A 72089-nucleotide genomic window follows, 5' to 3' on the forward strand; every position below is an offset into this window, starting at 1 on the left:
TCATGACTTACTCTACTGAATTAGTCATCACTACTCAGTATGCCGCTTCTTATCATGGGTTATATTGGATTATATCTTGTAAACATTATAAATAATTTTTGAGTAACACTGGCTTTTAATTTACGCATGGTTGTGCAAATTGTATAACTTTATGGCTCTTTTACCGTGTTTACTTTTGTTTTCACCGTTAAGATTTCTTTTATCAATGATGTCAAAACACAGCAGGAGATTGCAAGGTAACCACCTCACAAGAACAAGCAACAGCTATAAACTACGAACCAGGTTAAATTTTGCTTCCTAGAAAGGCCGCTGGCAACATTCAAATCAATAAAGGCAGCTAGAACCACGAAAGACCAGAATCAAATGAGGTGCCCCCAGAGAACAGAAAAATGTAAAACAGATTTAATTTACAAAAGCACTTTTACCAACAGGATGCATATCAACAGACTGAGAAGCTAGTCCAGATATTTTCAATACATCAGGGTTTACCATGCAACAAGTGAGAAAATCTATCAAGTCTAAATGGTCAAAAACTCAAAGAGAAGTGAAATCAGACATTTGTGTTCAAAAATATTCACCAGTGGCATTTTCAACACCCCAGAAACCGAGTTACAGAAAACAGATACTATGCAATGTTCACATGAGCAGCAATTTAAAGATGAAACATTTGAGAAAAAGTATAAATTTTAGAAAGTCATATATATAATTTATTATACTTTAGGTGACAAACTAACACAAGTCAACTGTGTACTTATTTGTTTCAGGTAAACAAATGTATATAAATTAAAGCAAAATCAACATTACTTAAAATGATAAATATTTTCTAAAAACAGTTATATATAGTGCATAAAGTGCATGTACAAATATTAATAGCTTGTGACAAATAAAAATATTTAAGGAAAAACAATTTCAATACTGGAATGAAGATGAAACAAATTATAATGTGAAAAAATGGAAAGCAAAAAAGCTTTGATAATAGGTATATTGCACACATTCAGCTTTAATGCGATTATCCCACAAAAAAGCCTTACAATTGTTTTAATGAAAGGGGAATACTAAAATCTAAGAATTAACCTTGCAAAGTATAAACAAGTTTTTTGTGACACTTTATGGAAACTAATTTCCCTCAAGGAAATCTGTGATTCATACTTTAAACAACCTTAAGAATAAAATCAACTTTAAACCACCTTAAGAATAAAACAATATATAAGTACCTCAAGAAAGTCAAATTAAATAAAAGATACTTTTTTATGCTCATACATTTACTTAAACATATAATTTGCAAAAAGATTTAAAAATGGAATTGGGGTAGTTTGAGGTATATGTTGAAGTGCACTGATAATTATCATACTTGAGATTATTTCTCATCACATCAGTATGATACAATCATATTATGAATGTTCAATTTTTGATCACACTTACACAAAACAGTCTGGTATATAAAAGATGCTTCACTGTTATAATAAAAATGATATACATATGTGCTTTTCCAACTAGACAAGATGATATTAAAGGTATTCTATATATATATATATATATATATATATATATTTTTTTTTTTTTTTTTGTGTGTGTGTGACACTTTATGGAAACTTATAATTTCCCCTAAGGAAATCTGTGATTCATACAAAAAGATAAAAAAATGGAATTGGAGTGGTTTGAGGTATATGTTGAAGTGCACTGATAATACTGATCATACTGAGATTATATCTCATCACATCAATCATATTATGAATGTTCAATTTTTGATCACACTTACACAAAACAGTCTGGTATGTAAAAAGATGCTACACCGTCATTATAGAAATGATATACATGTGCTTTTCCAACTTGACAAGATGATATTAAAGGCGCTCTATACGAGTTTTACCAGTCAAAATGAATTTTCCTTGAGGGGGGATTTTGTCCTATGTAAGAATCATTGCTTGGTTGCCCTGCACTTGGTTTTTATATTCCATTTTGATTAATTGTTGTAGTTCTAAATGACCAGCCAGTCATTTAGAAGACTGTGTCTTCCCGTATATTTCAGTTTTTAAGGTCCGAATTGAGAAAAAGCATTAGCTTTGCAGGGCCTGTAGGCATAGTAAGTATCACTATGGAAAACTCTTAAACATGCAGTGTACCTTAAACATATATCAGATAAGAAAAAAAGTCCACTTTCATCAAATAGTCAAAACACCAAAACAGCTCATATAATTAAAATACAGTGCACAATTAGGTGTTTTCATATTTCATATTATATTCATACAGGACAATAAGTTAAGTGTCAGTGGAAGTGCTTGTGCTAACAATTGGCTTCACAGCGTCAAGGATCAGCTTGGAGATTTTTCTGTGTCCTTTAGCAGTTGCCTCCTTGAGTGGAGTATATCCAAACCTATATTCTGCCGTGACACTCACCCCTTGTTCTAACAGAAACTCTGCTGAATCCTGATGTCCATGAGAAGCTGCCCCACCCCAAAAAATTACCCAATAATTGTTTTAAAAAAATCAAATGTCATATATGACAAAAAATCAAAATGGACATCAAAAGGGTTGCTGGTCTCGGTGTCCATGTTCACTTAGTTACACAGTGAAGAAAAGTATACCAGTATATTAAGAGTTTTTAACAGTACGGTCTGGTTTTCCTTACAACATGTAGTGCAGTTCTTTTGTCATAGTTGCCCTGGCTTAGATTAGTACCACATAAACCCACCCAATTCACCACGGAGGTTCTGCGCTAACTTCTAAAAATAAAAAAAACAAACAAACTCTAAATGTACCATCACAATATAGACGTTACTCAAAATATATAATATGCCGTAGTCTCCCATTGTACGTACTCCTTGCGACAACCCTTCCTGGCTGGGAGTATCTTGATAAAGCCTTTGTTCTATATTTTTATATGTTCTACCAAATAAAGGCATTGCTTCACCTTTCAAAAAGATTCCCTGAATGCTCATCCTCACTGTACAAACACTCTCAATCAAACTGGAATAGTTGTTGCTATGACAACAGGGATGCCCCTTTAAACCCTTTCTTCCTTTAGCAGATGCAATAATAACTGACTCACAATAAAAAGTTGATAAAGTCTTTTATATAATAAGTCTTTTAAATAATAATAATAATAATAATAATAATAATAATAATAATAATAATAGTATAATACATTCCTCTTACCTCCTTCTTGTCCTTAAAATTCCAGTCTTCTCTTCCTATTACAAAGGCCAGCTTGGCCAGTGCAGCCTCAGGTGTCATGTCGGAGCCTTGTATCACACCTGCTTCCTTCAAAGCCTGGAAATATCAAATACAAATCACAGGTCAATAACTAACAAATCTATTACTGTATTGGGCATATATGCAAAGTAAAAAGTTGTTTACTGATAAAATCTAAAACAATCGTTTTCCTTTGATTTTTGCAATAGAATTGGGTATTCTCAAAATACAAAAGTAGGACATTTTACCACACTAAGCCACAAGCTGTATGGGTGTAAAAAAAAATTAATAAATAAAATAAAAAGAAGCATTTTCAAGAGTATTTCTCTTGGTTATTAGCAAACCTTTCCTGTGGCATAACCTGAGTTAACAGAGCCTCTGTGACACTGGGTGATGTTAAGCAGCAGCACCCCTCTTTTCGTGGCCTCTGAGAACACTTGCATTAAGTCCTTTCTGGAATCTGGAGCATTTCCTGCCCCGTAGGATTCCAGGACCATTCCCTTGAGTGGAGGTGCCAAAAACTGGCGAACCTATCATAATAATAATAATAATAATAAACTTTATCAATAAAAATACTCAAAATCTTGATCAAAATCTGAAAAGTTACTATGACACTGGACATCTTTGGGCCTATAGCATCGATTTGGCTTTCATGAATTGGCCATACATGAATAATGACCTCCATATGTTAACATTTAGTGAATATCTTTTTTTATTGTCCATATAATTTTAAATATGAAATACAGTGGATATTCACTATCTGATTCATTTTCAGTATTTTTTCATGATCTTAACCCAATAGAATATTTATACTTTTAAACCTGCCTAAAAACAACTTATTCAACTAACCGTAGCGGTGGTGATAGTGGGGAAAAGACGGAGTATTCCCACGCTAGGACAAAGGTCAGTATACAGGGTACATTCTTGAGTGGTGTTGCTGGGAAAAATCTCATCCCTATGCACTGTGAATAAACAGTAAACATATAAAATCAAGGGAAACTTGAAATATATATTGGACCATATGAATCATATCATGGGGTACAAACCTTAAATAGAAAGTCAATCTACTGTAGGATATTGTACCGGTAACTGAGATAGAAATCGAGTGCCAAACTTGTTATAAACAATTTATTATTAAAATGAAATTTGAAGAAATGCTTTTCACTTTTATACTTTGAAATACACATTTTTTAAAGTTTTAAATATCATACCATGAATCTCAGTCTCTAAAACAGCAAGGGGAGGAAAGTTTGGGGAATGGAATGCATCAAAACTGCTACTATTAAATTTGGTTGAACGGTTTCCCCGAAGAAGCTTATTGTTGAATAATATCATTACCTAGAAATTAAAAAATACTATATAGAATCAAGATGTGGATAAAGTACTTTGTTCATAAAGAAACTTTGGTTTTCATTCATTTCAATATAGTAAATTAAATGGTTTAAAAGCTGCTTAATGAAAAAGATCAATATTTGCAATCTCATACTGACATTATCCCTTTTAAGTGTAAATTATACTGAATGTGAAACTTAACTTATAGGTGCTTTTTTAACGAATTAAAAGACTTTGTGCAGAATACACACACACACACACACACACACACACATGCCATGTCTGACATAAATATCTTTGTAAGTCATATGACGTAATTTGTTGTAGTCCAATAGCTTTTGAGTAATGCAGCGGTCTCTGTGTATAACGCCGAGGTAAAGAAATTAATTATACAATTATAGGTAGTTAAAGTTTGCGTCATCGACCATACATGTAGATAAGAAATAAGTATATAAGCGATACCTGGAGACACATATGGGGAGACATGTGGAGGAGGACAGCGAGGAGAGACGGAGGTTGGGAGCTATGGAGTATGGAGCAGAGTGGTTAAGAGAGCTAGGAGTTGGAGACTTTACATAGAACATGTAGCAACCGAGCGTCAATGAATAAATCATTTAACTGGTCATTATGTGGACTTGGGTTTTCTTTGCGCGACCTTACGTAAATCTGACATGAACCGTGGAATCTTTGGATTGCGTTATCCACTAAGTTAGACATAATGTCCTATTTCGAGCCCACGCTTGAACTAAGCATACTAAATTATTTAAGTTTAGGACACTCATCTTATATGTATATGTAAAAGGTTCATTACACACACACACACACACACACACTGGGAATGTGTTACCTCTGGAATTTTGGAGTTTCCAGCCATAATGAGAGCACCAAGAAGATTATCTCTGCCGTCACTACGAGTCTCAAAGATAGGGATCTGAATAAATAAGCAAACAGCATTTGGTAGTAAGCCACATGCTGAAAATTTAGATCCATGTCATGCATATATTTCAAAACATGTAAAAAAAATGTTAAACTCTTAATGGCAATTCATCTTGTTTAATGTAATACATATTTGTTGCTTTTGTACACTATATAAGAAATGTTTGAAAATGTCCCTGCTTAATTTTCTCACACTAAAAAGCATAATTATTCAAGGATAAAAATCCCATATCTAGAATTACCAACTTATGTAGTAACTGATATTCTGCACAATTTAACCAAATGGCGGGTTTGTTTTCATCAGTAATTATACTGTTAGTATGATCTAGTACAACATATCTAGACGTTTAATTACTGTTTCTGACATCAAGAGTACATCCTTTCATGTAAGGTGATGCAATCTATAAAGTGCACATTATTTGTGCACACGTGTGGGGAAGGGTCATTTTTATCATGTTCTAATGTGAGTTCACACATATCATCTTTAAATATTTTAATGCCTTAATAATGAGAACAAAACTTACCTGTGAGCCAGTAAGAATGATAGGTTTTCCCAGATTCTCAAACATGAAAGACAAAGCTGATGCAGTGTAGGCCATAGTATCTGTCCCATGAAGTATAACAAACCCATCAAAACCCTCATAGTAAGTCTGAATGAAAAAAAATATCATGCTAACTTTACAGAAAAAAATGTATTAAAAATGTCACTTTTTCTAACACTGAAAGGACTCAAAAAGAAGCAGGTGCACTGGACTCTGAGATTTACCTTAATGTCTGAGGCAATCCTAGCCCAGTCATCCATGGTCATATTGCAAGAATCCAGCAGGGGCTCATACTCATACACACAGTATACCACATATGCCTTTTCCTTGCTTAAACTGAAAAATATATTATGCAGATTATTTATTTTTCTTTATGTTTTGTTTATATAATGTGTATAATGCCTTAATTGATACTCTACATAACTATAATCTATTTTCGCAAAACGTGTTAAAAGATAGATTGTCTCTTTTTTAACTTTGAAAAGTGAATACTGTCATGGAGTCAAATTGAATGTTTTTTTTTATAATTCTTGATTAAATGCTTGATTCCAATTTAAACCTTGGAAATAAAACAGATGGGTCACATAAATGAGCCACTATATTTTCTTTAAATGTTTTAAATGTAACCTGACCGGGGCACGTCATAATTACTGCTGAATTGGATTACTCACGGCAAACACAATGGTGACTTCATCCCCTCCTGGTCATGGGATATTGATAATTTCCGTAACTCATTCACAAGAAAGTTTGGTTCTGGGGTACTGTGTTTAACTACGTACTCCTGGTCATGGAATATTGATAATTTCCTTAACTCATTCACAAGAAAGTTTGGTTCTGGGGTATAAACTATAAACAAAATATAATACCATATCAATTAAGTTATTTACTAATGCTAAATTACATACAAAATGAGCCATTAATATAATCAAATGCAAGGATGAGGTGTGATTATGACATAAACGCAGACTTTACGAAAGGCGTCGGACCGTCGGACATGCCTGACAAATTTCGTCTAGGTCTAATAAAAAATCCTGTATGGTCGGTCCTTATATCCGGCGAGCTTTCAAGCTGACTCGGAATGTGTAAATCTAAGGAATACATTGTTGTTTCTTTTCTTGACGATATATTTTACTCCCTTCAAAAATCCCGGGGAGTTCCCAGCTAATTATTAATACATAATTTACTGACCTCAGTTTCACTTACAAATACTATTTTATGACTGGCTGAGGTTGGGGGATTCCTGTATGACGTAACTGATAGTTTCGTTTTCGTTTTCGTGTTTAATATCCTTACATGACAAAATGACCGCAACACATGTGCTCCTGCTTTTTGCGTTTTTTAAGGACTTGATGCCCTGTTTCTTCATTATCAGTTGTTATCAGTATTGTACTCATGGTTAAAGTCTTTTGTTTAGAAAAAATGACATCGTTGAACTTGAAATATTTCGTCGGTGCATAGCGCGGCAAAAATGAAATCTAAGTGAGGAAGGGAAACGGGTTGACCGGAACTGTAGTAAAATTGGATTTGAAGGTAGGCTCTGGCTAACTTATAATCCAGGAGAGAGGAAATAATTGTGCACACAGTGTCAGGAGTACTAATAAAAGTCAACATTATGATCATGATTATAACAGTGAGTGCAATGGTGATTTCAGCTTAATTATTAGCCCAGAAAATAAACGCTTTCTTACAATCTGTAACAAATGACTTTGTGCCACTTGAACCGAAACACGTAGAAGCAGCAAACCCTGTACCAGCCACATATATCATCACAAAAGAAGATGTCGAAAAAGCCTTGCTCCAAGTAAACGTACACAAGTCTACAGGTCCCGACGAAATCCCCAACTGGATCCTACATGACCTAGCAGGGTACCTAGTCGCCCCAGTATGTACCGGTGTGGCATCAATTGTTCGGAGCGTGAACCATCCGTTTTGCTCATGCGCACAAAGCACAGGCAAATCTGAGAGACTTCCGGCGTGTACGGTCCGTCTCTAGTGTAGTGCCAGATGCAGGATAGAACCGGCCCGATAGCTCAGGCGGTAGAGCACTCGCCCTGTTAGCGAGTTTGGTCCCTGGTCTGTCAGGTGATTTTTCTACACACTCCCAAAAAGGCGCTACACTATAGACTTTAATAAATATACACTGTTGAGAACATACTGCATATTCAAACATAATCTTTAGAAATATTAATATCTTATAGTTGTTCACCTCCACTGCGATTTCTCTCAGATGGCCATATCAACACACTAGCCAGTAAAATCAATGCAATAATACATGTAGTAGGCCAACAGCTGAATAACGACAGCCCGTCCACGGTAGTTTCATCCAAGCGTCGAACTGTAATTTGACGCTAATTCTCTATCAAAATTATCAATTAAAATTTCTGTATTAACACATGAATTTTACCTAGAAATATCCTCACTATAGTAAATATATAATGAGGTGGGAAACGATTAAGCCACGTTAATGCACAGGTGAATAACAACGGATCATTCACGGAACTATCTAAAACATTATTGCATAACATGTACTCCAAAGGACATAAAATCCATCATTTGCTACCAGACATAAATGAAAGTTCCTATACTTTGCGCAGGTTTATAAGTACACTGTGCCAAAACTGAGGACTGTCCGATCGTCAAAATCTTTTATCCCATGGGCTTTATCAAATTTTAAGAACAGGTTTTTATGAACTTTTAATGTGTATCGAATCATTTTAACACTTACAAGTATTGTTGTAAAGTTTTAGAATTCGAGGACGAATTCTTTTGAAGAAGGGGTGTATGTTGTAAAGCGAATGACTTACACTTTCACTAATTACAGATAACAATTAAAACGGAATCAAAAGAGTAAAAGGATAGGGAGGTAGCGCGAGGTAGCGGGATCGTTGCCCGCCTCCTCCACCACCTTTTATAGTGAAGAATACGACAGCAATCTGGAGCTTTCGAACGTTTATTCACCGACTGCCTTTTCACACAATTTCACAAGTAGGCCCTATTTAAAGGATTCTAGCCACGTAAAAATCCATTTCTCGAATTTTGAAGATTCAGCACTCGATCCATACACTAGAGATGTTTTAAAAAAGTATAAAAACACTAGAGATGTTTTTAAAAAGTATAAAAACAATCTATTGGTAGAAAAAAAAAGCGTTTTAGTAAACCTCACCTCAATATGCAAAAATGAAGCAACAGATCTGGGTCACGTGGTACTTTGACGACAAAGACGATAAAGGTCTTTGAGACTCAGCTGAGCTGCATGCTGTATACAGACAGAGAAGTTTAGGAAAGTTGAGTTGAAATGGGTTGGACAATTTTCGTTATGCTTCATTGTGTTGCCGTGGGATTCACCAAAAAATCAGCACTCGTTGACAATCTTCTTTCTTTGTCTGTGACGGTCTTCCGGGACTTATTTACTTCGGTGATGTAATGCTCGCGATTACGGTCGCCTCAAGTGGTTTAGATCATATGATATCAAAAGCTGACAGTCTTTCAAATTAACCGTCACCAGTTGACAAGCTTACTAATTGCTGATGCATATTAAATGCATGGTAGTTGACCAAGAGCTCGTTAACAATAAACCCTGTTAATTACGCACCGCTGCACTTCCCAAGCCAGGTAATAACAGGTAACTCAACTTGTCAGATTCTTGGTGGGCTTTAATATTTTTTCAATATATCTCTTTTATTTCATGGGGTGATATTATTGGTATTTTTAAATGACGTTTAATATCGATATTTAAACAATTGAGTTCAAACACGGTCGCGAACATTAATGAAAGTGATTGCTCTCAGGGTATCCTGAAGCATGCGTATGCCCAGGCATTACTTCTGTGGAAGAAAACGTGGTTGAGGAAAAACTCGAAAAAGAGCAGTTATATTAAAGAAAAAAGAACATCTGTAATAAAAAGGTTCGTAATCCTAATGCGTTTAACGAAATAAAGTGTTTTGTGCTTTGAGAATTTGTTTCTGAAGGGTATATATATATAATTTAAAAGATTTGTCATTTTATGATTTGAAACGCAAGTTCTGCGTCTGCAAATTTGCGAGTTTTGTCAAACCCCAAAAACATATAGCAGAACAAGGTAAAAAAAAAGCATTGTTTGATGTTAGTGGCATGTTAAAAAAATCATAACTTTAATGTGTTCACTACATGTGCAGTATTTGATACGTACGTTAGTATATTTTAAATTATGTATGGAGATTTAACATGGTATTATCTTAAAGGGATATAAGAAGGGCACATACGAATTTTTTAAAAGAATCTTGGGTGTAAAAAGGAGAATTAGTGATAACTTAGTTCATTGTACATGTACGTAACTTAGTACATTATGAAACCGAGAGATACCCACTTCTTTTAAGTACATAGCTACGGTTTTTTAATATTGATTTAAATCCGTTCTTCGAAAAATTGTTTTATAACAGCGTGCTATAAAGATCTACTGAACAAAAAATTTGATTGGGTAATTTGAGTACGGAATGAACTGGAGACACTTGACTTGTCATTAATTTTTCACGAAAACATGTCAGATAATTTTATACTGTCCTTGATAGAGTAAATAATGAAAGATAATTTTAGTCAAACATTGACCGGGGAAATATCCACAAGGAGTAAAGGGCTATTGTACCAACATCTTGTTGATAATTTTACAGTGCAATTCTATTTAAATAAGCCAATTTCACAGAAATATAAGGAATTAATTGCCAAATTTAGACTTTCATCACATATTCTAGCTGTAGAAACTGGAAGGTAAACAGACAAAATTTAAGAACCGGTAAACTATGTATTTTAGATGACATCGAGGATGAATTTCATTTTATTCTTTTAAGAATTTAAAAATGTCTTTGCTACAGAACGTTTAGGCAGAAGCACACCAAGAAATTTATAATACAAAGTAAAATGTTTTCAAGCTAATTAAATTGTTATCACTTCACAATGTTTCACAATTAAACAACTTATGAAAGTACTTAAAATGTTCATCGGAGCTTAGATTAACGTCAGTCTGATGACTTTTTATCATTACTACTAGTAGCTGTATTGATGTTTTTATGACTCTAGAAGTTGTAAACTTCTCGTATGACTTCATATTTTTATTGCATTTCATTCTGATGAGCCGTAGGGCGCAAGGGTTTAATAAATTGAATTGAATTTCACAAATAACATGGATCTCATATCGAATGATCAAAAGTACCCTCAAGTCATTCAAATGCAGTATTTTACACCAGTTGGGATAACCATAATTAAATGCTAGTTAAATAATTGAATAGACGGGAAAATGGCTTCACTCAGCTTCACGGGTAAGATCCCTCGGGTAAGAGATTTGAATGAGTATGAACTTTTAACAGGAGTCAGAAAAGTCATCTTACAGGTAGACAATGCAGCTCAGTTTGACAGCTCTCTCTCCTCCGGCGGTACCAATGTCGTCATCGGACCACGTGACCAAGTAGCTCATTAACTCCCAGGCCGAGCAAAGAGGACGTTTTTTTAAAGCCCAAAATTTACAAAATGAGCTTTTAACTTGTGTATTTGGATAAAGATATCGTTAGTTGCCCATTGATCATGCATTTTCTTGTTTTCTTACCATTGTCTTTGCGTGATTACAAAATATTTTCCATGCGCACGTTGCAAGTCACCATGAAACATTTCCTTATTAGGTAATCCTAATGCTTATCCTAATGCTTGAATCATATCCAAAACTCAGTTATCATGTGATAAACCGATGATCGAAATTAAGATATATTATGAAATTAACCAATCACATGAACTGTTATTGACTTTGACCTTTTCCATCTTTTTCTGACACTAAAAATGTTCTACACTTGTTGACTCTTGATGAAACTTAACTTACACGTTGCAAGTCACCATGAAACATTTCCTTATTAGGTAATCCTAATGCTAATCCTAATACTTGAATCATATCCAAAACTCAGTTATCATGTGACAAACAGATGATCGAAATTAAAATATATTATGAAATTAACCAATCACATGAACTGTTACTGACTTTGACCTTTTCCATCTTTTTCTGACACTAAAAATGTTCTACACTTGTTGACTCTTGATGAAACTTAACTTACACTCAATAACTCAATAACTCCCTATCCTTTTACTATTTTGATTCCGTTTTAATTGTTATCTGTAATTAGTGAAAGTGTGAGTCATTCGCTTTACAACAGTATACTTTAAGATTGTGCATTTCACCACTATTTGTTTATTATTGTAAAATCCAACTTTTAAAGTTGCAAATAAATACATATTATTATGATCAACTGCAATATAAACCCTGCTGCTTTATTAAGCAGGTTCTAAAAATTTTCGTACATCTGTTTCCACATGTACTGCCTATCACGACCACGAGTTGGCTAGAGTGCACATGAACTTAATGAAGGCTCACAGTTTGAGTTTCTTTTTTATCAAAATGAAATAAAATGAAGAAAGAATTCAACTCGGTCTCGGGTTGGACAATACCTATCAAAGCTTCAACTGGATGAAAGAGACCGCCTTACTTTGCTGTTTCGTAATGCACATGTTATTGCCAAAAACAACAGACGTTTTTATGGACATACATTTGATATTACAAGCTACACGTTCTTCATACTTGTATTGGTTTTAGTCCTTGTGTCGTTCTACCATGCCCTTTTCATTAAGTAATAAAAAACTTATCATGCAAATAATTCTTTTACAATTTTTTTCTTTCAATTAATTTCTTTACAAAGTTTATAAAATATACGGAAAACATTTTATATTCGACTTATTGTCGATGACTGAAATGATAAAAAAATACACCAGAAAACAAATAATTTTACGTATTTCTATAATTTTTTTTGTCTGACAGAACTATTACGCTTCTCAGACCGAATGACTAACAGATTTATGGCCTTTCGTAAAGTCTGTAAACCATTGAAAAACTCGATGCAATAAATACTAGGGAGGGGTGGGGGATCCAGCAACCTGTAATCATATCTGTTTATTCATTTTAATTAGGAATCATTTTAATTAGGAATATTCTTCCACAGCTGTGTAAGGAATGAGACCATTAAATTAAGGATGATGTGTACGTGCAGGTCATGAGGTGAATCAATGACTCATAAGTGATCAAGTACGTGTAAGGTACAAGATGTAACGCGTGACAACTGGCATTGAACCAAAAAAAAAAAAAAAAAAAAAAAAAAACGTAACTAAAATGAACATGCAATTACATCATATGTACATACACTTTTTATCAACACCGACACACACTGCTTACAGGCCCGTAGCCAGCAATTTCAAAAGGGGGGTTCTTTTTTTTTTTTTGAAAAAGTGGACCATTTTCCATAAAAACTTCATGTACCTAGATCAAATTTTACCCAGAGTGGACCTTTTACCAGCAAAAGGGCCGTACAAACGTACAACTTTTCGAACCCCCCGAACCCCCCTGGCTACGGGCCTGGCTTAAATAAAATTAGATCAGGGCGTCTGAATTGTTTTACACAAAGTGATCAAAAGATTATGATCAAATATTGCGCCATTTCTGTTACCTCCATCGTGAATACGCATGCCAATCGTTCCACCTGTGTACAGGACCAGGACTCTCGATTCATCTTTGTATTCTAAGACAGTCCCCTTCTCCGGTCTGTATGACGGATCCATGGAAGTTTTCCCTTCAAAGTCGGAGGCAACGGAACCAGCACCGTTCTTGGATGCCATTTTAATGATTGCATCGTCCACTTCACTTGTTATCTTTTTTGCACAAGAGACACCATCTAAGACGCTCCTAATTCTGAGTAACCCAAAATAACCTAAACATTTACTAATTACAGACACTTTCGAATTTGTTGCTAAGATAAGATTTTAAAGAAAGTTTGTAGGTGCAATAAAAATTCCACTCACTACATTTGCAATCATCTGTGATTGAAATATACACGTAAGGTGTTGATATTATCTATGACATATTTTACCTTTATCAACCAGCGGTTCATACAAATGTTTTTTTCTATATGTAAACAATTGCCATATGTCACATTAAAGTAAGATAAACAAATAAATGTCCTAAAGACACTAACCCATATACTCTTTTCCAACTCACCTACAACCTCTCCAATGCTAGCCAAACTTATTCTGCGCATCAGGCGCCTTTGTTTTCCTTTGCCGACAGCATATTGGTCACCGGTTGCCATTTTTTAAAAGCTAAAAATAGAATTTTAAAATTGGGCCAATTAAATTTGGCATTTCCCAAAATATAGCACTGTTCATTTAAATGCTGATCAAAATAAAAACAACAGATCGCTGCTCAGCACTGGCACTTTTCCAAATTACATATTCGACGAAAGTTAAGAGAAATCTTCAGTGCGTTTTGACCCTAAGAGTAGGCTGAATGCGTTTGAGTTGTAAAAAACGGACAATGCAATTTCGCACCAAGTAACAGGGTTACGTGGGCACCTATTTCACGGCACGTAACTCACCTACTTTTCTTATAGTCAACAAACTAATCTGTAAATATTATGTAAGTTTTCAAGGTCACGCACAACCCTTTAGATGAAGCACAGTGTACACACGGAGAACACCCATGGAAAACAGACTTTCGCCGCGTTTTCAATACTTTTGGATTTTTTAATGTCCAAAACGTACAACGTTTACTTAAATATTGTAGCGATTTTTTATTCCCTCCAAAGATGATCTAGGGAAGAGCCGTTCAGATGGATACACCGATGCTCGTTGCGTTCCTGACACCGGCGTTAAACAAGTAACAAGAAACAAGTTTTTTAAAGTTCATAAACATGTAATTCAAATTGCAACTGTAAACCGTAACAATAAAGCGAAAGAATAATGCAACATCTCTGAAGTCAGTTTGAAAGTCAGTTCCTCATAATGTCCACACAGAGAGCCATGTTACGCTCGATCAATTTCACACTTAAGTCTTAAAGCTCAACTGCAATGTTCTCTCTTTAAAAGTAAAGTCAACACGATTACTTAGTCCACTTAGAATGTACGTGCACAGTTTCTCTCCTTCACTACGGATCCGGTTCACTGTACTTATGGGAAAGTAACGAGCTCGGTATCTGAAACTCGGCCCTCAGGAAAGCGGGATTGCGACGGTCAACACATAAGTTCGCATCACATACTAGTAACTAGCTTGCTGTACTTCTAGAGGTAGCGGGCACGGTATCTTAAACTCGGCCCTCAGGAAAAGCTAGATCCCCACGGTTTCGGCTCGGCTGTCTCTCCTACAGGCTCGGCTGGTCGGCTGTTTCGGCTGGATACTCGGCTGGTCTGCTGTCTCGGCTGGATAGTCGGCTGTCTCGGCTGATCGACTGTATCGGCTGGACACTCGGCTGGTTGGCTGGACACTCGGCTGGTTGGCTGGATGCTCGGCTGGTCGGCTGTCTCGGCTGGAAAGTAAAGTCTCTCTATTGCAGTGATAGCACACCTCGGTAAAGCCTCATCGGCGTCTTACCATTAGGGAGGTCAGGTCACACCGCTCACGCGAAAACGAAAAATTCAACCTCGCTGTTTGTTTTTCATCATACCTTCCAAGATTTGGCTCCTATGATAAATGTGAAAACATATTTAAAAAGTGCATTGAATGTCCTTTCTAACAATATGTGTAACAATGTATCATTTCTCCGTTGTAAGCCTCCAGCCACGAAAATGCTGTGAGAAATCGCCAGTGATTTCACTTCCTCGTTTAGTTTCCACTATCTACGAATTTTGCTCAACCTGCGCGTTTCGCGCCATTTTTCCAAAAGCTCCTTACGGCGTCCCGGATGTTATGCCACATATTCATGCAGAGAATGAGCCAAGCGTTCGAATGAGGGGTTACAGAAGATGATTTAACCGAAAACAGCAACCACAACTCTCGGTTCAAATAAGTTTTTTACTTATCATTTTTTGGTAAGACAGCCGTTAACAGCCGTTAGAAAATCAGTGACTTTGATCTTACCGCAAACAAAATGGCGGACGCACCAAGCTGTTCTGCTGGTGGAAAAGTAACTGCACTTTCAGCACCCAAAGAGGATCAAGATATCAGAATATCTAATCAGAAAATCTTTGAATTGTTCACGAAACCCAAGGATATTGATAAAACTTCTGCAATTTAAGAATATAGAGTTTATTTTATTTTTCAAACAAAGTATGAAATTACGTAAGATATTGATGGGCCTAATGCTTTTTTTCACCTTGAACTCGCTATTAGTGATCATAAAAAGGGGAATCTTAATTAAAATCACGGAGAAATGCAATAACTCTATTATCGTAAATGACAGCCAAAGCAAGTGAAGAAAAGTAGCATTTTATTTTTTCTCAACAAAATAAAAAAAGAAAAATTCCTAAAACTGCCATTACGTTATGGCAGTCTCCCCAAAAAATCTCGCTGATTTTTGTATTACCTAGCTGCTATGATGTCCAATATCAATTTAAATTTTTTGGCAAAATGATAACTTACCAAAATCGGATATTACTTATTTTCATTGTGCATTCTGGTATTTTTTACTAGTAAAATCTCAAAATTGTATATTCAGTTGCCATTATAATATTGGTTACCATGGCAACAGTGACATGGTATTTGTTTATTATTTAACTTAAATTCATAAATTGAGTATCAAGAGTGTTTCCCACTTCATATTCAGTTAAAAAATCCATGATAATGCGTAAAAAATAATTCAAACTGTTACCATAGCAACAGCTATCAAAATGACGATTTCCATAGCAACAGATACATTTGAAGCCCTTATTGTTGTTTTTAGTGATGGCACATTTTTTAGAATCATTTCCGTCCAAAAGTAGCATTTGGGCAGTGATGCTGAAGCCTTAAGGTTGAAAATTAAAAAAAAAATAGTATTGATCGCTATTGATATTTAGCAACGGTTGCCATGGAAATAATGGATAAATTACAGAAAATTATATCTTGTCAGATTCTTCTTGGCATAGTGTAACTTTCCAGAAAATTTCAAATGGATATTTTACTCAATTTTAAAGTTTGGGGAGACCGGGGCTAGTTGGCCCAGCCAGACACTTTTGGCCTTGTAGCGCCAACTAGGAATGAGTTAGAGTAAAACAACCGGTTTCAAAGTAAGCCCCGTGAACTAAGCTACAGTACGTATTCGACGTCATTATATTTTTTCAAAATTTAATGCCAGGTGGCTCACAATTTGACAAAAAACGTAATTGACGTCGGAGGGGGGGGGAGGTTCAACTTGCCCCAGTTAGCCCCAGGGTTGGGGCAAGTTGGCACCCTATACGAAAATGAAGTAAGTATCCCATGTAAATGCCCTGAAATACATTTTTACACATTTTTTATTTATTAAATTGATTTTTTGAGAGTCTTTGATGAATATATAGTGTAAATGAGGCAGATTTATCGAGATTTCAGTACGTCACGCTGTATTTGTTGCAAGAACCAAAATACAGACTTGACATTTAATATGGAATTTTTCCCAAATCATTTTTCATAAGTTTTTTCCTATTTTGCTGACTGATAAATAAAAATAACGATTAAAATTGTGTTTTAATAACTTTTAATTATCTCTTTGATGTCACTGTGACATCATTTCATTAATTGAATTCGCCAGTGAAGAAAAGAAAAATACATTGCCTATTCTATGTCATACAACAACCATTAAAAACGTTTTTTTTTTATCTCCATATTGTCCTAATTATCGTCTGTAAAAGAGTTACTCGCCCCACAAAGGAGCCTCATGTCAGTGATTAGCCCGACCTCTCCTGGCTGCTACCAGGGCTCTCAAGCGGCAAGACATTTCTTGGGATAGGTTTTTTGAGTTCAATCTGAAATAACATACCAGGCATCGGTCAAAACATGTCCAATTTGGTCCAGTTTTGTTGTAGGACATGTAGGCCGTTGATTCGGCGAGTAATGGCCTACCAACATATTGTCTATGTGGTTCAAATATGGCGATTTTGATGACCAAGGTAGCTGCTTATTCCCTTGGTTCTGCAAGTTATCTACTATTAAAAGTGCTCTGTGTGAACCGACAATCTCACCGTGCAGCCTAAAATTCAAAGTAAGCCCCAATCAAATGATAGACAAATGGTTCCCAGATTATTCCTTCATTTGATCTGGTTCAGGTTTTTATCGATGCCTACCATTGGTGTTTCGGCACCAATGTGGTATCCACTCCAAATACTGACGCTGTCAATGACCCTAGTCACTTCAGATGCGGCAGACGCCTCGCCGTAGACCTCACCTGGATTTCTGTAAACTCTGTTTTGACTACTTGAGCGATACAGGTGAAATCTGACCTCAATAAAGAAAGCCACGAGGTTTCAGTGTTCAACCCAGAAACGGTAATGGTCCCCAATTCATTAGAGAAACAGACGACGATGTTTTACTGTTTGCCGTGGAGGTCTTGGAGGTCGTCTGGTATCCTAATCTGCTAAAACCAGTTTGATGTTCGCTAAGGGCCTTGAAAAACGCATTTTTTGTGGCAATTTACCCCTCGTTCTGAACGGACTGGGTGTTTTTTGTTTAGCTGCAGCACCATATCCCGAAAGACGAGTCCTGTACCCTGGTGGTAAGATTTCGGTACATTGGGTGAGACCTCAGTCTATAGCTAGGTACATCAGTCTGGGCATTCCTCTTTAAAAATGTGCGGACCGTTCCGTTTGGCGCAATAATCTGTCTGGCAATGTCTGTCTTTTTTGCGCCATTCTGCCACAGATTAACAATTCTGTAATACACTGCTTAGCTCATTTTACGCTCTGCAAAACCGACCGCTTATATGCAAAATTTTTAATTCTTTTATGCAGCAGTTGCCGATATATGGATACTTTTTTGACAGAACCATGCTTTGCCAAAGCCAAGCTTTGGCCAGCCCAAAGGACTGCTACCCAATTAAATCACTGCATATTACACAATGCAGCAGCGCAACAGGCATAGTAGTCAGTTTATTGGTAGCGATATACCTGACTACACACTTCTCCATTCACATATCTTATAAGAGATCGGAGTTTTTTTAAAAAAGAACGCATTTTTAACCAAGGCATACCTTCAAAACTGAAATATTCCATATTAAATGTCAAGTCTGTATCTATTAATAAAACTTGTTTTGTTTTAATTAAGAATAAATTAATAATGGTATAAAGCAAGTTTTTAATGAGTGAAAACGAATAATAAATTTTCGTTTTAAAAGAAACTAACAAATTCAGTTTTAAACTGGTAGGGGAGACCGGGGCTAGTTGGACCCCGGGGTAAGTTGGCCCCCCCGTCATTTTATGAAAAAGTAACTACGAGGTAAAGAAATTGGCCACATACTCTTGTAAAGTGACCGTAGCCTACAATGCTAAGGAAGTGTCGGCCGTGGCGGGGCAAGTTGGCCCCCTTGACGTCAACTGCGTTTTTTGTCAAATTGTGAGCCATGTGGCATTATATTTGAAAAATAATGGTGTTACATACGTAGCTTAGTTCATAGGGCTTACTTTGAAACCGGTTTTGTTACTCTAACCCATTCCTAGTTGGCTCTACAAGGCCAAAAGTGTCTAACTGGGCCAACTAGCCCCGGTCTCCCCTAATTATTTAACAAACCATTGAGTTTGTTTCAACAATGGTCTCTAGCTCTGTTGCGCGCAAAGGATTGTGGGTAATATGAGGATTCAACTTTTGCCCCGAGTCAAGGGGGCCAACTAGACCCGGGTGCACATTTTTTATTTTACAGGATGGCAGCCATTTATGGTGCTAGAATGAGCAACGATGATTCATCTCTGTAAAACTTGAAACAATGAGCTTCAGTTTGATGCCCTATACATGCAGTATATCATATTCGATCAAAAGCCTATGAAAACAGATTTTTTAATCTCTTAAACAAAATTACTTTTAGGTGCAAAAATCGTTTATTTCGACTCGCTGCTTAAGTAAAACTTTTTAACGTACGACACTTCCTTATGCCCCTATTTCACACAGACCACGAATCCCACAAATCGCCAGGAATTGACAAATTTCAGGATTCGTGAGGATTCGTGAGATTTTGCCAATTTTCTGGTATAATTTGACACGCTCTACGATTCAGTTACGATACAGGTACGATAGTGTTACGAATTTTCGTGGGATTCGGCTGGAATCGTAAGATTTTGCCAATTTTCTGGTCTAATTCGACACGCTTTACGATTCAGTTACGATACAGGTGCGATAGTGTTACGAATATTCGTGGGATTCGGCTGGAATCGCGCGAATATTGTCCACAAATTCACTACGATTTTTTGGAATCGGGAGTTCATGGCCAAAATTTTGAACAGCTCAAAATTTTTGCCACGAATTCCCGATTGATCAAGAATTGCAAGAACTGACTACGATTATATACGAATCTGTTAGGAACTTCACGAACTGATTACGATTCAACCACGAATCCTGAAATTTGTCAATTCATGGCGATTCGTGGGATTCGTGGTCTTTGTGAAATAGGGGCATTAGCATTGTAGGCTACGGTCACTTTACAAGAGCATGAGGCCAATTTTTCTTACCTCGTAGTTACTTTTTCATAAATTGACGGGGGGTGGGGGGGGGGGCAACTTCCCCCGGGGTCCAACAAAGTTCTTGTCAAAATGATGAAAGTGACCATCTCAAAATGATGTTAGCACCTCGCAAAAAAAATTTACTGGTCAAAATGATCCTTCCATCTTTTTTGTACAAACGGCGTTCCATAAAATCCAAGTTTTTTTGTATTAAAGTGTTGTTACACTTTCCAAGCGATGTCTGTGCGGTGCACGCATAATACCCGTAAATCTCTTCTCGTGCGACATAACAATAGTGAAGATTTTTACAACTTAGTTTAATTCACATTATTACCGTGGCAAACGTATTTTAGGATTTAGGTAACGCTCGTGATGGTTAAGAAGTACGATTAAACTGATTCGGATCATATAGTGATGCTTAGACACAAACGTATTCCATTTTTAGTCATTTAATCACGATTGAAAATTTAATCCACTCACTTTTCTTTCTATTTGTAGGTACAGAGTAGGCCTACGCCGCACAAACCTGAACTTGTCGACATCGTGTGGCTGTTGCATGCTTTGGTGATGTAAATCAATCTATAGATAAACAAAAAATGTTTGTAATACCTACGATTACACTGGGGTAACTTTTCGTCGTGGTTTTTGTTTTGAAAAGAAAAACGCAAACGAACATACAAGGTCGCAAGTTAAGGAATGTGTTCCGTGAATGTGTTCTGAGAAAGGGAAGGTTTTATCTTGATTTTTGTTTTTATCTTGGTTCCTAGTTTCAATTTGCGTTTTCATGAAGAAAATATGACCAACATACTTTGTTTCAGCTTTTTTAAAACTTATAATCATTTTTACAAACACGTGTATGAGAGGTACATGTAGGTACATGTATAAAGCCGAGAACTATTAAGTTGGCACTATTAAGTTGGCATGCTTTATTATTAAAACTAAAATGTAAAAGTAAATATCGTTCTTTTTTTACAAATTCACAGCATGTTGAATCTTTTCATATGACAAAACATTGGTTACGTTTGTATTTGTGTCTTTTTAATGACATAAGTACAACAAACCCATGCTATCTAGGGATGTTTAAAGAAGTCGAAGAGCGCCAGAGAGGGAACGGGAACAAATACCTGTAGTTAACAAAGAATTAACTGATATAGGCAAAAATGCAAAACTCGGGGTGGAGTATGTTTTGCCATCTTTCACGTCAACTGAAGTATATTCAATAAAATTTAAGATAAACATATTTGCGTAAATGAATTTCAAGCTTTTTGAGTCAAAAGTGGGATGGGTGGGTTCCACGATACGTTTGTCAATCTGTGTAAGACCGTCCCGCTGTCGTTTGTCAATCTGTGTAAGACCGTCCCGCTGTCTGATTAAAAGCTCGTCTGGTTCTAGCCTCTTATATATTTCGTTCTAACGCCCCGTGTTTGTTACATTAAGAATTTCCTAATTGAACTGCTTCAGTTATGATGATATATAAAATTGAATATATATATATATATATATATATATATATATATATATATATATATATATATATATATATTTAGATAAGATAAAAGGGCACTTTACACATCTTTAGTTTATCTGCTTTTCAAAATTTAGAAGACGTACTCTACACCTGATTGCATCATCTGGATTTATATCAATCGTGTTTTCGGGTGGTCGGTTCATGCCTTAGTTTTAAGCAGAGTGATTTGACGTTTCAGTCTTACAGTTCTGATCTGATATGAGATAACTGTTTGTACAATGTAGTATTTGTTGCTTGTTTGGTGCGAGGCGTCTCCTAAAGGAATTTATTGTTTACTGGCATATGTCTGTTTATGTTAAATAAAGCAATGAAAAGGTTTTTTATCTCTTAAATGTGCGTGTATATGCTTTGGTGTCTAGATTTATCCTAAGAAGTAACAGAAAAAATATTTTCAAATAAATAGTTTATTAATGAATAACTTAAAAAAAACTTCAACAGATCTACATGGCATTTGCCAACTTAAACAAAAAGTTGTCCTCACTCTCGAAAACAATTGGAAATATACCCAAAGTATATATGTACACAATTTTCTTGTATAAAAATAGCTCATTTTCAAAAAACATTTAAAATGTATACAAACTATCTGTACCTTGTAAAATGGCTACAGTATGAAATCTTAAATTAAAAGTGCATTTTTTATACCAGATTCCATTAAATGTCTTACTGAAAACACCACACACCATATATATATATATATATATATATAATTTATATATATCATTTATGTGTAAGTAAAACACTCTATTTACAACAATATACACGTATATAAATAAATTTGTGGCACTTTGTTTTAAATCAGCATATTCCACATATTACAAACAATTTTGATATGTTGTATTTCTTTGAATGATTATCAAGCAAATCCTATCATCAAAACTAGTCTAATTTGCCATGAAAAGGAAAACATTTAAAAACAACTGAGAAATAAAAATGAAACACGTATAATGTGGTATGTATTCAGTTTGATTTTGAGCAACAACTGGGATATTAACACTGTACAAAATTAATAATTCCTTTTGCATGCCTGCATTCTAGCTGCAGTAGAATAACTCGGTTATAACTGTGGAATCAGAATCTCAATTCAAAAGGCATTTTTCCTTTCAATTTTTACACACCATTCACAAATTTCAGATTATTTTGTAATTTCTCTGTAGAGTTTCTGTTTAATTTATGACATCATACTTGTGTATGTACAAGTTAAAAGAAAATAAGGCACAACTATCAAAAGCTATAAAGCATGTCTACCTTATCTGTCTACCATATACTACAAAATGAAAGCCCCATGGCAGTTTAGGGTAGATTTTCAATTCTACAATGTGTACAGTACTCTACCTAATGTAATATCTCACTCATCTAAAAATCTTTAATAAAATAAATATCATTTCTCCCATAGACGGCTAAAATCCATACAAAATTCTTGGATAAGAATATATTTCAAAATTCTTGTTCATTTTCATTCTCAAGGTGTTTCTTAAATTAGTAGTTGTTGGTGAAAGTTTTTTCTTTCTCCTAAAAAAATCCACCTGTCAGTGTTTTCTCCAAGAGTGATAAGATATGGATATCACACAGAGAATGTGCATTTAGGTTATTTTCTTTTATATTGGTGAGAATTTTTCCTTTCACGCTTTCTCTGTTCAATCCTGGACATAATGGCCGTTGCACTCAATGGTTCGAAAGGTATCGTGTTCAACTCAGGGACCTCCCATTCCAATGTCCCTAGTCCCGATGTTTCGGTTCTGGTGCGCTGCCTGGAAGTTAAAGCTGCTTCCACTGTTCTCTCACTGCGCAGCAGTATATCTCTGGCATAGCCGGAGCTCAGGTACGAGGTGTTTCTGGATGGTGAGGGGGACCTGTATGGGGACTGGCTTGGGGCTATCTCATAAGCTTGGTAATCAAAGTCTGTATTATATGTGGGTTCGTTTCTGTAGTTCAGTGAAGATGGTGAGTGGTAAGATGCATCCCAACTGAAACATTAAAATAATATAAGTTATTTAAAGACTTTCCTTTTAAGTTGTGTGCAGGCGTTTTAAAATCACTCTTAACATCAGATAAAATGTGTAAAACAACTAAATATGTCCTGACTAAATGCCGTTGTATGAATGATGCTGACAAAAGCCCAATTTACATACTCTTATCTAAATTATTTTTGAAATATGTTTTGTAAAAATTATAATAACAATTGGAAGTCAGTATCTTCCACAGACACATTTCTTTAAAATATCTTGTCCAATTTCCTTTCACAATATTATCTATATTGTCTGCATGGATGCTCACCTTTGCTCTCTTCCATCATCGCCATGGTAACCAGTAAATTCCTGACTTTCACTGTGATGTAATCCAGGGGTGTCAAGGTGGTACTTTTTACGCATAGCCTCAATTTCATCATCTATCTCCTACAACGCAAATATTTATAAATCATTAGAAGTGACAAAATAAAATCTATTACCGTAAGTGTGAATCACAGTTAAGATCTGATTGTTGAGGAATTTAATGCATTCTGTGATTAATTTTAGAAGGCCAAGCTGCCAGAAGGAACAGCAAAGAGAAAAGAGAACTTATATTATGCAGATAACAAGCACATGGCTGATGATGTATGGTTTAAATCAAAACACTGAAATATTGTGGATACACTTAAATACTATGGTTACTTAAAAGCTTTTAAATAATTGACATATTTGACAATTTTGCATCCAGACCAGGTAATTTTTTAGGTATGTGTAAATTTTGTTTTAAAAATGTTGGAGTTTTTAACTTATATTACATGGGTACTATATTACTGTAGGGATATTGCAGTGCAGAAATATATAGTTTATACAAGCTGAACACAAAAATGGCACTTATTAGAACAAAGTGCAACAAATCAAACACAAATACACAGGGGGGAACAATACCCTAGACCCAGTAAATACACTTTACATTCTTACAATACAGAACACGAAAAAGATTTTAAAACTAAATTCAGGATGTGGGTAACTACATGAACAACTGGATTCTGCAAAATATATTTTTGAAAAGCATATGTCTCTTTTCAAAGTAATTTAATAAAATTGACCATTTTTCTTTTCATTTGAGATAGGGATTCAGACTTAAAAACTGTGTAGAAATGAAAACCCCACTGCAGGTTAAGTGTGCCAAAATATACAGTTCTAAACTACTGCTCTAAAGATAACAAGTGTAAGCATGCAGCAAATTCCAACCATTCACCAATCAATAAATGCATATTAAAATTGACAAATTATACATATGTCAGGGTAGAAACTGCAATTTGGTAGAGTCAGCAGTGCTAGAGGTAGGGAGAAGTGTCAATCAGTGTTTACTAGTACATATAGACAGAAAATTTCTATTGGTTTACATGTTTGGATGTATACCAGTTTCCACCATGAATATATATACTACCACCCAGAGTTTCAGCTTCCAGTCAAATAAATCTGAAACATGGGGTGACAAGCACAGTACACAAACACAATACAATTCAAACCAGGTGCAAAGGGGGATGCCATCACCAAAGAAATCAAACCATCATAAATAAACTACAACACTTCAGTGATGTACCTGATAGTATCCTGTAAATTTACTAGCTGAGACCTGTAATTCAACATGGAAATGCAAAAGATGGGTTATTTGATCTAACATAAAGTGACAATAGCAGTTAAAAGACAATATATCTAAATGATAGACAACAAAAGCCATTCTATGTGTTTAACATAAATCTGAAAGTTACTTTAAACTGAAGACATTAAAAGCAATAAAAAAATAACGTGACAGTTTTTATGGAGAGGGTTACTTTATGCAAGTTGATCAAAATTATAACAACGTGAAAAGCACATAATGAATCTCTACACATAAATGCAGTTTTAAAAATTGTATGAACAAAAAGAAGCAACTACAACAAAATAATTAACAAAGTGGTATATAAAAGATGACAGTAAAAGCAAAGAAGTGATTTTCAAAGGCAAAGTAATGTTAACAAGATAATCTATCATTTAATTTTAACTTACTACACTAATATTATCTTATTTTCTAGTTTTTTTTTCTACGTCACTTAAGTGTGAATTATATGTTTTTCAGCTATTTTTTGTTTTCCTAGAAGACAATAAAATGGATCACACATTGAACTCCAAAAGTATCAGACATTAGACATCAGAAGTTCAGAGCATTAAACTACTTACCCTTTCTCTTCTTTCCTTATTTAACTCATCATCATAATAATCATTCCTGTCATAGGAGAAATATGATGATGATGATGCTCTAGGCTCAGGTCTGGCTGACCACGAACTGAAATGATAACATGATAAAATTTATTAATGCATAAAAATACACTACATTATCAAAAATTGTTATGGAATTGAAAAATCAAAAACAATTCAACATCATCTTGAAAGTTAATTTCAGGGATGACACATGCAAACAAAGACCCAAATGCGTAGAAACGAAAAACAAATTAATGCCAATGATTGTTACCTGCTATCAGATGATGCCTTGGGTCTAGGTACGGAGTATTTCTCTCTTGGAGATTTTTTCAAACTTTCATGGGCCTTTTCAATTTCTGCCCTGCTCTGTCTCCTCATCTGCTGAGTTTCTAAGAGTAAACTCTCTGTCTCATCATGAAGTGATCGTACAAAGGTGAGGACACTGGCCTGATCAGAGGTGGGAAGATTTCGCCTGGCAACCTTGGGGCTTAACACATCTCCAACCACATCTTTCCTGAAGGTATCCTTTGGTCTGTAATCTGTGGTGTCTTCACTATCTTTGACTGTATAGCTTCTGTATGAGCCTACAGAATGAGAGCTCACTGATGGAGAGCTGTAGAATGGCAGAGTGACAGAACTCTCCGTGCTAGGCAGAGAAGGCAGTGGTGGTCTTGAAATTCCATAGTCTCTCTCAGGTTCCAGGTGATGAGGTCTACTGTTGTTGTTGTTGTGACGTTCATGGAGATGCACATTTTCAGGATGTTCTGGGGTTAGTTTTCTTGGAGCCTCTCTGTGATAAAGCAGACGAGATGTACTTTTTGCTGATGGTCCATTACTGGTATTGTCTGCTGGATACTGTCTGGGTGTTGTTGACTTATTCTGATTGGCATCAGGGTTCGAATTTGTTGAATATTGACCTGATGCATATGACACAGGCTCCTCTCTAGGCGACCTTGAACGTGATCTCGACCTGGATATTGAACTTGGAGAAATTTCCAAACTTGCTGCGAGTGAATTGCTAGCCACATTTACAGAGGTGGCAGTAGAAGAGGGTGTTGATGTTGTAGTCTCCTTGTTGGTTTTTACCAAATCTTTTCTCAGTTTTGCTAAATGCTGGAGGTAATGCATTGGGGTCCAGTAGCCCCCGGATTCAGACATTTTAATGCTACTGGAAACACTGCTTTTCCTTGATGAGGATGGAGGTCGCTGACTGCTGGTTTCACTGACTATATCACCTTTGTCCCAGCTGTGGTCACGGCCATGCTCATGATGTTCATGATCAGTTCCGTGATCACGTCTAGCAGGACTAGGGCTTTTGGTGCTTTCGTAACTCTTCTGTTCTCTTTCTCGTTCCACTTTAAATACTTCAATTTCAGCCTGCCGCCGTATTTTGGCCATTTCACTCCTCACAAGGGCTCTGGGTTTTCTGCCTTTGTGTCTCTCCTTTTCCAAATGTCGAATCCTTTTCTCAATGCTCTTCTTTGACTCCTCCAACTGAGTGCGGTATTTCTCAAGGTACTCTTCAGTAATTTCAGTCAGGTGCTGTGCACCTGTTTCAAATTTGAACATTTCTAATGGCCTTTCATCGTCCCAGTTCTCTTCTAAAGTTTTCAACAGAATGTCCGTTTGTCCAAATGCATAATTCAACTGAGCTTCAGCCAATTCCACATAAATCCTTGATGGAACATAGTCCAAAGCAAGGAGACTTATAATACGCAATCTTTCTGTTCGTAATTTTTCCATTTCATCAAGAATTTGTTGATGACGTTCTTGATCATCAGTTCCAATAGATTCATCGAGATGATCCCTGGGTGACAATGACAAGTCAAGGTCTGTTTGTGTGAAATCATCAGTGATATTCAAGGATGTATCTGCCTGTGTACCCTCACTGAGGAAACTAATTCTGTCACTGGTAGATTCAGACACACTCACTGTAGTATTGCTTTCGCTTTCCTTGCTATTATCAATTTCTTTCTCAGATACAAAACCACCATATGAAGTAGAAGTAGGCACATCAGTAATTGCTGTATCTGGGCCAATGGCAGAGGTTGCTGTATTTACCAATGTACTTGTTTGTATATAAAGTTGAGCAGCAGGAGCAGGGGTGCTTGTTGTTTGTACATCGAAACATTCTCTACCATCTTCATCAAGTACACCTGATGTATCTACACCTCGAAGCTCTCTATTTGAAGTGTTTTCTGTGAAATAACTATCACTTGTGGTCAAATGTTTAACCTGGGTTGTGTCCGATCTCTCACTACGTGACTCATCTGATGTTCTGGACATTTCATGTGACGTTCTAGACGTTTCATGTGATGTTTTAGACATATCATGTGATGTGAGTTCAGCATTTTGTGACAAAATTGAACTTGTTGATGTAACACCCATTGACAATCCAATATCAATGTCTTTCATCTGTGATCCACTGATGACTATGGTTGGCAGAGTCAGGCTGGTTGTTTGTATGGCTGTGGTCACTACAGACGACAAGTCAACTGTAAAAGACAATACAGCAGCCTGTTAGTATCATATGAAGAAATTATTTATGAATATCTAAATAATACAAATTGTTAAGTATTCTACTATTTCTTAATCAATCAATCCATCAATGAAATGAAAATAATGCTTGCAATTCACTTGAACTAAAGTTCATTTTTACAACAGGAGTACACGTTATCTTCCTGAGCTCTATCTAGACCATTTTGCAACCAAAACAGCTTTAAGCCCAATATCAGAAAATCAAATAAATATTTACCAGGCGTTGACACAATAGGCTCCATTGGTGATTTTTGCTGAATTGTGTCATTCAGATCAGGCATTGTTGGTGTAGGACTCATCCACTTTCTTCTGCTGGTAGATCTTGATTCTCCTGTTCGCCTCAGCAGAGCCATCATCAGAGCATGTTCTTTCCTAAGGGCCTCAATATCTGGTGGAGTGATGGTGTACTGTGGCATTTCAACCTCAACAGTACCAGCGCTGGGCCTTCTAGGAGCAGTGCTTGGTGTGGAAAGAGATGGTGGTTCAGACTGATGTTCAGTCTCAGTAGAGTGTTCATCAGTAGCAACTGCTGTTGTTGTTGCTGCCATATTCAGATCAGACTGGGAACTCAGCAAAGACCATAGTGAGTCTGTTGTTTGAAGGCCCTCACTGACCATAAAGCTAGATGCTTCATTGAGATCTGCTGCACTGCTGACTCTACTCTGGCCTGTGAGCAGAGACATAAGAGAGTCTCCTGTCTGCATGCCAAAACTATTGGTCCTGTTGAAAGGGGTTTCTTCTTCTGTGTTCAAATCAAAGAGTGACCACAAAGAGCGTGTGGTCTGAGATCCGATGCTAAAAAGTGGTCTGGTCTGTAAAGAAACATCAGCTGTGCTTCTCGGTCTGATGAGAAGAGATTCAATGGACTGGCTGGTTTGGGAGGCAAAACTACCCCAGCCTCTTGGTATGTCTCTTTCGATGGTTGAGAATGTAGAATGCCAAGACGAGTCTGTCTGGAAGCCTTGTGATCTCTGCTGCCGGGTTTTTCTTTGAGTCTTGTCTTCATTTGAAACTCTACCAGTTCTCATAGATTCAATGATGTTGCCTGAAGAATCTCCAAACATTTCATCATTGCTGAGATACAGTCTTTCTTCAGAGGAAGAGATGGAAGTCTTGCTTGGGGCAGACTGTTGGAAGAGAAGACTGGAAGAGAGATCAGTGATGTTTGATGGTAAACTGGCTGATCTCCCTCTAGGAGTAATTGGGGATGGGACTTCAATAGACTGGTCTGGGGTATGCCTCTTAGATGAATGTTGTAAGGTTTGACCTCCTTCAAGATCTTGTGAGGAGGCATTTGGAGAAAATTCACTATTGTCAGGATACTTCACTGAAGATTCGGGTTTTCTGGACTTGGAACCCTGGGTATCATGTGAGAGCAGTTGATCAGGTATTGAAACTTCAGAATCCTCTTGGTTTGCAAATGTATTATTTGCTAAATCCACATGGCCTGCTGGCTGTGGTGATTCTGATGCTGTATCTGACTTTATTTCTCTACCATACTCTGCATTTTCTCTTTCTTCCCTGTACACTGGCTGATCCTGGCTGCTCTTATCACCTCCCTTGTTTATTTGGGGAATGTGAACTCCCTCTAACATACCCTTGGCTGCAACACCAATTTCTGTCTCACCTTGTTCCACAGATGGTATTTCATTAACAGGTGAAGACCTACCGGATGTTTCTGCCTCTTCACCTGAGTCATTCTGATTAGCATGAGTTGAATTAACAGTCTGGAATGGTGCTAATTCATCCATAGGGGGTGAGTTTTTGCTTGTCTGAGTGTTAAAACTGTTTGTTGTTTCTTTCTGGCAAGATACTCTATCACCTGCCTGAGCTGACACATCAGATGAAGCAGGTTGAACTTCATTAACAGGAGATGGCTCTCTACTTGTCTGGGTGCTGAAGCTATGGACTGACTTCTTTGGTTTTTGTTTCTTGTTCGAGTCACTGTCATCTGCCTGTGTTGACATGTCACTCTGTGATGGTCTCATCTCTTCAACTGGAGAAGGTTCTCTGCTCGTTTGAGTACTGAAGTTGTTTGTTGTTCTCTCAGGCGTTTGGTCCTTGCTGGCGTCACTATCGTCTGCTTCATTTGAGATGTGAATTTGAGCCAATCTCATGTCACTCTGTGATGGTCTCCTCTCTTCAACAGGAGATGGTTCTCTGCTTGTTTGAGTACTGAAGTTGTTAGTTGTTCTCTTGTCTGATTGGCTCTCATTAGAGTCTCTGTCACCTGCCTGAGTTGACATGTGAACTAGAGCAGGTCTTGTCTCATCAATGGGAGATGATGCTCTGCTAGTCTGTGTGCTCATGCTATGACTTGTAACTTCACTAGCCTGATTTGATAATGGTGGGGAATATCTTGCTGGAGTAGTGTCCAACAATGGAGAAGATGCTCTGCTGGTCTGAGTACTCGAAGCATGGTGTGTCAAAAGTCCTCTTTGTGATGCTTCATCCAATGTATCACTTCCATCTGTCTGGGTTGACATGACATTCTGTAATGCTTTGACTGCAGTATTTTCTGACACGGGAGAAGAAGCTCTGCTTGTCTGGGTGCTGAAACTGTGACTCCTAATAAATTCCCTTTGAATTTCTTCCTTACTTGAATCACTTTCATCTGTCTGGGTAGACATGGATGTCTGCGAAACTTTAGATGTTATATCTGGCAATGGAGAAGAACCTCTGCTGGTTTGAGTACTAAAGCTACAGTTGATCACTTGATGGCTGCCTCCTTCATTGCTAGAATCAGCCTCCTCTGTCTGTGTACACATGACACCTTGTAATGTTTTAACTGGAATAAAATCTGCAACAGGTGAAGATCCCCTGCTTGTCTGCATATGTGAACTATGGCTTGTCATATCTAAGTCTACTTTGTTCATCAATTCAGTCTCTTCTGCTTGGGTAGAAATGTCCATCTGTAGGACTGCTGTTTGGGTACTGTCTGCAACAGGGGTGGGAGCTCTACTTGTCTGTGTACTAAAGCTGTGTGTTTCACTGGCTTCAGTTTGTGATGTGTCCTCTTTAACAAACTCTTTACATGTTTGGGTTGTACTATCTTCTTGGGAAAGATCTAACAGGGATGAGCCAGTTTGCAGCTGCACTTCTTGGGTTGCTCTCTTGCTTTGGGAGGTATCTAGTGAAGTTTCTCTGTTCTTGAAATAAACTTTCTGAGTTGAAGTTGTATCATCCGACTGAGAGCTATAAAGTAAGTTTGTTTCGCTTGTCAAATGGGCACTTTCATCGGTGGAATCTGTGGGTGGCTCTTTATGCCTATGGTCTTTATTCTGGTCAGCTTTGGTGCATGTTCTAGTCTCTTCGGCTTTCGGAATTGCTTTATCTTCCCTTGAAATTTCTCTCTCAACACTGAGCTCTCTTAGAACACCTGACTGCAGTGATAACCGTCGATGGGCATTCCCTCTACCTGATGTCTCTTTCTCTCTGGTGGCTGTTGTTGTACCATCTTTTTCCAGTCCTTCATGACTGAGGCTCCTAAACATTAGTCCATATTCAAATGACTCAAAGTCAAACATGCGAGCAGCAAGAGAGAGTAAGCTCATGGTATCATCAGTAGAAGGACTGGTAGCTGGCAAACTCTGGCTAGGGGAAGTGGAAGTGTCAGATAAGTTGGAGGTATCTGACGTGGGGTGCAAAAGAGTAAGTGTTGGTCTTTGTGGAGTTTCTATGGATGGTGATTCTGAAGACATTTCAGGGATATCTGTGTTATCCTCTTCAGTTATTTTGTTGGTTTCTGTGACTCCAGGATGTACTCCTCTCACACCTATATTTGGCTTGGTGATTTGTGAAATGCCCTTTTCTAATGTTGTGGCTGTGGATGGATGCACCCTATTTTCCAGAGAAACTGGTTCTTTATCAGATGTCATAAGCTGTTGCTGATCATCTTCCCCATCACTATATATTGGTGTCACCTCAACCATATACATATCTTCAGTGGCACCAGTAGCATCCTCATCTAATGCCATTTCCACAGCTGCTGAAGCTGCTGCCATCATAAGATCCTCCTCATCTTCATCATAAATGCCTTTGGAATCAATCTGATCCTGATGATAATTTGTTCCTTCACCACTTAATCTTTCCACAAGGAAGGTATTGTCATAACTGTTCTCTGAATATTCATTCGAGTAGCCATCAAGTGGTTTTCCAGGAGCAGAAACTGAGAAGCGCTGGTGTGGGTCACTTTGAGTAAGATTTCCAAGTGATGGCCTGTTTTCTGCTTCCACTGATGGCATTTCTGCATGGTCAAATCTCTTGCTTTTGGTATACTTTGTAGTTTGCCCAAGTTGTTGCTGGTGCATGTGATACTCAACTGGGACATTCTCTACTGAGACAGAACTGGTTTCACTCTCAATTCCATATCTAAGGTTTCTTTCAGACAGATGATCATCATTACTTGGTAGAACTGTCTCACCACCTGTACTGACAGGTTCAGTACCAGCCATGTCCTGAACAGGGGACTCAAGGGCCACCATGTGTACAAGTGAGCTTTGTGATGCTGCTGCTGTTTCATCCGGATTAAAATCTGCACATGGTTGATGTTCTTTGACTATATTTGAAAGGGGATTGTACAAAGTTTTCTCAGATTGTTGATATCCTGGTGTTGGTACAGCTGTTGATGTATCTGTGCTGGAATCTCCATTATTGATAGAAGGTGTTTCTTCATCTTGTGGTCTAGGATTATATGCTTTATCTGGGGAGTTCCAGTCGTCTTTCCCATCCTCAAGAGGATTTTTCATGCACTCATCCTTTGCATGTTGTGACAAATGTTTTGTAAAATCAGAACTGAATCCTGGCACTGAATAATGTGTCTCACTTTGTACTGCTGATGGTGATGAATCAATTCTTTCTGATGACTTGGCAAGAGGATTCCATGCCATTTCAAACTCCGATTGAGTTTCTGGTTCAAGTTGTGATGTAGTTGTTACTGATTTCTCTTCTACATTTTCATCTATGTTTTGGTTGTCTGTCTGGAAATTTGCCACACCTTTGTCTGTTCTGTGCAAGTTAACTGAATCTTCATTTTTAACATATCCAGCATCAATAGTAGCTTTTTCCATTTGCTCATACACAACAGTCTCCAAGGGTGTTTGTAGAAGCTGTTCTTCTTCCCCATGCCAAATCTGTGCCTGAGCAGAACTGCCTTGGTTTGCTTGTCTGTCAGCATTGCTTTGTTTATCCATTTGTCTCTCAATGGGTGAAACCTCATCCACCATATTGTCTGCATCTAAGTCACTGGCCTCTAATGTAACCACCTGTTTGGCTCCAATTGCAGTTGCTGCCACTGCTGGTAAAATCTCTTTTAAGGGTGTCAATTCTGTTTGTGTAAAGGCCTTTCCAGCAGATAAATCTCTGTCTTTTAATTCCCTTGTGTCACTTGGTATGTCATTTTCTATTTCCATATATGGTTCAACAGGAGAAACTGTACAGTTTGTGTGAAGGGATTGTTGCGATGACTCAGCAAATGTATTGCCTCTACTTCCAGTTGGTTTCATAAGACCTGTAGGTATTGGTTGATCAACTGATATGCATACAGACATGTCTTGCTGATGGCCACCTGTCTGTTCAGGCACATGTTCCACTGCTGAATCAAAACTCTCTGAAGGTGCTGTTTCACTCAGTGTGTTAGAGATTCCCTGTATATTTAAAGCAGGGCTGAGGTCCCCACAACCAAACCTTCCATCTTCCTGTTCAAGTGCAGGTGTAGCATTGTGTGGCTTTGCAAAAAGTGCACCTTCTACTAAGGCCCGAAGTGATGGCCCACTGGAAGCTTCTGTTTCTACACATGTATCAGATGGTACATTGGACAGTGGACCTACAGATGCTTCATTCAAATAAACAGTGCCTTCTGGTGTCTCTGCTGATGCAGATTGGAGCTCTGCTGACAAACTAGTTTTTTCTGTTGGCACTGCAGGTACACCAGGTATTGTGGCATCCACTGACTCTTGTGTTGATATAATAGGATCCCTGGAGGCTTCTTGTGTTACTTCTGATGGAAGCACTGTCAAGCTGTCTTGTGCAGTTGTCTCCACAGATATTTGTGGTGATGGCCTTGAATCTAAGACACCCTCTGGTGTTTTGTCTGATGGAGGCAATTCTGTTGTATAGTTTGCCATGTTTTCTATGGGGGCTGAACTTGACACAATGACATCTACAGAGCTCTGTGGTGTTTTGTGTGATGCAGGCATTGCAGATGTCTCTAGTTTTGAACCAGGTAATGGTGTCTTGGTTTTCAAATTCCATGGAGACACTGCAGATGTATCTTTTTCAGCAATTCTTATAGTATCTTGTTCTGCTGTTTTTGATGGAGGCATGGTCTGTGCATTCGGTGCTGTAGTATCCGTGCTTTCTTGATGTGACACATGTCCCTGAGGCAGATTTTTTGACTGAGACACTGTATATGTATCTTGTACAGGTGTATCAATGGGGCTCTGTGGCCTCAAATCTGCTGGAGAACCTGCAGAGAGGTCTTGAACAGCAGTACCCATGGAGCCCTGCGGTAACATTTTGGCAATCATGGTTTCATTTGGTCTCATATTTGAATGATGCGCTGAAGATGTATCTACAACAGCAGTGTCCATGGGTTCATGTAGTGGCATTGCTGATGGAGGCAATGCAAATTTATCTGTAGAGTCTTGAGGTGGCACATCAACTGGAGACATTTCAGACGGGCCTTGTTCTGCTGTACTCAATGAACCCTTTAGTGAATTTTTGGTTTCCATAGACCCCTGCGGTGACACATTTGATGGAGAATCTGTGGATGGATCTTGTGTAGATGTATTGATGGAATCCTCTGGTGACGGTACAGTTTCCACAGACCCCTGTGCTAAATTCTCTGGTGGAAATGTCACAGTTGTGGTCAGGGGAGCATTATCCAAGGAGCTCTGTGGTGAGATTCCAGTCTCCACAGAGTCCTCTGCTGAAGTGTTTGATGGAAGATCTGCAAATGTGTCTCTTGCATTATCCAGGGAATCTTGTGATGACATTTCTGTTTCCATAGAAACCTTTCCTGGCTTTGTTAGAACTTCAGGGGAGGAAAGGGAAGAATAATCCATGGAACTGTGTGGGGACTTATGCACTTCAGATGTGTCTAGTACACCTATACTTGGGTCTCCCTGTGATGTCAAATTTGATGTTTCTGCAGGCATTTCTTGTACAGTAAAATCCATGGAGCCCTGGTCAATGATCTTGGTATCTGAGAAATTCACTGATGATATGCTTGATGGAGGCACTAAAACAGTTGTATTAATAAATTCCACTTGTGACACATCTGATGGAGGGACCACAGATGAAGCTCCAATGTCACTTTGCAGTGGGATCTCTGATCTCAAAACCTCCTTTGGCTGCATATTAGACAGCGGTAATGATGATGTATCTAGTTTCTCTCTGTCCAAAGAAGCCTCTGATACCATATCTGACGGAGTAACTGGAGATGTGTTCTGTGCAGCAGGCTCCAATGTGTTCTGTGAAATAATTTTTGATTCAGCAGGTTCAGCAGAATGTTCAGTAGCAGTAGACTGCATGGGGCCCGGAATTGGCTCACTGGAGTAAGGCACTGAAGAAGTGTCTAGTGTAGTTGTCTCAGTCAAATCCTGTGGAGCAAGATCAGCCTCCAAAGAGTCCTTTGGTGACAAACTGGAGAAAGGCACAGCAGATGTACGTGGTCGAGTTCTGTCCAATGACTCCCCTGGTGTTGTTCCAGATGACATTACTGCAGTGTTTTGTTCAGAAGAGGGCTGTGAGTTGTGAAGAGGCATATATGGTCGTGGATCTTCTGATGCATCAAGCACAGTGCTATCAGTGGCACTGAGAGTTGCTGTATCAGATGGAGGCACTGTAAATGTTTCCAGGGTAGTAGTCTCTATGATGTTCTGCTGAGGCAAAGTTGGTTGTGAAAGTGTATTTGTTTCTAGTGTATTTGTTCCCAAGGAACTTGTTTGGAAATTTTCAGTATCCATTGGGCATTGTGCAGACGCTTTACTTGCATCTAATGCAGCACCGTTCATGAAATGAGATGGAGGCAACTCATGTCTGTCCAATTTTTCCCCTGAGACTGTTGACATGTTGGATGGGGGTACTGTTGGCATATTTGAAGCAGAATTCTCTATGAAACCCTCTCCTGGAACATTTGATAGGTGCCCTGCTTTCATATCATCCACAGTTAAATCAAAGGTACCCTGTTCAGATATCTGGGTATCAATGGAGCCCAGTGTTGACATATTAGATACGGGAACTCCACTTGCATCCAGGGCAGTGGTACTCATGGAGCCCTCTGGGGACATAACAGAGTCCATATGACCCACTATGGACAAAATTGATGGAGGCACTGCAGGTGTGTCTGGTGAAGTTCCAATAGTAGAATCCTGTGGGTTCATATGGCTGGAATCCTTTGAGTTCATCAAAGTAGAGTCTTGTTGGTTTACCTTGGTATTTGTGAATTGCTGTGGGGACATACTGGTGTCCATGCGAACTGCTGCTGACATATCTGATGGAGGAACTCTAGATGTATCTATTGGAATTCTACTAGCTGAGTCCTGTGGTTTCAACTCAGTGGAATCTTGTGGGTTCAATTCTGTATAGGTGGAATCTTGTGGGGACATACTTGTGTCCATGTGAACTGCTGCTGACATATCTGATGGAGGAACCGTAGATGTATCTAGTGGAATTCTACTAGCCGAGTCCTGTGGTTTCAACTCAGTGGAATCTTGTGGGTTCAATTCTGTATAGGTAGAATCCTGTGGGGACATACTTGTGTCCATGTGAACTGCTGCTGACATATCTGATGGGGGAACCTTAGACGTATGTAGTGGAATTCTTCTGGTTGAATCCTGAGGTTTCAATTCAGTGGAATCCTGTGGGTTTATCTCTGTAATCTCTGTATAAGTGGAATCCTGTGGGGACACATTGGTGTCCATTTGACCTGAAGTTGATACATTTGATACTGCAGAGAGATCTAGTGAAGTCCCATGTTCGGAATCCTGTTGTTTCATCTTGGTATAATCCTGATAGGACATACTGGTGTCCATGTGATCTGCTTTGGGCATATTTGATGGAAGAACTGCAGATGTGTCCTGTGAAATTCCTTTAATGGCATCCTGTAAGTACATCTTATTGGAATCTTGTGAATTCTTCTCACTATATGTGGAATCCTGAGGGGCCATATTGATGGCCATGACACCTGCTGCCGACAAATCTGATGGGGGAACTGCAGATGTATCTAGTGGAGTCCCATAAGTGGAATCCTGTGGGTTCATCTCAGTTTTTGTGGATGCCTGTGGGAGCATATTTGTGTACTTGCCACCTGGGGCTGACAAATCTGATGAAGAAACTGCAGATGTATCTTGTGGAATTCTACTCGTGGAATCCCGTTGGTTCATCTGGGTATAAGTGGTATCTGCTGGAGACATAGTGGTGTCCATGTAACCCATTTGTGGCATATCTGATAGAGGTACTGCAGACATGTCTTGTGGGATACCATTTGTGAAATCCTGTGGGTTCATATCAGTATATGTAGATCCATGTGGGACTGTGCTGGAGTCCATACCACCTGCCGATATGTTTGATGAAGGAACTGCAGAATTGTCTGATGGAATTCCAGTCAAATCCTGTGGGTTCATCTTGGTGGAGTCCTGTTGTTTCATCTCAGTATAAGTGGACTCCTGTTGGGACATATTGTTGTCCATGTGATCTGCTGCTGACATATTTGATGGATCAACTGCAGACTTGTTCAGTGGAACTCCATTAGTGGCATCCTGTGAATGTATCTTGGTGAAATCTTGTGGATTCTTTTCAGTATATGTGGAATCCTGTGGGACCATACTGATGTCCATGTCACCTGCTGCTGAAAAATCTGATGTAGGAACTGCAGACGTATCTAGTGGAGTTCCATAAGTGGAATCCTGTGTGTTCATCTCAGTTTTTGTGGATCCCTGTGGGAGCATATTTGTGTACTTGCCACCTGGGGCTGACAAAGCTGATGAAGAAACTGCAGATGTATCTTGTGGAATTCTACTTGTGGAATCCTGTTGGTTCATCTCGGCATAAGTGGTATCCTCTGGGGACATACGGGTGTCGATGTGACCAACTTGTGACATATCTGATAGGAGCACTGCAGATGTGTCTTGTGGGATACCATTTGAGAAATCTTGTGGGTTCATATCAGTATATGTGGATACATGTGGGACTGTACTGGAGTCCATGCCACCTGCTGTTGATATGTTTGATGCAGGAACTGCAGAATTGTCTGATGGAATTCCAGTCAAATCCTGTGGGTTCATTTTGGTGGAGTCCTGTTGTTTCATCTCAGTATAAGTGGACCCCTGTAGGGACATATTGTTGTCCATGTGATCTGCTGCTGACATATTTGATGGATCAACTGCAGACTTGTTCAGTGGAACTCCATTAGTGGCATCCTGTGAATGTATCTTGGTGGAATCTTGTGGATTCTTTTCAGTATATGTGGAATCCTGTGGGACCATACTGATGTCCATGTCTCCTGCTGCTGAAAAATCTGATGTAGGAACTGCAGACGTATCTAGTGGAGTTCCATAAGTGGAATCCTGTGTGTTCATCTCAGTTTTTGTGGATCCCTGTGGAAGCATTTTTGTGTACTTGCCACCTGGGGCTGACAAAGCTGATGAAGAAACTGCAGATGTATCTTGTGGAATTCTACTTGTGGAATCCTGTTGGTTCATCTCGGCATAAGTGGTATCCTCTGGGGACATACGGGTGTCGATGTGACCAACTTGTGACATATCTGATAGGAGCACTGCAGATGTGTCTTGTGGGATACCATTTGTGAAATCTTGTGGGTTCATATCAGTATATGTGGATACATGTGGGACTGTACTGGAGTCCATGCCACCTGCTGTTGATATGTTTGATGCAGGAACTGCAGAATTGTCTGATGGAATTCCAGTCAAATCCTGTGGGTTCATTTTGGTGGAGTCCTGTTGTTTCATCTCAGTATAAGTGGACCCCTGTAGGGACATATTGTTGTCCATGTGATCTGCTGCTGACATATTTGATGGATCAACTGCAGACTTGTTCAGTGGAACTCCATTAGTGGCATCCTGTGAATGTACCTTGGTGGAATCTTGTGGATTCTTTTCAGAATATGTGGAATCCTGTGGGACCATACTGATGGCCATGTCACCTGCTGCTGACAAATCTGATGGAGGAAACACTGACTTATCTAGTGGAATTCCATTAGTGGAATCATCTGGGTTCATCTTTGTGAGATCTTGTGTGTTCACATCAGTATATGTGATGGAGGCAGATGACATATCTGATGGAGGCACTGCAGATGTGTCTAGTGGAGTGCCTTTAGTGGAATCCTGTGGGATAATCCTGGTATATGGGGCCATGTGGCCCACTTCTGACACATTTGATGGAGGTGCTGCAGACCTGTCTAGTGCAAATCTATCAGTAGAATACTGTGGTGGCACACTCTTGGTACCAGTTGACCCCTGTGACACCTCTGATGTTTCTTGTGTAGTACTATCAACGCAGCCCTGTGGTACAGTTATTTCAGATGTGTTTGAAGGAGAAACCTCCATAGTTCCCTGGGCCAAAACTGTGGTATCCAATGCATCATTAATAGATATATTTGCTAGAGGGAAGGCAGAAGTGTCAAGTGAAGTAGCATCCTTGTAGGCCTGTGGTGCAACACCTGATGTAGGTACAAGAGATTTGTCTAGTCTTGGAATCTCCATTGGATTTTTTGGCAGCATATTTGACAAAGGCACTGGAGTTCCACCTATTTCAGCTATGTTTGCAATGTCCTCTGGCAAGAAATTTTGTGCTGGCACTTCAGGTTTATATAGTGCAGCAGTATCCATGGAGCTCTGAGATGGCGCATTTGATTGAGGCACTTTGGAGATGTCTTGTGCAGTTTTGTCCCTGAATATCTGCCATGACAAATCTGGTGAAGCACTTTCTGCTGAATCTACTTCAATTTCTGAATCTGAAAGGTCTGTCACACCAGATAAAGCTCTGCTATTTTGAGGCACAAGTGCCTGCTGGACCAAGTCTTTCAAGGTTAGATGGTCCTGAACAAGAGTGGCATTAGCTTCATCTATTGTCAGTTGTTGCATATATTTGGCATGTGGAGCCTGTGGCATATGATCTGAAGTGGAGCGCATTGTATGTTCTGACTTTGTGTCCTTATCAGCCTCAGGAATGATGGAGGTCTGCTGATTATTCAATAAAGTACAATCTTCAGTGCCATCTTCTAATCCTTCAGAAGTACTCTTTTCTACAGATATTTGTTGGCCCATTTCTTCTTCAACTGTAACATCTGATGCTTGGTTAGTGCTCTCACTATCTTGTATTTCAAATGTCTTTAGTGTCCCTGGCCCTGAAATGAATTGCTTTATTGGTATTAATGTTGGTATGTCTTCTTCCCTCTGAATGTCCAAATCTTGTTCACTTTCAGCACTACTCCCATCAAATAATCCTTGAGATAAGTTATCCTCTCCTTTTTCAACGTATGCAGAGTTTGCCTTCAAATCTATCTGTCTGGTTTGATGTCTAGTTGGTGAGTCATCATCTGGACTGCTACCTTCCTCTAAGATTATCTCAACATCACCCTGTGTATGTGATTCTCTAAGATTAACTTCTCCATCCTGGTTTCTCAGAGAGTCTGCAACTGATCTTGTTGTACCCGCTTTCTTCATTTCTATTTCTGGTTGAACCCTGGACAGGGCCCATGAAAGCTTCTCAGGAATATCAAACTCTTCCACATCTTCCTCTGGGGCCTGATATTGTCCTGGCTGTGCTTGGTATTCATGCAGAGCTGTTCCTTTGGCATGCATCTGGGTCCAATCAATCTTATCCCCTTGTGGTGTTTTGAAAAGACCACAAGTCAGATCTGGCTTGTCTTGGAGATAACTTTCCTCTGCTGAATGGAACTCCACATCAACTTCTGGTCTTAATACATCATTTCCCTGACTGCTCATAGTTTCTTGAGTAACGGTGTCAAAATCCATAGCAGCTGAATGTGAAGATTCTGCAGTAGGTTGAGACTCTGTGTCAATGCTCAAATTACTTTCTTTACCTGCATATGTGACATTAGATGAAATCAATCTAATTTCAGGTTTTCTATCTAAACCATTGTTCTTTGAATGATCTAAGTCTGCTGTACTGTCTGACTTGGTATTCTTGGGTGTCTGAACATTGTCTTCCACTGATCCTTTACCCTCTTGAACTGCTATCATTTCCTCAGCTGACATTTCCACATTGCTGGGATAGCCTGGAAATGACGCCTCTTCTGTATGTGCTAAGTGTGCCAATGCAAAATCTGATTCAGGTGACCCTAAATCTGATGCTAGATGCTTTGCAAAATATGCTGGCAAGTCATCTTTTTCTTTACTTGAAAGCTGAGAAAACCTGTCTCCTAGATTTTCCATTACATCTGTTTCTTGTGGCTTTGTACTCTTCTCTGGGATAATTTCATGAGCAGTTGTTTCATCAGCAGGCCTCTCCTTCATGCCACCATCATGATGTTTCATCAGTACTGAAGCTGATGACTTGTTGTCTAAATCCCTTTCAGGAATCTCCTTTGCACTCTCAGATTCACTTGTTAATTTTCTCTTTAGAGCTTCAAGTTTCTCTGCATACTTTGATCGTTTTACTATTGGCATTGCACCTGCTTCTGTTGATTCAGTGCTTGACTCCAGTGATTCTGTCCTTTCTGATGAATTTTCAGATGCTGTCTCTATAACTGACTGTATGTCGTCTGGCTCTCTCTCCATTTTCCCCTCCTCTAACACTCCTTGTACATTGGCAGGAGCATGGATCACCTCTGCCTGTGTAGCAGAAATAATTGGTGCAGTTGTGAGGGTTTCAGGAGTAACAACCTTGGCAAGGCTTCGAATTGGCGTGCAATATTCTTCTGCATCTACAAATTCTTCCAAGTCACTTTCGGGTGTTTCATACTCTTCCAAAGAAGAATATAACTCAATGTGTTTGTTTTGAAGTTGATATAATGATGTACCTGGAGCATGCTCTTGATGGGGATCTAATTTCTCATCAGAATGTTTAAGTGGTCCTTCTTCTGCATTAGGAGCTCCCTGTAAGTCAATGCCATTTTTCCCAGGATTCATCTTGCTTTTAATCTCATCCTTCTCTTCTGATGAAGACACACTGGATTCAACATCTCTTTTCTCCTCAGATGTAGAATCAGATGTTTTTGTTATATCTAGTGTTGAGGGCATTTCCTGATTCAATCCTTGACCAAGATTGTTTTGGTCATCCCAATTTCTTGACAAAGATGGTTCTCTTGTATGAGGATGGGACAGGCTTTCTCCCTGGTGTTCTACATTTGATTTGCTCATTGGATATTTTTGCTCATTCCTTACATTTTGGCTTGCATTTGCATTTGTGTGGGATTCATTTTTGGGTAACTCAGCAAAACCTAATTCATTCACATCTTCTAAAATGTCATGTAATGCAAGTTGGCCTCGGGACTGAGTCCTTTCATTCTTCACAATTGTAATATCAGATGATTCTTTTGTGTCAGAGTCACTCCCTGAGCTTCCATCAAATCCAAGATTTTCATAGACTTCCAAATTTGGAGATGTCATTCTGAGAGATGGTCCTTTATCACCAATGCCATGTATCCTGTAAGGTTCTTTCATTCCATGATCACTTTCAGAACTCTCTCTGTCTTCAGAATCATCTTCAGACTCCAATACTTCAGGAACTGCTGTGAGAGTTCGTCTGCATAGATGTTGTGCACTTGTTAGCTGATCTAACGAAAAAGGGTGATTTGATTTTTCTGGGGGTACTTCCTCATTTTCTAAATTGTCATCAAATGCCAAATTCACAAAAGATGTCATATTTTCTGCAAACACTGGTGGATTTGGTATGTTCTGAGATTGTCCTTCAATGTGGAAATCTGGTTCACTGCTGTATGAACCTTTTGCTTCAGGATCACTTTCTGATGAGGCTTCATCAAATCCAAAATTATCAAAAACTTGCTGATTTCTAGGAATTGATGTTTGGTCACTGTTATATGGACTAATCTGAAATGATTCGTCTTTTTCCATGTCATTTTCAGTAGCCACAAAGGGTTCTTGTGTATCTTCCTTATTGCTGGATACTGCAAGGGGTGTTTCTATTAGTGTCTCTTCAGGTTTTCCAGTGCTGCTTTTTGCATCACTTCCATCATTAGCCAATGTTCTGCTTTCTTCAGTTGTTTGATGGGATACTTGCACATTTGGGTAGCTTGCAGAGTTTGCCTTGTCTACGTCTAATCCAACAACACCAACTGATTCATCCTCTGTATCTTCCCATTCTTCTAGCAGTGGATCACACTCAGCTCTACGGCTGCTTGTTCCTATCTGAGCCTTCAATGTCGCATGTTTCTGATCTACATCAACTTTGCCCCCTTTGGCTGTTCTAAGTAGTCCTGCAGCAGAATCAGAGGGGTCAGAAACCAGCTCTTCTTCCCCTGCCTTTGACCATAATGTTTCAGAAGTTTTAAATGGTGTTTTCATTTCTCCCTTAATTCTCTGATCTGCTGGTGGTTCTGTACTGCCCAAGACACTTAGTAACATAGAATTACTTTCAGAAGATTGGTCTGGTTTTTGTTCCACAATTATTCTGTTTGGTGTTTGAACATCATGGCTGGGATCTGCATCTGAATCTGAGAATTTCTTTTCTTTTTCAAAAGAGTCTTGTATTTCTTCAGAGGGCAGAATACTTTGGAAATCAGTAAGATGCCCCTCCAGTTGGATATCAGATGCCTCTCTAGTTGGGAATGAAAGGCTACTGGAAGGTCTCTGATCTGTAATGTCTGTACTATTGCCAATACTTGTTGGCGAGCCATCTTCATTCTCTTTGATTAAATCTGATGAAGAGTTGGTCACTTCTTCACATCTAGCTATGTCTTCCTCTGAGTCACCAAATCCTTCATGGTTTCTGTCTGCTTGGAGGGTCTGAACCTGAGCAACTGGTATACTCTGTTCATCAGGATTGGCTTCTATTGGTTTATAGGCAGTCAATACTTGCTTTTCATGTACTGAATCATGCTTGAGAATCTCATCATTTTGTGCTGCAGATAAAACATCCTCTCTGCCATGAGACTGCTCAGTCGGCACATCAGATGGTAGATGTGAAGATGGTCTAATAGACTTTAGCTCTAGTTGTGGCTTGATGTCCTCTTTATGCTGCTGTTCCTCATGATACTTTGTAATTTCTCCGGGTGCTTGTATCAACTTTTCTGGCTGAGGCAAAAGATGCATCTCTTCATTTTCTCCCATTGTGAGAATGCTCACATTTTCAACTTGTTCTATATCCTCATTTGGAATGACTTTTGCAATATGACTTTGATCTTCAGCTAAAGCAGATACATTTTTGTCTTCTTTTATTCCTTTTTCTTCTACCATTGACAAATTGTCTTTTCCCTTTGGTGCATGAATATCCTGTTTTCTTCCAGCAACCTCGTCTTTCATAGAAGAGATCTCACCTTCTTTTCCTGCTGTGAGTTGCCTTTCTTCAGTATTACTCATGTCATCTGTAGAAGATGGCACAGATGCACCCTTGAGCAACAGCTGTTGTTTCTGATTTACTGTTGCAGAACCTGTATCATTCTTAGTTGCATTCGCCACTTGGTTATTTAGTTCAGAAACAGGCTTAAGTCCTATTTCTGCACCATCTTCATCTTCAGGTGGAATTTCATACCTTGAACTCAAATCCCCTATTTTAATCTGTTCACTTGGCAGGGAATTCTCTCTTGGGTCTCTAACTACTTGAACAGATAGAGGAATTTGCTTTGTTTGCTGAGGGTACTGTACAGCAGAAACTCTACCCAATTCTGCTCTCTGACCACTTCCTAAAGGTTTTCCTTCATTGCTGGGCAATTCTGTTGCCAACTCATTTGTAACTAACACACCATGGGCATTTTCCTCAGTCTTCTCAATATCCATGTTACTTTCAGATGGGTTCTTTTCAGTTGCATTTTTAATAACCAGTGACTCATTTATGCTTGGTAGAATGCCTGCATCATCTTCATCACTAATGGCTTTGTCCAGTGCAGCCATACTGTCTTCAATTTCATGCATTAACCTAGTAGGGATATAGACACCCTGCTTATCACTTGGGAGGCTTTCATGTTTCCCAACTGAAGGCATTACAGCAGAAACACCTGTGGGAACTGATTCTGGAGAATCTGGAGGTTGATTTTCGCCAAAGCTATTCATCTGTTGGCCTTGTGTCTGTTCTTCTGACCTTTGTCTCATCCCTCTCTTTTCATCTAGGCTTCTTTTAACAGTCCCAGGCTCTTCAACCAAGATTCTACTTTCAGCTTCCTCTTGCATTGGGGGTTGCTGCTGAGGACTATTGTGACCTGCTACCAATATCTTGCTTATGGAGTTTTTAACATCTAACTCCTTACAAGGAAAAACACCTTGTTCAATATCAGGTGTCGAGGTTTTTTGTTCTTCAAACTGGATACTAGTCTTTTCATTCTCCAATCCACTATACTGCTGTGTCCTTGTAACCTCTTCTTGCTCCTCAGAGCTAACATCAGACTGTAGAGTGTTTAAGGGGTTTTCTCTTTTCTTGACAGGTGTACTACTTTTTAGCAAGCCAGATGATGATGGTAGTTTAGGTGTTGTCACTTGCTGTTTCTTGTCCCTGTCCACAGGCTTATTATTATCAGCATCTTTTGACAATCCATTTCCATCTGTAACCTTTTGCAATGGCAATTCAGACATTTCTGTTTTCTTTTCCATGTCAGGTTCCTTCAGAACACCTACCACACCAGTCAGTTGAGATGTACCGATAGAGAGATCTTGAGGGGCGGCTTGGACCTCAGAGACAGGAGGCATCTGTATATCTTCTGGTTTTCTTTCCATTTTGATATCTCTCTCAACTAGTTTTTCTGGGTGTTCCTCACCCTTTTTGTGCATCTGAATCACTTCTGTTGTTTCTGTGACAACCAAAGGTGGGGTAATTGGTGTGTCAGGCACTGTGTCACATCTTGCCTCTTCCTTGTCAAGGGTAGGCTGCAATGTATCTGATTCATTTACAGCCTGTGAGTTTATATTTGAAGCATTCTCAAATGCCTTCTCACTGGTATTTCCCACTAAAATAGCATCATTTTCTTTCACTTTCAAAGCAGTGTCTTTATTTTGCTGAACGTCTGATACTGATGTGGGACTTTGTGTAGATTCTGATTTAAAACTGGTCCCTGCTATCTCTAGCTGCAAAGCCCCAAGTTTACCCATGATGGCATCAAAGCTAGAGTTCTCAGGACTGGGTGGAGAGGCCACATTTTCTGTACTAACTGTTTTTCCTTCTCTTGATGGTGGAGAGTCTAGAGCAAGAACTTCATCACTTGTTTCCTGAAGTAACTGTAAAGTATCTTCATGATCCTCAGAAATAGCAGCAATTGTAGATGGACTCAGTGAATTTTCTATGGTTGATTTCTTTCTGAAACCCAAATCTAGTGATTTCTTTGCTAGGTTTTCTGAATCTCTAAGAGCCCTGCTAAGTTTCTCTGCATATTCCTGTTCTAGTTCTTCAAGTTTCTTAGGTATATCCTCCATTGAGTCATCAGAGTATTCTAACATCCTGTCTGCTTTGGTTGACTGTATCCTGTTGGAAAGTGGGGTTGCAAATTCCCCTCCTCTTGGGGATTCCATCATGGCAACTGAAGCTCTCCTGTTGGCAGGTTTCTTTCCTGTTGCAAGATCCTCTGATGACACCGTTCTTTCAGGGGGAGGCGGTGAGTTTCTACTGAGCTTGTACTTGCCATGTTTCACATCAGTGTCTTTTACTATTGCAACATCTGTTCCAATATCTTGATCTTTTTCTTCAGTAGATGGCACATCTAATCCGTTTTTATGTTTATCTTCCAAAAAGCCTGAAGCTGATGATATTCGTGGAGACATTCTGCCTTTTGGGCTTCCATTGGGACTTCTACCATTTCGTTCAAACGTCTTCTTTCCAGATGTTGAATTGCTAGGTGATGCATCATCATCAAGATCATCCAGACTCCTAGACCTGCTCATAAACACAAAAGTGATACTATCAGTGCTAACTGATCTAGTGCTGAAATAGTCATCAGCTTCAAGAATGGAGTCAGCAGACAGTGATCGAGTATAATCAGTTTTGTCCTTTGGTGGCTCGACAGATATTTGGGAATCAATGTCAGAAACTGAAGGTGACCTCATCATGATGCGTCTAAAATGAAACAGGTAGTCAATGTCACTGTGTTCAAATTTTGCACACTTTGCTGCTAAGATTTCCTCTTGTGTTAAAACTGTCTCATTTTCAGCAAAATCTTGCTGCTCTGCTGGGTTTTCAGAGGCAGGCTGTTGGTCATTGATTTCTTCTGAAGTCTCCGGCTTAATTACTTGTAGAGAGGGCGTGACAAATTTCACAGATCTGATGAGCTGTATATCTGGCTCTTTGAATAAAAGGGAACCTTTCTCTGCTTGATCTTTGTCATCTTGGAGATTGACTTCATGTATGCCAGAAGCTGAGTCTACTATAGACTCCTCAACTTCAGAAGCAGTGGGTAAGCTGGCTTGTGACTGTTTCCTTGGTTGGATTATATACCTATAACTTTCATCCTGCAAATTCCTGCCAACTCCATTACCTGAAAAGTTGTCTGATTCAGTGGGAATGGCTGCAACACTTTCATGATCAGGAGGTAAAAAAGGTGGCACACTCCTGTTGAGTGCATTGATGGCATCAAGAACAGCCTCCTGAGACCTTTGACCCATCACCTGGAGATTAGGTTGCAAAACTGCTGCTGTGTCTTCAACTGGCTCTTGTTCTAAACTTGAAAGATCTTCATCTTGTTCCAATAATGGAGAAACTGATTTCAGACCTTTCAGTGATCTCTTCTTTGACATTTCTTGCTGAACCTCAATGTCAACATCACTGGGAAATGTCCCAGGTCTCATCTGTTGAGTTGGGGATCCTGGTATGGATGTAAGGAGTTCACCCGCCATAGGCATCTCTAGTTTCTTGCCAGGTGATTTTGGTGGTGAAACTCGCTTCATTTCCCTTCCCAGAACTTCAACCCCCGTTGAGACCCCTGTTCTCTCACCATCTGAAGACCCATTGCTGGATTCATAATCAAATACATTCCCAGAGTCTGTTAATGGGGCCTTAGGTTGCAAAGGACTAGGGATAGCTTTTGCTGCTTTTTTATCTAAACTATGTTTACGTTTCAGACTTTTTAATTCTGATTCAGTCAAAGTTGGTGACCATTTTGAAGTAGCTGCAAATGCCTCAACGGTGGCAGACCTTTTGTCAACAGGTGGTGGGGTGCCACCTTTATCAAACAGAAGTTTGTTGGAATCATACATTCTGCTTGATCTTGGTGAAACTGTGGTAGACAATTCACCATCTGTGCAATCTGAACTGATCGCAGAATCACTCAGACTATGTCTTGATCGACGCCTTTCCAGATCTTTCCTCAGTAATTTAGTCAAGGTTTTTTCATCCATGTCTGATAGGTGCTCCTTGAGAATCTGACTTGGGTGATCTCCCCTGGCTAGTGCTTTGGAAATTTCCAGGATTTCTCTGTCTTTCATTTGTTTCAATGCTGGTACAACCGACTGCACCTGTGTGGATTCTGTGACAGCATAGGCTGGTTCTTGAGACACTGGTGGTTCCACAAGATCGGCAGACCTGGGAAACTTGGATGCCAATGGTACAATATTTTTCTGGCCAGAATCACTAACATCTTTCTGTGGCATCTGCTGGTTAATGGGAACTAAATCTTGCTTTTGGAAATATCCTCCGCTTTCTGTTTCTCTTGATCCACCATCTGGTGTAATAACTTTGTCAAGCAGAACGTCTCCCTTCTTTTCTGTTTGTGCAAGATTTTCATCCAAAGGAATGTTATTTTCTGATTTAGGGATCATAACCTCAAAAGCATTGCCAAATGCATTGGTGGGTAATTCTACAAATGCAGAATCCAAACTGCCCGATCTATTTCTTTTTGCATTTGTTTCATGCACTGGTGACATGTTGCCATGGAGATCAACACTGTCCTTGCTGTCACCATGTCTGACACGGTTTCTTTCCTTTACAATCTGTGCAATGACATTTGACATATTCTCCTTTGTACCCAAAATAGAGTCATTTCCCTCCATGTTTTCAGGTGTTGCATGATCATCAACATGTTGTGTAAGTGAAGCACTAGACTTAGGAGCAATTTCTTCTTCCAGTGTACTGCCCTGCCTAGGGTTATCTTGGGTGCTATCTTCATTTTTCGCATGATTTTCAGATTCTGCCTGGACATCTGAGCTGAAGTTCTCACCATGTGGAATGGCATAAGCTAATGCAAGATCTGCTATTTGTTTTAGTAACAGTTGCTTAGCAACACCAAGCCTCCCAGGCACGCCATCATCCATGTTCTCATCTTCTGAACTTGTGTCTGCATCTTCCTTAGAAGGTGGTTGACTGGTTGGATTATGTGGTCCACTTGCTACAGAAGGGCTGAGATCCTGTGTTGGTGATTTTGGTGCATTTCCTTGAATTCTTTGCACCTGAGATTTCAAAAACGATTTTAGTTTATTAGGTGAACTAAACTGCTGTGTTGGTACATTTTCTACATCTTCTTCTGTAACTGGAGACAAAGCCCCCAGTGACCTTCTTTCTACAGAACTTTCATGTAGAGTCTCAGAACCAGCTTCTGGTTGCAAAGGGGAGTCAGATATGCAACCACTGACTCGATCTTCTTTCATAGCAGAGGTAGGAAACTCGGGTGATGGTTTCATGTTGTTTGTTACATTAGGATCAGTTCTATGGAAAGTCTGAGTTATTTGGGCTTCTGCAGCTCTTTCTCCATCACTGGAGGCAAGATTTTCAGCATTTGGTCGACAAATGTTCATGTCATTTTCAATTTCAGGAACGTGCTCCCTTGATGATGGTGCTTCTGGTGATGGCAACAGGTCCAACTGAGATCTAGAATCATTGTCAGAATTCTTATTAAGCTGTGGGCAGCTGCCATAGGTTTTACCTCTCTTTACACTGAGTACACTTTCAGTGTCACTGCATGCCTCCGTGTCTGAATCATACTGAGGATTATTGATGAGTGCTTCAAGACGCGCCATATGCTCTCGCACTGCTGGGTCAGCAATCACTATTCTACTTGTGTCAGCCTGGGACAGGCTACGCTTGAATGGGTCTCTTTCAATAATGACTTTCTCGGCATCAAGAATGTACTTAATACACAGCTTCAAGTGGGCATCAACTATCTCTTCTGTTCCAACTCTCACTCCACTGGCAAGCTGCTGCAGTATATCATCTTCAGCACTGTGGATATTGGTTCTATGCTGAGGTGATTTCAGTTTTTCTTGAAATTCTAGCCATGGTTTTTCAGAGGGACCACCCTTTGTCTTGACCTTACTTGCATCTTGCAGTTTTGCAGAATGCTTCAGAATATGAGAATTATCTTTGATCACAACATCAAAGTCCCCAATCTCTTCATCAACTTCCTCCATTATTCTCTCCAGGGTGTCATGGGCAACACCATCTCCTTGAACAAAGTACTCCCCACTGGTATCACTGGACTCTGATTCATGATCACTCTCTGAGTTCTCAGAAGGTGGAGTCCCTGATCTTCCTTTCTGAGGACTTTCAGATCTTGACCTTTTTATAGGTTTCTCGCTTGGTGATGAAATACTGAAATCATCTTTTGAGACCTTATTAATGTCACCAGAGAAAAACTTTCCCTTCACAGTTTCTGAGTGAACTGTTTGGGTTTTTGGAGCCTGAAGCTGGAGTTTCTGCTTTCTGGCATATAATTCTGCTTTTCTTCCAAGCACTCTTCCTCTTGTTTGAGACAAAGGAGAAATATACTTTGCTTGATCAGTACGGACATCAGAGGCACCTCTGTCATGGCGCCGAGAGAAAAATTCATCCCCACTGTCACTGCTACTATTGTCAGCTTTGTCTCTTCTCTGACTAGATGATGATGATGTCTTCCTCTTTTTAGAAATGGGAGATTTTGCACCTGGGGAACTAACAGAATGCTTTGGTGATGACACCTGTTCCACCTCCAGACCACTGAGATCTAGAGATGAAGAACTTGATGAAGAAGAGAGTTCATCAGAGGAATCCACAGACATGCCCCGTGGAGTGACAATGCCAGATTCCAATAAATCTGGTACTGCTATGGAGGACTGAGATTTTTCTAAGCGTAAAAGTGGACGTCTTCTGACAGAGTCACTTTCTGATGCCTGCTTTTCCACTGATTTGTCACTTTCTCCAGTCACATGTGCTATGTCTTTGTTTGGAACGTCAGCTTCCTCAGAGGTGGTAAGTAGTTGGTCTTGAAATCCAGGTTTAACGAAAGATATCACAGGTGTATCTGAAGCAGCCACCAACTCTCCTTGGTCTTCAACTGATGAATCTTCACTTGTCTCTTCTTCTTGATGATCTACTTTCTTTTTAGATGCCTGGGATGTGCCATCTCTCTGCACCACAGATTCTGTCAAAGACGGCTGAATTATAGCTGTCTCTACATCTGTATGCAGATTTGGCTCCTTGACATCTTCGTTTGATAAAACTGACATCACCATATCTGAAATTAGTAATTTAAAAATGAAAACAAAAGTAAAAACTTAGCAGAACAAAACAGTTAACAAATCTACAGAGAAAATAAATATCTTAATTGTTCTCAATCAAATACAATTTACTTCAACATTTGTCAAACAATTAATATACCAGTATATGGCTAGAATCCATTATTTCACAACATTAAAAATGCAGTATTAGTTCATATGCTTATAATAAATTCATCACTAAATCTTTCAAAACAAGCTTCAAGAATAGGCAACCTTTTTTTTGAGAACTGATGTCAAAGACGTTTTTCTGCCATACCTTTCAGTGAAGACTGGTTGTTGTAATCTTGCCCTTCACTAGTGGAAGGCAGGTCCTTCATACCTCGGGCTGCAACAGGAGTGATGACCTGAGGAGTTGACAACACAATCTCATGGCCGTCGTCTGCTCCATGCAAGTCGACTTCTCTCCCCAATAAACTTTTTTCTGATGGTACAGAACCTTGCTGCAAAGGGGTGTGATCAATTGGTGACCTTGACCTTGCTCTAGGTGAAATATCTCTGGGCAAGGACTTTTTCTTTTCATGGTATCTTGAAGATGTTGGTTTGTCAGATGCTTGAGGAGACACTGATCTGGCACTCCGTGGTTGTTTCTCACTTTCTTCTAAGGGAAGTGTTTTTAGTGCTCCATCATTCAGTGCCATAAACTGACTAGGCATGGAGGCTTTTGAAGATCCTCCCAACACACTTTGACTTACTACACCAGTTACTTCCTGAGGCATAGTGGTATCAGTTTTTGAACCAAGCACCATTCTTTCAGTATGATCTCCATTTTTGTCTGGACTTAGAGAGCTTACTGATTCTGTATTGTTTTCTGATATATCACTTGCAGCTAATACATCTGTTGGCATTACTAATTTGTCAGCAGGAAAGGTTTTGCTATCTGAATCTTGTGCCTGAGTCAGCTGTGCCATATGACAACCTGTACCCACGGTTCTTTCTGGCTCATTTGTAAAATTTTTAGCAGGCAGTGGAACCAAGGCTGTGTCACCTGCTTGGTTTGTCTCAGCTTTGTTAGATCTAATCTCACTTTCTAATGGCTTCCCATGGGTCTGTGTAAGTGATACTGGTGTCATGTCTTCTGTCACTTTATTCATTTCTGTGGTTTGTAAATTATTTGGTGAATTGTTCAAATCAGAAGTGTTACTTTCAGGTGGCATCTGGCCATCTACTGCAGTTTGACATGACTCTTGGCCAAAGTTTTTCACTTCTTGTTCATCTAGATCATGTTTTATTTCACCTAAATGGTCTGTATTAACTGGCTTGGTATACCATCCACCACTGCCTTGTGCATTGCCATCTTCAGGTGTATTCCATATCTGCTCCTCTGGTTGATTACCCATCACACCTAGAGTGGTCTTGCCCTGGGGTACTGGCGGAAACGAGCTAGACTCAATGGGTTGCATGGATTCAATGGCTGTTATACCACCATCACCTCTTTCAGCATTCTCACCATCTTGAAGAGACAGCACTGAAGATACCATATCTGTAAAAAGAGATTGATAAATTTCTGTCATGATACCAAACTACATGATATATAGATTTTCATGGGAATCACTGAAAATCTCATGGATATCTGCTATGTGCTTAAATCATATCAATTTCTGGTCTTTTAAAGAATGACCAGCATGGAACCTCTTTAGATTTACATTTTAAATCTATGACCATGTGTGTGTGAAAGTGCATGCACGAATGCCTGTTTGCGTACGGGTGTGTTTGACATCTTTTTAAGCTGAAGTATGTGCTTCACAGTACATCTAAATACCTTTCAGTGAAGACTGCGATGGAGTCTGGTAATCCTCGTCAAAAGAAGTACATGTATCACCTGATGCTGGATCACCTGGCACTGGGTCACCTGACACTGAGGCACCTGACACTAAGTCACCTGATACTGTGTCACCTGACACTGGGTCACATGGCACTATGTCATATGACTGCACTACCAGAGTGTCACTGCCTGCTGTATTACTGCCTGGTTTGGTACAAACAGGGACTAGCTTTGGAACTTCAGACCAAGGAGACGAAAACTCAACAGCTGTCATGTTGCTGCCAATTGCCAATGGTGGTTTGATGTTTTTATCTTCCCCAATTGATTCACTCCTTGGTCTGGTGTATGGACGTACTTCTTCAGGTGTCTTAACTTCTGATGGAGGCTGAACCTTGAACGCGTCCGAGACATTGTTTTGCTTTGGTTTGGTAAATACAGGGTTTGTATTCTGGATCTCAGATCTGTCCTCTTTCAGCATAACTGGTGCATTTTCAGCCTCTAAAACATTTTCTGCCACTGATCTGGTATCCACAGAGATATGCTTTGGCAACTGGGAAGGGCTAGCAGGAAAATTTGTATCAATTTCATCTGCATTTTCTACACTGATATCTTTGGTGAAAGCCACACCATGTTTTAAATCCTCTGTATGAGCAGGTAGCTCAGTTTCCATTTTAGTGCTAACACCCTCTTGTTTGAATTGTTCTGTGTCTTCAGTAGTTTGGCTAGGAGATTCACTCACACTTGGCACTTCATTTTGTGAGACAGTTAATATGAGGGTATCACTGGACGGAATAGCTGGAATGATTTGTGGAGACACATGCCCAAGTTCAGATTCTGTCAAATTATGGAAGCTAGCACCAGGGACTACTTGGTCACGTGGCAAAGCCTCCTGAGCATCAGGTATCAAGGACGGAATATTTTCTGGAGTCACACTAGGACTCCACTGGGGACCTTGCTGTAACTCCTGGATTGCTTGTGCAAGCTCACTGGTGATATTTGTTTGAAATGTTGCCACCAGATTAGGGATATTATGTAGCAGTTCTTGGGCACTTATTTCATCAGAGACTGAACTTTCTTCTGCATCAGCATACATGGAATCAGAAGAAGTCTCACAACGCACAAAAGGTCTTTGTAGGTGACCCATTTGTTGTTCTCGTATCTGATTTTCATAATCAAGAAAAGAATCCACTGACCGGGTTTCAGCAGCAACTGGTTTATCATCAGTTCTGGAAAGACTTTCAGCAGACACTGACCTTTCACGTATGAAATCTCGTCTGTTTACAGTATTATCATTTGAATCTGCACAAGTATCTGTAACAATGCTGGGTTCAATCATTTGATCTGGATTTTTCTGTGAGGCACTCTGGATATCTATCTTCTTCAAATTTTCATAGGAAGAATCTACAGATTTTGGCACATTATCATACAAAGACTCATCAGAGCTTTTGGGCTTCTTTTCAGCAAGTCTTAATGCCTCCAACTCTCTACTTTGTAAAAGCTGAACTTTCTCGGGACTAGGAAATTTATCAGGCTTCACATATTTGCTAGGTTCAAGCTCAACATTAGTGACTGATGATAGTATTTCTTCAGGGGTGATTTCTCTTTCCATAGGCTCACTGTGTGGTTCAGCCATACTGGAATATGTTCCAGTAAAACTTAAGGCACCTGTTAAATCTAGAGGCACATCTACCTCTTCTTGAGCATTATCATAAATTGATCTCCTATTTAGAGTTTCAGAAGGAGATGGGTGAGATAAGTTTGATGTAGTTTCTGAGTCATGTAACGTGAAGATGCCACTTGTACCTTGTGAAAGAGCATCTAAAGAATGCTGGGATGGAAAAGCTATTTCTCTGTGGGCCAAGTCTTCCTCAGTTGAATCATGCTGAGACATGCCATCTCTTAAAGCATTCTCATCGTTCTGGATAAAGGAATCTCTGTTTGCTTCACTGTTATCATAAAGTGAGGGTAATCTCTTCTGTGATATACCCTGATGATGATTGGTTTCACTGTTCCCATCACTACATGTGTCAGTGTTATTAGTCTCTGAACTAATCCTTTTCTCTAGGGTACCCTGAGGACTTGACATTTCACTGTACGCAGAGTCAGATGAATCCCTTTCTGGCACTAAAGGTTGATGGTCAATTTCTGAAACATTTACTGTCAAACCTTTCATGACATTCAGTGGAGTATGAGTATCTATAACTCCTTTTTCATCTTGACCTTGAATAGCCTCTTTTGTGATGTCAGCAGAGGTCTCTATGGCGTCTTGAATTGCCTCCTGATTGCTATTGGGAGATGACATAGGTTCAAGAATCAAATCTGCACTGGTGTCGATGGCCTGTCTTATAATGCGAGTTTGAGTAGGAAATTCAGAGGAAGCATCAGGCAACTCCTCATGACCCTTTTCCACTGCATAAACTTCCTGATTGGTCCAAACATTCACTTGTGACCTAGTCAACCCTGTTATCCTGGCAGGACGATTTTTAAGCACTGAACTCTGGGGAACACCTGGAGCTTCCGAGTCAGCATTCTGAATTCTATTAGTGTGTGGTGTTTCAATATTATGAGCAACAGTGAACTCTGTAGGGCTATCTGACCCAGTTGACACATCTACATGGGGCTGTGGACTGGCAACATATTCCTCGGCAGTTCTGTTCATGCTGCTGTGATTTGATGTTTCTTTGCTATTAATGAATTCAGTCTCTATGGGGGAATTCCAGGACTCAATTTCAGTGACTCTAAGATCCAAGGGAGTTCTAGGCATTTTCAGTAAAGTCTGCACATTTTCTGCTGAGGTAGGATGGAATAACTGGGGCCCTTCTTCAGTGCTCACTGATGCTGTTTCAGTCTGTGTTCCTTCCATTATAAGCATGTTGTCCACTATTGTTTCTTCAAATTCTATTTTGGTGACATGTGCGGTGCTGACTCTCTTGGGAGGCCCACTCTGCCATAGTTCAGTGGGTGTCACACATAACTCTCTCAGCCTCTCTGGTGTCCTGTCCTGAGATGGACTTGGTACATTGTCATATACGCTGTTCCTGTCAGTAGAACTGTCTCGTGACTTGACTGTTAATAATGATGCATCCTGAGAATCTGAATTATCTTGGTCTCTGAAATGTTCTCCTCCCGAAAACTCCCTCATGTCTTGTTTTACATTCATTTCTGGTTGTTTGTCAACGCATTTCCCAGATTTTCTAACTTTGTGTGTAGCTTCTGGTTCTTCATGGATGACATCGTCTACCAGTTTTGTGGAGACTGGAATGTGCTGCCCCCTATTGTCAGATGGTGATGTTGGAGAAGAACTGTTGGGTATCTGCTCAGTCTGTGTTTCTGTGGTCACAGATACTTTCAATCCTCTCACAGGAGAAAGACTTCCAGAGCGTGTGCTGCTGTCTACAGTGCGGCCCTCAGAATGAGTCAAAGAATCATCCGAAAATATGCTGTCATTCTCAGATGTAATGTACTCTTCAGAGCTGGTGGTCTTCGAACGCTTGGACCGCATGCTGTCAAAAAGTTTTGGGATCGGCCGTCGCCGCCTTCTGGTTCCTGCAGAGCCCGGCCTGGGAGAAGTCTTGGTTTTGCCATCTTAAATGAAACAAAAATTGTCCTTAGTTAAAAAATATTATTTGTAAAAAATTATTATTTCTAAAAATGACAACTTGTTTAAGAAAATGGATAAATAGTGAGTGCATGGTATGGTTGACATTCTGTCAAACACACAACATTACACACAACAAAATGCTTTTTCAACTAATTTGCATAAAATGTACCATGTACATCATTTTATGGAACACTGTATGACCGCTGTGAACACAAAATAAGCACAAAAGTAAATGTGCATAATTTCCATGCTTTACTACTTCCACTTCTGTTTGCTAACAAACTCACCATTGTTCACTTCTATGCTATATCTTTTAAGTCAACAACACATCAGATTCTACTGATCACCTAGACCTATTTCAATGCCATTTCCTTGTCATACACACAAAAAAAATCTTTTTCTGGGCATATCCAGTATACCTATTACATTTTCATTTTGTGTAGAATAATTAGGACAGCTATGTTTTTGTCCAAGTATTTATCCAGTCTTGTTTCTAGTAAATCTCCCACGCCTTGTCCAAGAGAAAATCATTAGTTTTCATTGATATTGCTTCTTTCACTGAAATTGCTTTCAGTTATTGTGACACACTCCCATATCTTGTTTCAAGTGAATTCATTCAGTTTTTATTGAAATTGGTTTATTAACCAGGTACTTCATGTTTTTACCTGACAATATGAGCGAGTCATCTGATAATAGGCCTTTGTCATCCGACTCCTCACCGATTTTTCGCTCATGTTTGCGCGTGGCACGTTGCCGGATTGCCTTCTTGACAGCTGAAAGGTGGGGTGTCTGGCCTTCATGGCTTCTGGAACGCATAAAAAATACATTAAAGAACTCACAGTGTACCCTTTTGTACATTCATTTTAAGACGTTTGAAATAAAAGTGTGACTTAAGATTATAAGTATGAACAGCTGCTGACCTTAACTTTCAAGTTTCCATGGAGATCTTGATATTGCTAAAAAGCAGCTGCTGTTTTTCTTAATAAAATGAATCAAAACTTAAAAGAATAGCTCTTTTTAACTACTAATGAACACCACTGCTATTGAGGTTACAATTCAATTATCAAATCTATATAACTTATTTTGATCAAAATAAATATATTTGAGTAAGCTAAATTGATGTAGGTTTTGTGTTAAATGACTGAACTAGGGTCAAGTCAATTTCCAAAACAACGTTAAACCTACAATAATGTATAATTTGCCTTGTAAAAAACTTTAGATAAAAGAATACAGGAACTATATTTATGCTGTCATCATCATCATCTTTTTTCTTTCAAAGAAAGTTTTACATTTATATTCTTAAAATGTCACGACCATTAGATGATTATTTTGAACATAAATTTTAGCATCAATCACTACAAAATCCATTCCTACAAATATATTGTAAAGTGCAGTCATGTTTATTGAAACAATAGCACAAAAGGTAAATATGCACAAAATATTAGTAAATAGTACACCCACCCCCCTGCAAGAGCACTATCGGGCTGTGCAAAATTTGGACCATGACTGCCTGTCAATAAAACCTTACCAGCGACAAGTAAAACACTTTATGTCTCCTTGATCTAAGCCGATTTAAGTAATAAGACATGCTTGTTAAAATAGAACAAACTCAAGTATGGTGTTCGAAAAAATTATATGCTCCACCAGTACAACATAGGAAACCCTTTGATAAAAATGTTTAGAAAGACAACCATGTCAATTCTTGGAAAGTCAACTACATCCAAATAATCAATTCACTTGACCTTGAATATACTGCGTAATAACAATACAGGGAAACCCCTTCAAGCTTCATGCAAACATATTCTAAAGAAAAACAATAACTACTTTAACTACTTAATGTACTAACTTCTTCCCCCTGCATGAGCTGCAGGTGCATCCCATGTTTCTCCCTCCTCCTTCAATTCACCCCATGTCTACTACTCCATGTTGGTCTTATGATATAAACAGCCCTCCCGCGATGGAGTTTTAAACATGCCAGTAGCACCAACGTCATGTATGACCTCTCAAAGGTTTGTTCGCTTGGAGACACATAGCAATCCAGGACAAACATTCCCTTAAGTGTTGTTCAAAGTTTATGCAAGCTTTCATCCATTTCAGGATCTGAACCGTTCTATCCGAGTTTAATCAAAACTTTTTGCATTCTTGCCAAAATTTACGTTATTGATATTCTAACCAGTTGGTCAATACCCAGCCATTGGTATGAGACCTTTGAATGTGATTTGTCAACAATAAGAGAGTTTTAAAAACCATTGACCCATGTCCCAATGTGCCAATCTAAATCTAGGTCAATCATTGTGTTATAAGTAAATAATCTATAAAAATGTGAATTTCACATTGTGATTTTGCTAGAAAATGTATTACATGTCAGGTAAAGGTGTTATAAGTACAACAATGTTCGTATGAAGTAGCAGTTTCAACCAACTATCAATCCTACACTCCACATGGAAATAACATCATGTAACTACTTTTGAAAGCCCCCTGCACAGCTATTAATATCACAATTTTCTTTGCAACTCAGCATGTCTCGTTGTTCTTGCTGTATGGGAGTGAGCAGACTTTAAATTAAGAGAAAATATATCAGCTGATATTTAAAACAGCTGGTGGAAATGTCAAAAAAGAAACTAGTAACAGTTAAGCAGCAAATCCAAGCAAAAAGAAAAAAAATTGGTAATAACAGAAAAACAATTTCAGCTATCAAGTCTGCTCATAATATTGTATCAACCTTTTAATAATTTACCTACTAAATATGAATCTGCACAGAAGTATTTTTTACAGTATAAAGCATCTAATGCCACATGGGTCTTCAATCAATTTATGCGATTGTTGCATCTCATTCTGGGAGAGAATTTTGTATTGACACAGCATTGAAGTTCTAAACACTACCTGAATTTACCCAGAAATTCTAGGTGTTGACACAAGGTGAGGCTATTGACAAGACTGTAATTAATTTGCACACACATCCTCAGCTATAACAAAGTTTCTTTCTCTGATGAGGAATCTCCAAGGAGACAGATTGTTCAATTAACCTCCTATTCTAGCTTGATCATGCCAATTGCTATTTGGTTTTAGTGTCACCTGAGTTTAACGTTGCCATGTAAATGTGGTTGCCTTGGTTTTTACTGCCTCCAAGGAGTTGTTTCAGATTTAAACTCAGCCTTTCACTTATTTCACCATGAAAGTTGCGTGATGTACTAAAATTAAATATCAATGTGTGACAAAAAGTGGGCCATGCATGCTTAGAATGCTGTGTATTTTAAAAACATGACAAGACTCACATTACAATGTACCACTGTTTTTCATCAGCATAAAAAAAAATAAAATAGTAAATTAACAAAATAAGCTGGGAATAAGTTGCATTCAACATGTTTTGTAAAATAAACTGATGGATGACCATTCCTATTTTGCAGAGCATGAATAATAATTTACCAGGTATTTTGCCATTTTACTTCTGTCTCAGTGGTAAACATTCAAAATTTGATGTAGGGCTGATGTAAGGCTTCTCTGGGCCCCTGTTGATTTAATCAATCAATTCTTAATGCCACGTTCCCCAAACAATTCATCTATGTGTTGGAAGACAGATTGATTTTGACATAAACCTTAATTTCAAAATCAGTGTTTACTGCAAGATCATGTTTTAGTCACTTTGTATCAGGTATTAAGCCTCTAGGAGGAGTTACAGGAAACATAACTGTAATCAGAGACAGAAAATATACCAGTAGGACTAATTAATCTAGATAGGAAACCCAAACCTGGCACCTAAAAGGTCTTTTTCATTTCCCCTTAATATAACATTTCCATTAAATGATCTTATATGGTAAATCTACATTAAAATGCAATACATAAAATCAATCAATTCTGAGAAAATTTGTGTTCGGGTAACACATTGATCGATTTAAAGTAAATTCTCATAATATTCAAACAAAATGATTAATCTGTATTTTAGTTTTATTTTTAAAAAGCCTATTTTGAATAGTGAGTTGGGTGTAATTCTAAATCTTGAAAATAAGTGGTGTTCAAAATTTCAAAGTTGCAGCTGAATCAACTTGATATCCTACAGCACTCACCTCATCTGAAGATGTCTGAGAGCTTCCCTCAACATGGCCACTTGCTCTTCCTCATCCATTTCTTCTCCAAGGGAATCATTGGAGAAAACACTGTTGGGTTCTGCCTTCAGTTTGGCCATTAAACTTCTAATGGTAGCCTCTTGTTCCTCATCAACAATTGGGTCATCAGCTAGTTCTTCTGCTCCACGGCCATGATGAAGATTCTCACTGGGAGAATCTCTCTCCCTTTCGTCTAAGGAGTCATCGGAAAAATGTCCTTCTTTACCCTTCAGTGTGCTTACTTTTTTGCTGGGAACTGATTGTCTCTGACCAGTGACAGATTTTACATGCTTGGGCATTATAGTAGACTCAAGTTTGCTCCCATCTTGCATCTCTGTTTTGCAGCCCTCTGGTGTCTCTCCTGTAAGCGAATCTTGGGATAGATACTGTTGCTCTGCTGGGACTGAAGATGATGGAAGACAACCCTGAGATGGATTTTCATCTATGGAATCCCGTGAACCAAATTGCTCTTTACCACTGCGAGGAGAATGATTTAAAGAATCCTGTGAGATAAATTGTGGGTCATTCAATGACTCGACTGACACACATGCATTACTGCCAGAATGTGGTACTTGGAGGTGCTGTAAATTCAGTCCATATTCCTCCTGCCCAGGTTCTGACTTCCTGCCAAGGTCATCCTCATCTTCATCAAGGGAGTCACCGGAATATTCATCTTCTTCTTTGATATCATAAGAATCCACACCCGAGGCACTACCTGACTGTTCTATTTCATTCTTAGCAGCATCACTATCTCCAAAAGCATCAGAGAGGGCATCTTCGAAAGCTTTAGAGTAATCATCCAACTGATCTCCTTTAACAATGATCCTTCGACTCTTAGACCCTGCAGAACCAGGCCTTTCCCTGCTGTTTGTCCTTGAACGGCGTTCATTTCTCTCGCACACTTGACCTTCTTCGTCTGATTCTCGCTCTATGGAACCTCCCCTTAAACTGCGGGCAAAAATTTCATGGGTACGGTCGACAGATTTACGCCTCTCTTTGGAATCTGCATCACCTCCGATGCCTCTGAGAGATCCTGAAAGGAAACATTTTAAAAGCTTGATAAAATGATAAAATATTAAATGGTGTAATTGTTTTATATACATGAATTATCAGGATAATAAATTAAATGCACTTATCAGATAATGCTACTACTATTTTTGAAACATCTGAAAAAAAATTGCAAATTTTCATCAATGTGTCTTATATTGCAACAGGTCATTACAAACGTATGGTATTTACTTTCCCAGGTATTGTAACTATTTGACACAACACAAACATACCTTCATTCTCACCGCCACCACTGCTACCACCAGGTAAGTAAAACTCCACAGGTATGTCATCAGAGTTACTCCGCCTTTTGACCCTCTTGTATATTACAGACCTCCTGATTGGACTTGGAGTTTCCTTCCGAGTAACGGCTCTTTTAGAACCAGTTTTAGCTGACTGAGAAGGGCTGACAGAAGTTGGTCCACTGTCTGCAGACGTCAGATCTCTTGGGGTCTTTTGTGCTGATGTTGAGGTTGCTGATGAATCCTCACTCTTTTCAGAAGCACCTTTTCTAGAAAGAGGTGTCCTTTCCCGCCAAGGTCTATGCCTCTCTTGTCTAGCAGACGATCTCTCTGATTCTTGTCTCACTTCCTTTTCCAGTGTAGGTGTTGTTTCTCTCCATGGTTTCCGTCTTTCCTTTCGTGCTCTGGATCGGCTACTTTCCTGTGCGCTTCTGTCTTGGTCAGCAGACTCTCCATCTTTGAGAGTCTTTTTTGTGGGAGTAGTTTCTCGCCAAGGTCGTGGTCTTTCTTCTCTGACCTTTCCTCTTACGGTTTCTGTAAATATAAATTTTTGCATCAATCTGAAAGATAACTGAACAGAATAGAAAGTTTTTATATTTCACATAAACATGCTCAGCATGCAAAACCTTCAATGTTTTTCTGCTTATGACTGTAGTATGAAATTGCTTTCTAAAAGTGTATATGTAACATATTGCCGAAAAAACACACCATCTGTTACCTAATGTGACTGTATGCATGGTAAGTATTGATAGCTGGGGTACAATTTAACATGACTGATTACCTTTGGCCATCACAGGTTTGAGAATTTTTGGACCACTTTTACTCCTCTCCCTGTGTTCTGTTGACCCTGTGGACTCTCTGCTATGAGATCTGCCTGTTCTCTCAGTGTATTTACTGACAGAACTTGACTTGTCTTGAGGAATGTCTGAGCTTGCTGCAGGTCCTGCACCTGCAAAGGGTAAATTAACTTTACTTCATGAACACCTTTTTCAATTATATATTGATCAAATTCAATCAAAGACATTGTAATTGATTTATAATATGTATGACGTGTTAGTTTCAATTCAACCACCTGCTACATATTGATCAGTTCTACCTATTATAAACATGGTAACTTTTAAGCTGGTTTATTCAAATTTATTAACTTATTTATCCGACTACAAATATAGGTACAGCCAAATGCTGTATAATGTTAATTTTCATCAAAAAAAAAAAATAATAATAAAATAAAATAAAATAATAATAATAATAATAATAAATAATAATAAATAATAATAATAATTTAAAAAAATAGTCATCAGGTCACTCAGTAAGTATGAACATAGTTTATTTGCAGGGTCCAACAGGAACTCACCTATTTCTTCCAAAGAATGATCACAAGCAGAATGTATAACAGGAGAGAGACCCTCATAGCTCCTGGTTGCTGCCACATTATCACAAGACGGTCTCTGGTGGTCTGGAGTGCTGCCCTGTGTCCCCCTAGGATGGGAAGACTCCACCAGACCCTCATTACTGCGGGCTCTGAAGGTGGCATCCACAGCCATGGCTCTCTGCACTGAAGTCTGGTACGTGTGACCCACTGGCAGAGGCACCTGTTCAAGATGAGAAAATTTAATTGATATTCTTCTTTCAAAGAATTTGTAGGGGGATGTATCAAGGGGAACAACTTTAAACTGAAAACATGCTAAAAGTGGATTCTTTTATGTGAAGTGCATAAATTAATTTAAATAAAAATAATGAATGGAGTCGTACCTGCACTGTGGAATGTACTTCTAAAATGTTAATTAAATCAGGATTTGTGTACAATAATTATTATTATGCAAATTATTGCTAAAAAGCAAATATTAGGGTATTATTATTCTATTCTTTGCCAACCACAAAGTACCATATTCTTCATGCAAGCAATACTTACCCTCTGAGCCACATTATCATCACTCCAGGCTCTGGCAACATGGTCCACCTGCAGGCCTCTCACCAGATGAGCATGGAACTCAATGTTACCTAGCCTCTCAGGGCTCACTGCAGATGGTGCTGTTGTCACTTCAGTACCCGCTGTGTGGTTATCACTTTCTAATTGGGTTGGCGGTTCATCGAATTGCCCTAGAACAATGTCATCATCTATGAATGGAATATCCTGTAGGTCAGAAATGGGTGAAGATGTCTTTGGAATGTGTTTGCTGAGATCACTTGCAGATGGTCTATTGTGTTGGTTAAGATCTGATGGTGACTCTGACTGTTTTTCAAGATCAGATGACGATTCCTCATGAGGATGCACTTCTATCACTATACCATCACTATCAGTGCTCTCATCCATTTTCTCAAACAGACATTCCTTGGAGTCAGAATCATCACTGCTGATTTTCTTTCTTTTGATGACTGGCTCACTATGGCAAGGTGCTAAATTTTCAAAACTGTCAGCTTTTGCATCTGAATCTGACTGTTTTTTAACCAGGCTATATTCATAAATTTTCCACAAAGGCTGAGTATCCTGTTTGTTTGGAGGGAATTCTCCATCAGATGTTCCATCAAAGCTGTTCTGAGTGTGAAGTTCACAACTGCTCCTCGTTCTCATCCCCTGATGATGATGATGATGATGATGATGATGTCCGTGACCAGAGGCACTCAAAAGACTGGACCTATCGGACATGTCATAACTAGAGTCAAACATGGAGGAATTCAATTCCTGGTCACTGGACTCCTCTGCTGAGAGTCTTTCTGGAATGCTTGCAAGGCTTGAGCTCATCCTATCCAACCCTGGGCTTGGAGTCCTAGGATGTCTGTGAGATCCCACCGAGTCATACCCAAGGCCTCTTCGAGACTTTGAAGGCCTCCTGGCTAACCCAGAGTCCATGCTAGATGCTCTACCCCTAGGGGGCATCTGCTGGGATGTAGAGTCATCAACCCCTCTGGGAGAAGTCAATGAAGTGGATTTTGATTTGGACAGAATAATTGGCAATGTTTTGGCTTTAATATCATCATCAGTATCACCCGTTTTTGACAATTTTCTTTTGTGTTCCTTCTTGAAGAATTTTTTCACCTGTGCAGGTGCCTTGTATAACCTTTTTGTCACCTGTTCTGCCATTGAAGACAGTTTCCAAGATTTGGATGGCTTAGCAGAAGTCTTTTCTTCCCCATCACTTGACTTGGGTTTCTTCACCTTGACACTGCTGTCAGAACTTAAATGCAAACTTGGCAATGATCCTCCAGACTTGGAGCTGGAGAGAGAATTAGTGGACTTTGATACATATTCCCCAAACTGATTACTTAGCGTCTCACAACTTGAGTCTTGGGGAGACAATAATGACAGAGAACTATCTGTTTGCATAGATTCGTGAATAAACTGCCTAGTTCGTATCTTGGGAGTTGCATTCAACACTTGCACTGTAACAGACGCTCCAGCTCGGGTTTCATCCCCATCAGATGAAGTCTGTGTGTGTCTTTCAAGATACGCCTCCAACTGATGTTTCTTGCTCTGCAGTTTTCTCTCATCAACATACTGTTCAGAAAGCTGTTCCAATTCTCTGACATCCTGAGTTTTATAGCTTTCCTCAATTTCTGTGAGTTTTTGCTTTTCTAATTTGATATGCTGATTCTCCAATTCCAGCTGCTCTTGTAAAAGTTTTTCTTGCTGATGAATGTCCTGTTCAATTTCCATCTCAGAATGCCTCAGGATGAGTTCTCTCTGAGCAAGGTCTTTCAATCTTCCCTCAACTGTGTCCTCTTTGAAATGTGTAATATCAGTGGGTTTTAGCTCTGAAAGGAGAGAAATAAGACCCAATCAATTTATGTGCAGCATAATTGTCATTATGAAACTTAAAGAGGATAACTCTCTCTCTACACACACACATGGAGAGAGAGAGAGAGAGAGAGAGAGAGAGAGAGAGAGAGAGAGAGAGAGAGAGAGAGAGAGAGAGAGAGAGAGAGAGAGAGAGAGAGAGAGAGAGAGAGAGAGAGAGAGAGAGAGAGAGAGAGAGAGAGAGATTGATTGATTTAGAACAATTTCATGGACCATACACAATTGAATAGAAAAAAAAAAAAAAAACTAAAACTTTTATCCTACTATGTATCCCATGTATTTATAATGAATATTTCCAAATAAAAAAGAAGTCCAATCATGAAAACCCGTGCTCTGGGGCTATACCTTGTGGCTCATCAGAAGCAGTCTGGATACTGATGTGTGAAGCTTGAGATTCTGTCTGGACGGCAAATTCCCCACAACTGGAATCAGTCTGAGTGGCCAACTCCTGACTGTGTAGCAACCTCTGGTCATGTAACTCCTTTAAATGCTGCAGTTCTTCATTCATGAGTCTGCGATCTAAAATAAAAGATACACGTCAGATATATCAGTTATAATTCTATTTTAATTAAAATTAAAATTAGTGCACTGAGATCAAACTAAAATCTGCTTCATGGTCATCAAAAGGTGATAAAATACTAATTATATGGATGATATAATTTTGCAGCTTTAGATTATACAAACAAATAAAATACAGACCACCTACAGAGATCAATTAAATCACTGCAGGAACACAAACATACTGCCGACAATTTCAAAATGAGTATAGTAACAAAATAATTTATTCCAAAATTGGTACTAAATATAAACAATTCCTGAGAGAAACTACCTCTGGCAGAAGCTACAAGTGCAAAAAAAAAAAAAAAAAAAAAAAAAAAAAAAAAAAAAAAAAAAAAAAAGATAACTGGTGCATGTTTTTGACATTAAAAAAACTATCCGTCAGAAATAAACTTACGTTCATCTCTTTCCTGCTGCAGTTTTCTTGTGGCTTCTGCAATCTGGTCCTGGGCTTTCAGTCGCAGTCTCTCCAACTCCTCCGTCTTCAGCCTTATTAACCTCTGCTGCTGATTCAATTCCGCTTTGTGGTGTTCATGACGCCTGTACATTTCCTCTTCTTTTTCTAACCGCTCCTCTTCCGCTTTTCTGCACTCATTTTGAAGGATTTGTAGTTCACTCCTGATAAAAAAAAATCTTTCTATAAATTTCCATAGTACAAATAAAATGTTAAACCTAGTATTAATCTTACATTATTATTTTTTTTAAATTGTAAACATATGGATAACATAATCCTGTTACAATGCAATTAATGCATGTACACTTAAAGACCTAAACACTTTTGAACTAAAATCGGCTATATGACATCTCCTGATAACCTGGCATTTGCTCCAGAATATCTGGTCATTTGGTGACGTCAGTGTGGAAGTTAGTCTCTATAGTAACAGGCATACATTTAGCGCTTTAAAAGCTTAATTTTTCCCATCCTGTTATCTTTGTCTTGCATGATGGATTGGTGATAGTCCTGAACATTTAGTGCATTTTCATATATAAGTACATGTCCAACACTTGGTCACATTTTCTCTTAAAGTGTTATAGAACAGAAATGAAATTTTTCTCATAATCTCAGAAACTCTTGAGGGCTAGATACACAGCCTTAGCTGATCTAACACATACCGTGTACTTTAGTTGTTGCCTAAATTCTTTGTGATTCAAGGAAATCAAAAACAATGTTGAGTATAAGATGATATAAAACCATCAATATGTCAAAACAACCCCATGGTATCTATGTTCTTGTGAAAAATTAATAACATAGCCCTGACATTATTTGAAAATAAACCCAACTGTATGCAATAGAAGACAGCTGGGTTCATAACTTAACATCTTTGGAAGCAAATAATTTTCATGGTGACAAATCATGATTGAAAGTAAAAATTGTTTTCAAAAAAAAAAAAAAAAAAATCAGACCACCCTACATTTTGAAATGTAAATAAAATGATAAGATGTACTTATCACACCAAAAGATTATACTGTCTAGTGCTATTAACTGCTGATAAAAAAGCAGGATTTTATCATTTTGAACATCACAGCATCATCTCTCCATGTTTTTTCTTATATACAATTATAAGGATATACAATGCCCCAAATTTAAAGTAATTGAGTGTTATTGTCACATTGCTCTTCTTTTCACATGTACTGCATATAATCTACCAAAATTGCAACATAATTTCAAGTGCCAGACATTTTATTTTCTCTCTGAATGCATCCTGATTCACTGAAATTACCCTAAATTGCTTCTTTTGGTCTTTGCTAGCTTTCTGATATATAACTGTAATAATGTTACTTTTACATAGGGAAGATAAATTTTTTCACTATTTGCTATTACCCTATCTTATCAGCTCTGTTAGTGACACAGTTTCTCTTTGTATGTGGGTGTTTCTTATTATAAGCAGAAGTAGAGACCTGAAAGCAAAGTGTTATACTGTGTTTGCTATTAACTTAACATAATTGCATCTCTAGGAACAAAAGGGTCCAAAATAAGCTGGTACATGTATGGTATTCTAGAATGTTATTTCCATTGTCTCTACTCCCTGTCATATTGAGAGCAATTTATTTCCCGTCAAGGATACACTATGTCTTCACAATGTAAACTGACTGAGCAAACAAAAACAGAACCTATCTTTAAGAAACACCACCCATATGTATAATACACATATTATATAAAATAAGAATAAAAAATCAAATGTCATTTATGGAAACAGTTGACTCATATAAGTGCAAATAATCTAATTTATAGTTAATCAGTTAATTGTTGATAAGATTGATTCAAAGGCTCCATCTGTTCAGTAAAAAATCAAAGAGAGAATCTCCTTTCACAACCAGTCAGGAAATTTACCACACTGCCATCAATATGCAACCAATGGCTCTCCACAGACTAATGACATGTTGAGGGACCATATACTTTGTTGCTGCAAAAGTGATTTTTCATCCTCTGAGCTTGAGGAAACTTATAAACAAAGGGAATACAAGATGTCTACCTTTTTATCTTTTTACTCTTCCTGGCCCTGCAAAGTCCACATGTCAACAGGTTCATCCTGACTGATATGTCATTTATGCCTCAGAAACTGTCTCCTGTGATGTTAAATTTTCCAAGAGAATAGGTTTGAGCAGTGAAGTCTGTTATAATTTACACTCAACGTCAACAGACATAACTATCTTCATTCTCCCACTGTTTACAGTCCACTATAAGGTTATAATCCTCCTTATTTGAATTATGGTCTCCTTGGCAAACAGCCATTGGTTTAATGTTTACTGTGCTTATATTAGAAGTGGAATTTTGTTTTTAACTCCATCCAATTCATTATGTTCTTCTACATCTCTTGCCTTGTAGAATTTTGTCAACTATAGACATACTCTGTCTGTTCTTTATTTGGTAACCTTGCTGTAAAGTTCCAATATGCAGGTGATAAATACTGCATGAAATAGTGCATTAGCAATATTGCAATGATTAAAGCACTTATAAAAGCTTATTAGTTATTGCAATATCAAAAGTCACCATAGTCGATGTATATGACAAAAAGAGCTCCTTCTATATTTACCAAAATTTCAAAATGTGAAAGAAACCAGAGTTTTTTAATGTTGACAAAATGTTGAGATCAAAGCTTTTGGATGCACTGTATATTAAGCTGCTATACAAAACAACAGAAATCAAACTTGTATTTTTTTAGTTTAATAATATGAAGGTTCTTCAAATATCCACAAGTTGTTGAGCAACTGCAGTATTTTAAAATTAATCTAGCTGCAATTGCTGTTACCCTTAACAACAATCCTCCCCATTGCAATATTAATGTTTAAGTAGAGCTATAATATCTTTTTTTTTCCTTTTAGCTAAAAAATATGAAAAGTTCCACAAAATTCACAGATTGCAGAGAGGCTGTGGTCTAAAATTAGTCTTGGTGCAATAAAGCTCTGCTGTAACCATGGGCAACAAACAATGACGCAGGTTCATCAGTCACAAGATAAAATCCTTCCTGAGGTGAATAAAAAATGTTCTTCGCTATTGACAGGTTGTCCAGTTGCAGTTTTTCTAAACCTGGGTCTTCCTAATAGCTCTCACTAGAGTGATATAGTATATTCATACTATGGTGAAATCCAATGACATTCTATTCTCTCAGGTAACAAATCTATGCAGCATCACTCACTAGCCGTAGTTAAGTATAAAGTATAATCTCCAACGTTAACTTCAAGCAGCACCTTTTATTGGTACAATCAGCTTGAGTTGGATATTCAAGCTGCAATTACGGCCAACCAGGTGACTGGGAAAGGCCATACTGCCTGGCCATTTATGATGTTCTTTTGTAATCAGGATTTCCATCACAACCAACACAAGCTGGTAATAAAATATTGCTTGAAGTTAACATTGAAGATTGTACTTTATACTAGTGAGTGATGCTGCATAAAAGGGGTATCCCTATCAAAGGACTATTGATCCGATCAATAAATCAAACAATGATAATCAGTTGAGTTCTTCCTGGATTCTCTAAGCATGGGTGACCATGTTTGATACCCAAGAGACCTTCCTGAAGACAATACTACTTTTAGCATTAAATTGCTACAAACAAAGCTTTTACAACAAGGGGCAATATCTCCTATTGATTATAAATATAGTGAAGTTTGTTGGCTAATGGTTTTCATTTCTATAGGATCATAAATCACTCAAAGTGTGCAGAGTTGTCATGGCAAAATATGACAGGATGCAATGTCACAAATTGTCTTCCTCATTCAATGAAAGCAGGAGCTAGAACTCGGGTCTAAAGTGTTATATTCATTGTCCTTATATATACTATGTATACAATGCAACAATTCTGAACAAGTTTAAATGGAATTTAAATGCAGCCTGCTTTGAAAGCAACCACCCTGACTTTTACATAACGTTCCCCCCTGGAGATTGAAAAGCATAACGTCCAATCCTTTTCTGCAATCACTTTTAAATTTCCCATTCACAGCATATATAGAAAGTATGTCAAAATCTGACCAAAAATTCAAAAAGGAATCAAAAACACTTACCTGAAAATAAGTGCACTAACATCCATTCCTGTACTTATCAACTTGTCTAATGTCTTTAATGTTTCAGTACTATAGTAAGCACGTTCAAATGATCTCTCTAATGTATGAGGATGGATTTAAAAAGTAATCTTATGTCTAGGGGGGGATGCTTTAAACATGATTACCAACATAGCTCACTAA

At 38.6% G+C, this 72089-nt stretch overlaps 2 protein-coding genes across 6 annotated transcripts; both read right to left on the reverse strand.

Moving 5' to 3' along the window:
- Nucleotides 1-739: 739 nt before the first annotated feature.
- On the reverse strand, nt 740-14409 carry LOC112042415 (uncharacterized). 3 transcript variants are annotated; one of them, XM_087003435.1, is made up of 11 exons: nt 14062-14409; nt 13514-13774; nt 6674-6848; nt 6227-6338; nt 5985-6110; nt 5372-5455; nt 4404-4530; nt 4042-4154; nt 3537-3722; nt 3157-3270; nt 740-2723 (listed from the first exon to the last, which is right to left on the reverse strand). In XM_087003435.1, the coding sequence occupies exons 1-11, from the start codon at nt 14150-14152 to the stop codon at nt 2673-2675; spliced, it is 1440 nt and encodes a 479-aa protein (XP_086859561.1). In that variant the 5' UTR covers nt 14153-14409; the 3' UTR covers nt 740-2672. The 3 variants fall into 3 exon arrangements, with proteins under 3 accessions (XP_086859561.1, XP_086859562.1, XP_086859563.1); XM_087003436.1 differs by having other exon boundaries at nt 13514-13755; nt 14062-14401; XM_087003437.1 differs by lacking the exons at nt 13514-13774; nt 14062-14409 and adding an exon at nt 7691-9085.
- A 7940-nt stretch (nt 14410-22349) lies between these two features.
- LOC106155994 (uncharacterized) lies at nt 22350-54369 on the reverse strand. Of its 3 annotated transcripts, XM_087003427.1 has the most exons (9): nt 54057-54369; nt 52554-53777; nt 38666-52254; nt 28909-37972; nt 26425-28648; nt 26133-26238; nt 25516-25548; nt 24238-24356; nt 22350-23927 (listed from the first exon to the last, which is right to left on the reverse strand). In XM_087003427.1, the coding sequence occupies exons 1-9, from the start codon at nt 54331-54333 to the stop codon at nt 23549-23551; spliced, it is 27015 nt and encodes a 9004-aa protein (XP_086859553.1). In that variant the 5' UTR covers nt 54334-54369; the 3' UTR covers nt 22350-23548. The 3 variants fall into 3 exon arrangements, with proteins under 3 accessions (XP_086859553.1, XP_086859552.1, XP_013386503.2); XM_087003426.1 differs by having other exon boundaries at nt 28909-52254; XM_013531049.2 differs by lacking the exon at nt 25516-25548 and having other exon boundaries at nt 28909-52254.
- Nucleotides 54370-72089: the final 17720 nt, after the last annotated feature.

Source organism: Lingula anatina, chromosome 2 (genome assembly GCF_051362555.1).
Source record: "Lingula anatina isolate TDL-2025a chromosome 2, LinAna3.0, whole genome shotgun sequence".
NCBI classification, from domain to species: Eukaryota; Metazoa; Brachiopoda; class Lingulata; order Lingulida; family Lingulidae; genus Lingula; species Lingula anatina.

Excerpts from the sequence above, each read along its gene's own strand:
- LOC112042415 (XM_087003435.1), bottom strand. The coding sequence starts at position 14,152 with ATGGCAACCGGTGACCAATATGCTGTCGGCAAAGGAAAACAAAGGCGC. Across the intron at positions 5,456-5,984 it reads TCATTCTTACTGGCTCACAG|ATCCCTATCTTTGAGACTCG; the intron begins GTAAGTTTTGTT and ends TTATTTATTCAG. Across the intron at positions 4,155-4,403 it reads TTTAGAGACTGAGATTCATG|TGCATAGGGATGAGATTTTT; the intron begins GTATGATATTTA and ends GTTTATTCACAG.
- LOC106155994 (XM_087003426.1), bottom strand. The coding sequence starts at position 54,333 with ATGACAGCTGTTGAGTTTTCGTCTCCTTGGTCTGAAGTTCCAAAGCTA. Across the intron at positions 52,255-52,553 it reads CAACCAGTCTTCACTGAAAG|ATATGGTGATGTCAGTTTTA; the intron begins GTATGGCAGAAA and ends TACTAATTTCAG. Across the intron at positions 24,357-25,515 it reads AATTTACAGGATACTATCAG|GAGATAGATGATGAAATTGA; the intron begins GTACATCACTGA and ends TTTGCGTTGTAG.